Here is a 72,089-nt window from a genome sequence, read left to right as displayed (position 1 = left end):
TGTCCTAACCACAGTGTCCTTTGCCTTACAGAAGCTTTGCAGTTTTATGAGATCCCATTTGTCGATTCTTGATCTTAGAACATAAGCCATTGGTGTTTTGTTCAGGAAATTTTTTCCAGTGCCCATGTGTTCGAGATGTTGCCCTAGTTTTTCTTCTATTAGTTTGAGTGTATCTGGTTTGATGTGGAGGTCCTTGATCCACTTGGACTTCAGCTTTGTACAGGGTGATAAGCATGGATCGATCTGCATTCTTCTACATGTTGACCTCCACTTGAACCAGCACCATTTGCTGAAAATGCTATCTTTTTTCCATTTGATGGTTTTGGCTCCTTTGTCAAAAATCAAGTGCCCATAGGTGTGTGGGTTCATTTCTGGGTCTTCAATTCTGTTCCATTGGTTTATCTGTCTGTCCCTGTACCAATACCATGCAGTTTTTATCACTATTGCTCTGTAATACTGCTTGAGATCAGGGATAGTGATTTCCCCTGAAGTCCTTTTATTGTTGAGGATTGTTTTAGCTATCCTGGGTTTTTTGGTATTCCAGATGAATTTGCAAATTGTTCTAACTCTTTGAAGAATTGGATTGGTATTTTGATGGGGATTACATTGAATCTGTAGCTCTATTTTGGTAAAATGGCCATTTTTACTATATTAATCCTGCCAATCAATGAGCATGGGGGATCTTTCCATCTTCTGAGGTCTTCTTCAATTTCTTTCTTCAGAGTCTTGAAGTTCTTATTGTATAGATCTTTTACTTGCTTGGTTAAAGTCACACCAAGGTACTTTATATTATTTGGGTCTATTATAAAGGGTGTCGTTTCCCTAATTTCTTTCTTGGCTTGTTTCTCTTTTGTGTAGAGGAAGGCTACTGATTTATTTGAGTTAATTTTATACCCAGCCACTTTGCTGAAGTTGTTTATCAGCTTTAGTAGTTCTCTGGTGGAACTTTTGTGATCACTTAAATATACTATCATATCATCTGCAAATAGTGATATTTTGACTTCTTCTTTTCCGATCTGTATCCCCTTGACCTCCTTTTGTTGTCTGATTGCTCTGGCTAGAACTTCAAGAACTGTATTGAATAAGTAGGGAGAGAGTGGGCAACCTTGTCTAGTCCCTGATTTTAGTGGGATTGCTTCAAGTTTCTCTCCATTTAGCTTAATGTTAGCCACTGGTTTGCTGTATATGGCTTTTTCTATGTTTAGGTATGGGCCTTGAATTCCTATTCTTTCCAGGACTTTTATCATGAAAGGGTGTTGAATTTTGTCAAATGCTTTCTCAGCATCTAATGAAATGGTCATGTGGTTTTGTTCTTTCAGTTTGTTTATATAATGGATCACGTTGATGGTTTTCCATATAAGTTAAATGAAGAACAGATAAACCATTTAAACAACCCCATAACTCCTAAAGAAATAGAAGCAGTCATTAAAAGTCTCGCAACAAAAAGAGCCCAAGACCAGATGGGTTCAGTGCAGAATTCTACCAGACCTTCCTAGAAGACCTCATACCAATATTATCCAAACTATTCCCCAAATTGAAACAGACAGAGCACTACCGATTTCCTTCTTTGAAGTCACAATTAATCTTATAACTAAACCACACAAAGAACCAACACAGAAAGAGAATTTTAGTTCAATTTCTCTTATGAATATCATTACAAAAATGCTCAATAAAATTCTTGCAAACCGAATGCAAGAACACATCAAAATGATCATTCATCATGATCATGTAGGCTTCATACCAGGTATGCAGGGATGGTTCAATGTATGTAAAACCTTCAATGTAATCCACTATATAAACAAACTGAAAGACAAAAACCACATGACCGTTACATTAGATGCTGAGAAAGCTTTTGACAAAATTCAACACCCATTCATGATAAAAGTCCTGAAAAGAACAGGAATTCAAGTCCCATACCTAAACATAGTAAAATCCATATACAGCAAACCTGCAACTAACATTAAACTAAATGGAAAGAAACTTGAAGCAATCCCACTAAAATCAGGGACTAGACAAGCTGAACCCTATCTCTCTACTTACTCAATACAGTTCTCAGAGTACTAGACAGAGCAATCAGTCAGCAAAGAGAGGTCAAAGGGATACAGATTGGAAAGGAAGAAGTGAAAATATCACTATTTGCAGAAGATATGATAGTATAATTAAGTGACCAAAAATGTCCCACAAGAGAACTACTAAGCCTGATAAACAACTTCAGCAAAGTTCCTGGGTATAAAATTAACTCAAACATGTCAGTTGCCTTCATCTACACAAAAGATAAACAGGCTGAGAGAGAAATTATGGAAATGACACCCTTCATATAGTCCCAAATAATAAAAAATACTTAGGACTTTAACCAAGCAAGTGAAAGATCTATATTATAAGAAATTCAAGTCTCTAATGAAAGAAATTGAAGAAGATCTCAGAAGATGGAGAGATCTCCCATACACATGGATTGGCAGAATTAATATAGTAGAAAAGGTGATTTTACCAAACGCAATCTACACATTCAATGCAATCCATATCAAAATTCCAATCCAATTCTTCAGAGAGATAGAAAGAACAAATTCATTTGGAATAACAAAAAACTCAGGATATCTAAAATTATCCCCAACAATAAAAGGACTTCTGGGTGAATCACCATCCCTGATCTCAAGCAGTATTACAGAAAAATAATGATAATATCTGCATGGTATTGTTACAGAAACAGGCAACGAGAACAGTGGGATAGAATTAATACACAGAAATGAACCCATGCAGCTATTGTCACTTGATGCTTCACAAAGGTGCCAAAACATTCTAATGAAAAAAGTAGAATTTTCAACAAATGGTGCTGGTTCAAGTGGAGGTCAGCATGGAAAAGAATGCAAATCAATCCATTCTTATCACCCTGTACAAACCTTAAGTTCAAGGGTATCAAGGACCTCCACATCAATCCAGACACACTCAAACTAATAGAAGAAACAGTGGGGAAGGTTCTTGAACACATGGGAACCGGGGAACATTTCCTGAACAGAACACCAGTCGCTTATGCTCAAAGATCAAAGAATCATGAAATGGGACCTCATAAAGCTTCAAAGATTCTGTAAGGCAAAGGACACTGTCATTAGGACAAAATGGCAACCAAAAAATTGGGAAAAGATCTTTACCAATACTACATCTGATAGATGGATAATATCCAAATATACAAAGGGCTCACAAAGTTGTACTCCAGATAGCCAAATAACCCTACTAAATATTGGGTACAGGGTTAAACAAATAATTCACATCTGAGGAATATTGAATGGCTGAGAAGGACCTAGAGAAATGTTCAACATCCTTACTCATCAGGGAAATGCAAATGAAAACAAACCTGAAATTCCACCTCACATCACCCAGAATGGCTAAAATAAAAAACTCAGGTGACAGCAGATGCTGGCAAGGATGTGGAGAAAGAAGAATCCTCCTCCATTGTTGGTGGGATTGCAAACTTGAACAACCTTTCTGGAAATCAGTGTCGAGGTTCCTCAGAAAATTGGACATTGCACTACCCGAGGACCCAGCTATACACCTCCTGGGCATATACCCAAAATAGGCTCCAACATACAACAAAGACACATGCTCCACTATGATCATAGCAGCCTTATTTATAATAGCCAGAAGCTGGAAAGAACCTAGATGCCCTTCCCCAGAGAAATGGATACAGAAAATGTGGTACATCTACATAATGGAGTACCACATAGCTATCAAAACAATGATTTCATGAAATTCATAGGTAAATGAATGGACCTAGAAAATATCATCTTGAGTGAGTTAACCCAATCACAGAAAAACTCCCATGGTTTGCACTCATTGGTAAGTGGATATTAGCCCAAATGCTTGAATTACCAAAGATCCACAGACCACGTGAGACTCAAGAAGGATGTCCCAATTGCTGATGCTTCCCTCCTTCTTTAAAAGGGGAACAAAACTATCCATAGAAGGGTATAGAGAGGCAGAGTTTGGAGCAGAGACTGAAGAAGTGGCCATTCAGAGACTGCCCCACATTTGGCCCATATATATACAAGCCACCAAAACTAGAGAAGATGGATGAACAGGAACCAGATATAGATCTTGCCTGAGAGATGCAGCTGAACATTTTAAATACAGAGGTAGATGCCAGTCGCAAACCACTGGACCAAGAATGGGACCCCCATTGGAGGAATCAGAGAAAGGTCTGAAAGAGCTGGAGGGGCTTATAACCCCATAAGAAAAACAACGCCAACAAACCAGAGTTTTGAACGACAAAACCATTACCCAAAGACTATATATGGACGGACCCTGGGCTCCAACTTCATATGTAGCAGTGAATAGCCTTGTTGGGGCACCAGTGGAAGGGGAAGCCCTTGGTCCTGCCAAGGTTGAACCCTCAGTGTAGGGAATTGTTGGTTGGGGTCAGCATTTGGGGGAGGATGGGGAGGGGAACACCCATATAGAAGGGGAGAGGGAGGGGTTAATGGGCTGATGGACAGGAAACCAGTAAAGGGAATAACATTTGAAATGTAAATAAGAAATACCCAATTTAATAAAAATGGAAGAAAAAGAGAAATGAAAAGACAAAAGGTTATGACTGAAACAGATACAGGGAGTGTACTAAAAGTGTTATTGGGAAATCTGTGCACAAAGGGATGCATAGAGGTATTTTTCAGGAAAGCGTTTTATATATAGTTTATAGTTTGTAGAATTTAGAGTAATAAACAATCATTTAAATCACAGCATTTTTATTTACCTGCTGATATGCTTGTGCCACTTTACAAACAGTCTGAGTGCATATAGACCTTGGTATGGAAGAATAATACCAACATAGTTGTTCTTGTTTCTTGTAGAAATTAAAATGAAAAATTGTTGCAGGGTTTCTTGATAATAGCTTGCCATGAAGTTATATCCCTGGATTTTGGGTGATTAATTGGAAAGGCCAGTGTGCTTATGACCTATGAATCTAAAAAAGATAATGTTGTCACAGTTAGGCTTGCGTACATCAAAATTCTCCAAGAAAGTTTGATGTAGCCCTTGTGGGCTAGAGGAATATGTAGACACCAAGTGGTGACACTATGAAAAAGTTTATGGTTGCACAATCTATTGATGTTGGAGAAAAGACTTGGAGTGTACACACAGAAATTAGGGCTCATATTTGGTAATAATATACAGGGAATTCCACTGAATGTGTTGTGTGACATTATAGATGCCTCAGAGTAGGAGATGGCACTGGAGGGCAAGGTTTAGAATTGCTCAGGCTGTACATCTATATGTAATCTGCATTATGTAGCTAAGCTTCCTACTATGGAAACTTCAAGTGTGGGATCTCTATTGGGTGAAATCCCTGGGAAATTTGGTGGGGAACTAGGTGTCTGCAGTCAGGCATTGATGGGTGATAAGTCCACTATATTGAATATATACATAAAACTTGCCATACATACAAACCTGGTACATAACCTTGCCATCAGTAATAGAACTGGGATTATAGAGATGTCAAGGGCAAGCTGTGGCTTGGGAAACCAACTCAGGAAGTTAGATGCAGAAGCTGTAAAAAAACAGCACAGTCCTGAAATAGTTTACTTCGTCTGGACAGTGGAGAAATTCAGGGAAAAGATAGGATCCAGACTTAGCATTCAGAGGTAGTATCTATAGTGTTGTGCCCACACACTCTTATGTTGTTTTGGTATCTAATATTTCACAGTTCTTGTGAAATTTTGCCAAATATATGTGAACATATCTAGCATGGCCACAGTGAGGAACGCACTTGCAATAGACCAGCTGGTGAGCTCACCAATAAGAGAAAATGATTTAGCTGTATGTCTTCAGCTAATACTCCACATATTTTGAATAACAACTCGGCTGAATTCTAGGTAGCTTTTGAGAGAATGGACTGCTGGAGCTTCACAGTCTACTATGAAAATTACCTAGATTATGACTCTCAGAAAAATCCTGGAGACATGAACTGAAATAGCTATCACTAAGGAATATGGATTAATGAATTGCTCTCTATAGGTGCCTCAGCTTTGCCATTTTGTAAAACCCAGCACCAGCTGCACAAGATTGGCAATGCCTACAGAGAACCTGTCATTCACATATGAATCAGTCCCTAAGAAAGGCCACAGCATTTGCTGTAGTCTATTACCATGAAGGGAAATTTGCCCCTATGTTACTCTTTGCTCAGATATTTCTAGACTGGGTCAAGTTAATGGAACCCATTAGGACTCCATCATACTTGGCAGCATCAGAAGAAACATTGTCATATAAATTTTATGAGGCCATAATTTGCCTAGACTATACACCACACAATGACTCAGAAAAGGAAGAGAATTTCAGAAAACTTTTCTAAGAAAAAAACTCTGATTGATAAAAAACTACTCACTGTAATACTGGCAAAAAAAATCCAAAAATCCATCAAAAAGATCACTCACCAAATTAAAGTAAGGTTTCATTGCAGATACACCAGGATGCCAATGAAGGGATAGTTTTGATGCTATGGGCCTGTTCCTCAATTGGATCTTGATTTGTCATTGGACAATTTTTAGGCAGAAGGGTTAGGCAGGACTACAAGGTCCTTGGGGGCAAAAAAGTTTCCACGGAGAGGAGAGCAATGTTCACCATGCCTCAGAGAGTAAAAAGGCAAGACCCATGTGAGATCTTGTGTGGTGCAGTAGCCTGTGGCCACTACTACTGGTAATTAGAAGTTTTTAGTAGGGGCTAGAAGTAACTGAGCATCTACAGTTTGGGGCAGGTGGGAATTACAGAGCAAAAACTATGCATAAGGGCAAGGTAGCTGTGGGGTTTAATAATGCTAAGCAATTATACCAAAAAGTCAAGTTAAAAATCAATATCGTGTGTATGTTTGTGTGTGTGTGTGTGTGTGTGTTTGTCTTTTATCTGTTGATTCAAGGGAATCTGGGTAGAGGCTGGTATCACAGATCATTCTGGCGCTCAGGTACGGTAGGAAAAGTTACACACACATGGTTCCACATAGGAAAATCTATCAAAATAATCGATCATATAAAGAAGCTGAAAGAAAAAGAACACATGATCATTGACATGCTAAAAAATTCCTATATCAAAATCCAAACCTTTTCATGATAAAGTTCTTGGAGAGATGAGGAATATTAGGCAGCAAGGTAATAACCAATAACAAATTAAATTGAGAATAACTTAAGTCAATTCCATTGCAATCAGAGACAATAAAAGGCTGCCCCATCTCCCTATCTATTCAATCATCTTGAAATTCTAGTGAAAGCAAGAAAACAAATAAAGAAGAAAAATGTGGTAGAATTTGGAAATAAAGAAGTCAAGATCCTCTTTTTGCAGATGATTAGATATTATATATAAGCAATGACAGAAATTTTATTGGGAAAATATTCTGTGTATTAAACACTTTCAGCACAGTGGCTGGATATAAATTTAACTCACAAAAAACAGAATCCCTCTGGCTGCCATATATAAAAAATCTGAATAAGAAATTAAATAAGAAACATGCTGTGTTGTACCAAAAATTAATGTAAAACATCACGGTTTAACTATAACCGAGACAATAAAATACCTCTATGACAAGAATTTCAAATCTATAAAAAATTGAACAAGATATCAGAAGATGAAGTAATCCTTTACTCATTGATCAGAAAGATTAATCTAGTAAAAATTACCATGTTCCCAAAAGTAAACTAGAAACAGAACATAATCCCATAAAACTCCATAGTAATTTTTTACAGAATTTGAAATAACAATACTCACATTAATATAGGAAAACAAAGCAGAAGAAGAGAGGAGAGAAATCCCAGTATACCTACAACAATACTGCACAATAAAAGGACTTCTGGAAGTTTCACTATTCCTGATTTCATACTATTACAGGTAAATATTAATAAACAGCATGAAATTGAAATAATACCAAACACATTGATCAATAAAATTGACCAAAATTCCATGAAATCAATCCACATCCATATGTCTGGTTCTTGTATGCACCTAAAGGATGGATATCCTTTCCATTCTGATAGTAGAATCTATCAGAATATGTGGGAAATAGAAAGATATTAATGGCCAGTGAATGTTAATTCCTGTTTTTTTCTGTTGTTTATTATGGTGATGATTGTACTGCTTTTTATCTGTATGTGTGTTTCTCTCTCTGCCCCTCTTAATCTCATTCCTCTCTCTCTCTCTCTCTCTCTCTCTCTCTCTCTCTCTCTCTCTCTCTCTCTCTCTCTCTCTCTCTCGGGGTATGTGTGTTCTTCCAATTAGTTAGTGTGACTATTTCCTATGTTTTCACGTGTGTAGTTAGCCCCTTTGTATGGATTATCCTTCTGTTACATTCTGCGTGGCTGGATATGTGAATAGATATTATTCAAATTTCATTTTGTCATGGAATATCTAATTTTTTCTATCCAGTTTTTCACGATTTAGGTTTATGTTAATGGTGGGCTTTTGGTATATTCCTCTTATTATGTTGAGGTAAGTCCCTTGCATCCCTTTTTCTTCAGGAGTTTTAGCATATGTTGAACATCTCTGCATCTCTGTAATGAAGGCAACATAATCACACTAGATAATATTTTTTCTATGTCCTTATTGATTTACACTGCAGTTTGGTAAAAATATTTCCATCTAATACATAGAAAACACTGTCTTTAATTTTACTTAGATCTTTTTGGGTTATGAGTTTGAGAATATAGTAGTATTGAAAAATTAAAATAGATTACTTCAGTTGTCATGTTATAAAATAATTTGGAGATAATCACTCCTAACATTTTTTGAAATTCTCATGAAATCTGCAATTAATATGCCTCTTTTTCTTTGCTTGTTTAGGTTTTGAGATTTTCAATTACTGATTTATTAGAGATTATGGGCCAGTTTATCTTATTAAACTAATCTGATTTACAGAGGGTAGGTGGCATATATGAAATATTCATCCTAGTTTATGTTTTCAAGTGTGGAAGAGCACAGACGTTACATTTATATTTGAAATTATATAATGAATCTTTCTGATAGTCCTCAATTTTTTCTGACAACTTCCCAGTGTTACACTAAAAGTTATTGTGTGAATATACATGGATTTAAACCCACCCCACACACATGTGTGTATGTATGTATTTATGTATATTTGCATCTGCATATTAATATGCATTATGTGCATATGCATACACACATATATGTATATACACACACATGCATACATATATACACATTACTGTCTGGTCCTAGTAATGAATGCCACCTATGTAAATATTTTCAAGGCTTATCATTTGGAACTGGTGTTCCTTTTCTTGGATAATACCACCTCTCCCACCTTTCACTTTCCTGAGTTGTCTATAATATATTTAATAGACTTGGGGCCTCCTGATTTTTGTTTCCTCCCATTTTGACATGGTCCTTGGTATCATTCTTTTACATCTTATATTTGAGCAGTAATAATTGTGAGATTATATTGGTATTGCTTCTGATTTAAGTTAGGGATAAAATATGACATGTAACTCCATGATATTATGTTGCTTACAATCTTTCCACTCGATCTTGACAGTATTTTCTGAGCCTTACCTACAAGCATAATTTTTTAGATATGTCCACTGAGACTGGAAGCACAACTCTGTATTTTGATTGGTATGTTTTCCGGAGAACTCTCTGAAATAGATTAATATGTTTAGTTTGACTCATTTGAAACTTTACTTACTAATGATCATGATACTTTAAGATATTGAAATAGTTACTTCAGGAGAAATTTAACCAGAAAAACCATATAGCTTCAAATCTTTAGAAATTCATTCACCTGTGTGGAATGTTCACTTGTGTAAGTTCTACAAGGGCTATGGGAACAGCACACAACATTTATACTGGACTCTGTCAGGGTCCACTTCAAAAGGTAAAAGCCATGGATAATACTGCTTAACTGGACAGGTACCTGATATTAGATAAATCATTGCCATAGGTGAAATGTACTCCTAAAATTCTAACCAAGGAATATTGAAATAAGATCACACTTAATGTAATCCTTATTTAGTCATAGATTGTGGCCTTACTCAATGCATATGACAAAAGTTTTTGATTGCTGTAGATGATAATTAACAAAGGGACCCACAACTGAACAATCCACAGTGTGAGAGACATTGAGGTATGTAGTCCTAAATGACATCTGTTTATCATGTTATTTCCTGTGATCCCATAGACTGTGACAGTATGAACACAAGTTCATACCAGATAATACCAGTACTGTCAGAAAGTAGTGAACACAAAGAATCACCACTATCCAAGAATCTATTTGCATTGTATGCCTGCTAGAAAAAAGAAAATCATTTTTACCAAAAGAACATCACTGGGTATATCTACTGCATTCCAGGACAAACAGGGAACAATGACAGCAATTATTAATATCTAGTGAGACTTTGTTTTCTATAATTATGGGTTTCATGTTTTTCCTACTGTAAATAACTAGGTTTCAAGACATTTATATGGTTTTTTGGTCCTTAGCAAATACATAGGTAGTTGGAAGTGTATGGAAATAAGGAGTGATCTTGAAATATCAAAGGGGAGAACTACAATCAATCTATGATAATTCTATGAGAAATCTTTCTAAACTAAAAATGAATTAAATCTTTTCCCTAAACCTTATCACATATGAGAAGGACATTAGCCTCTCTAGCCCTTTAAAATTATATGCCTTGATTCTGAATCATTGCTCATAATGAGTAATACAACTCTAGTAGTTATGAAAAGAAGAATTTTAAAGTCACTCTCTTACACTGGCCAGTCACTAACACTTGGATTTCAAAGAAGAGATAGAGGCAAGTATCTGATATTTTATGTAGTCATTAGTAGTAACTTTATTTCAAAAGACAAAGAAGGCCAAGTCAACCAGTGAGATAAGGTTTAGCAGTTTGTTGATAGCGTTTCCATGTATGTAAATCTTGGAAAATCAAGTGCTAGGAAACCATAATTGTGTAAGAGGGAACTTCAACTTGTGATGACCAGTTTACATCTATAGTTTTCTGAGGGTTAACATTGATAATTAGCCTTTATCTTTTCTTATATATAAAAAAGTGATAATGACTGCATGGATCTGAGTCGAAGTTTAAGGATATCAGTTTTGATAATTTCTATGAAGTGTATATGGCTTCAGCTAATTTAAGTACAGTGGAGAATTGTAAAGGTTTGTGTGAGCCAGGACTTGCTTGATGAGACACTGTTGTGACCTGAAACATCTGTGTAACAGAACTTCTTTACCTGAAGGTAAATCACCTCTTGTGTGGCTCCTCTTGTACTCATCATTTCCTGTTATTTGGAAGATATTTATGATCACAGCATCTTTCAAATGGAATGCCTCACTGTTGGGAAACAAAGGTAAATCTGCAAATAAGTTAAATGAGGTATTTCAAATTGGGTCTGTATGAAGCACATGCATTTACACTATAAGATTCAGACATGAGAAGGGCCAGATACAACTAGGCTATCATATTTGTGTGGAAGGCAGCATTTTCTACCTGTCTTTGGTTGTTATCAAAATTCACTGCTTCTGCAGACTACTGCTATAGATCTGTCTTTGTAAGTAAGAAGGTGTGAATAGGGTATTTCTGGGGCCACAATCAATTGGAATCTATATTCATGTTGTAACTTTTTAAATGGTATAGTTGCGATTTTCTCCAAATTTGGAAGCACATGTCACAGAAACTATCCAGTATTGGACACCTGGGAGAAAAAATTTCTACACAGCAAGATCCTGTTTTTGTACCTTTAGAAAATTTGCATGGACAGTAGCAATGAAATTTACCACATACTTGGTAGCTGCAAACATTTTCCCCCTTTGAATTCTTCTCATGTACTCTATGTCATCCCTTAGGAATTAATTTTGTATGAACATTAACATTTACTACCTTCAAACTTGTAAATGGAAGAGAGATCTAAATGAATTTTTGCCTACATTACATGTGGAGTCTTTATTTTTTGCTCAGAGATAAACACAATGTAGTCAGGAAAATTGATATGAAATTATAAAAAAACGGTCACATCCTGAAAGTCTATACTTGTCTATATCATGGGAAATTTATGAAAATATCAAAAATCCTCATGGTTTCCATGAAAATTTTAGATATGGGCCCAAAAGAATGAATTCAGGATCTTTTGGGGTTTCAGCAATCACTTTTCAACTGAGAAATTGCCTTGGCCCAGGTATCTACATCTTTTGGAAGTCAGCATCACTGTCAATTTAATTTTAAAATATTTATAAATTTCTAAAAAGTTTTCCATTTCAGAAAAAGTATATAAGTATAACATTCCACACTGTTATTTTGATCTATTTAGTGTTCCTTTTTGGTATGCATGTTTCTTTTCTTTTTAAAATCACTCTCTTACACTGGGCAGTAACTAAAATTTGCAATTAGAAGAAAAGATAAAAACAAGTATTTGATATTTTATTTAGTTATTAGTAATAGCGTTCCATTTCACAAGCCCAAGAAGGCAAAAAAGACCACTGACATAAGAGTTAGAAGTTTGTTGGTACCATTTACACATATGCACCTCTGGGACTATTAAGTGTGAACAAGCCGTGCTTGTCTAAAATAGCTCTTCAGCTTTTTCTTATTGGTACATTCGTATAGTTTCCTAAACATGAGTATTTGAATTTCACTCTCTCTTTCATGTATAACAAGGGCATAATGATTGTGTAGTTCTGACTGGAGATTTAGGCATATAATACATGTTAAACTCCATGAAGTGTGTATAAATGAGACTCCAAATAATCAAAGCACAGGACAGAACTGTAAAGGTTTGTGTGACCCAGCAGTTGGTTGGTGAGACACTGTTCTTAATGGAAATGTCTGTCTAAAAGAATTTCTTTTCTTAAAGTTGATTCACCTCTTGTGTGATTTCATTTCTGCTCAACATTTCTGGTTGGTTTGAAGATATTTATGATCACAGCATCTTACAAATGGATCACCTCACCCTTGATACACAAAGGTAAAATATTTGTGGGCTTTCAAACTGGGTCAGTATGAAACACATGCATCTACTCCATAGGATTGAGACAAGGGGAGAACAAGTCTGCTAGAACAGCTTATTTGTTTGGCATAGCAGCGTTTCTACCTTTGTATTGTTATAAATGAAACCTCACTGCTCCTACAGTCTACTGCCTCAGATCTGCCTTGATAAATAACAAGATTTGAATAGGAAATTACTGGCAAAACCATCAATTGAAATCATAACTTTTGGCTATAACTTTTCAAGTGTTATAGCTACTGTCTTCTCCAAATTGGGAAGCACATTCCTTGGTAAGTGTAGAGTGGGTACCTGGGATGGATATTTTCCTAACAAATAGATCCTGATTTTAGTACAAACTTCTGCATGGACAGTGGCAATGAGATTTACTACATACCTGTTTCCTGTAAACATTTGGCCCCTTGGTGTTCTTCTCAAGTAACATATGGCATCCCTTGCATCATGGTTTTCAATGAACATTAACACTAACCATTTTCAAAATTTTGAATTTATGACAAATCTAAATGAATTTATGCATATATTACATGTGGGATATATATATATATATATATATACATATATATATATATATATATGCATTGCTAAAAGTTAGACACAAAAAAGTCGGGATAGTTTATATGCAAAAATCAAATTAGGTTCAATTTCTGAAAGTGGACATTTAAATACATTATGAGTAAATTATGGAAATGTGAACAAGCCCTCATGATTTATGCACAGATTTTGGCCATTGCTGCTGAAGAATGATTCCAGGTCTCTTCACAAGTATAGCAATCACTCTTCCACAGAGGATTAGCTTTGGTATAGAAATTTATATATTTTGAAAGTCATTGTCCCTATGCCTTTAATTAAAATTTTGTAAAGATTTTTAAAAATTTTGCATTTCAAAAAATATACAAGAAACATATTCACCTTTTGGCATGCAAATTTTGTGTTCCTATTTGAAAGTGTATTGGTTTGTGTTCAAGTGTCTGTCAAAGCATGTATACATATATAAAACTATACATGTTTCTTATATAGAATTTGTGAATGCATCATTATACCATATCGATTACTTGTCATTTTCCTTTTTCTTTTAGCAGACTTCAGTTTGCAATAGTCATATGATAGTCCTAGAAGGTAATTTAGAAATGATATTGGAAAATTCTTGTTTTTGTTGCTTTGATTTATTTATTGCATTTATGCATTGAATGCAAAGATAATAAAACATATCTTACATATGATAATACATTTTTTCTATTAATTTCAAATGTTAAAATTCTTAGTGGATACAATTTAGTATTTGGCAGATACAATGAAATTTCAAATGAAAACCATTTGGAGATGGGAATCCTCTTATTGTCATGTATTTCCAGGCTTCATATACTGTTACTTGTAGCATGGCGAAAACTACTAATTCATAGACTACTTAAATACAACTATGTGAAAACATGGACAGAGTCTGAGATATTTGTCTTCCATAGGTGGTGAATTTTTTTTCTAGATTCTTATGTGTCCCTGCCTTGACTTAACACTTGTTCAAGATTTACCAATGGAAAGGAGTGCATCTAAAAGCTGTGTGGCTTCCTTATCAGATTATCAGCTTTCATGTTTCAAATACTCATTGCAACCAGCTTATGCTGTGAGATTTTGACAACCATGTTTTACTGTTTCTGTCTTTGGACTGTGAGAAGCATATTACTCTCAACAGTTCAACATCTCTGGGACACTAACCAAGATGCTGTGTATACTCTATTGATTCAGTTGAAATATTTCAACTGGATTTTTGGATGCACAAGACCTGATAGTATGGGTCATTTTTATGAAGCCCATGGTTCTGGTTTTCATTGCAATGGCCATCAAAATCAACTGCATGAAATACCCATTTGTGGACATGCAGATATATTTCTATGAGATCTCTGTCTCAATTTTGTCAGTTAACACTATGTTCAAATTTGTTTCTGTGACACGGAACCACATAGTGATGTTTATGGTCAAACCAATCTCTACTTTTCATCTGATTTTGCTGTTAAGAAAGAAGCTTTAAGTCTCTACTCCCAGACCCGGTGAGAGAGAGACCCAACCGCCTGGTCAGGTGGGCACTCCTGAGGCTGCAGAGCGGAAGAGACCACCAACACTGCTCACCCCTGCCCACATCCCTGGCCCAAGAGGAAACTGTATAAGGCCTCTGGGCTCCCGTGGGGGAGGGCCCAGGAGCAGCAGGACACCTGCCAGAGACACCGCCAGACCCTGAAGGAAACAGACCGGATAAACAGTTCTCTGCACCCAAATCCCGTGGGAGGGAGAGCTAAACCTTCAGAGAGGCAGACAAGCCTGGGAAACCAGAAGAGACTGCTCCCTGCACACACATCTCGGACGCCAGAGGAAAAAGCCAAAGACCATCTGGAACCCTGGTGCACTGAAGCTCCCGGAAGGGGCGGCACAGGTCTTCCTGGTTGCTGCCGCTGCAGAGAGCCCCTGGGCAGCACCCCACGAGCGAACCTGAGCCTCGGGACCACAGGTAAGACCAAATTTTCTGCTGCAAGAAAGCTGCCTGGTGAACTCAAGACACAGGCCCACAGGAACAGCTGAAGACCTGTAGAGAGGAAAAACTACACGCCCGAAAGCAGAACACTCTGTCCCCATAACTGACTGAAAGAGAGGAAAACAGGTCTACAGCACTCCTGACACACAGGCTTATAGGACAGTCTAGCCACTGTCAGAAATAGCAGAACAAAGTAACACTAGAGATAATCTGATGGCGAGAGGCAAGCGCAGGAACCCAAGCAACAGAAACCAAGACTACATGCCATCATCGGAGCCCAATTCTCCCACCAAAACAAACATGGAATATCCAAACACACCAGAAAAGCAAGATCTAGTTTCAAAATCATATTTGATCATGATGCTGGAGGACTTCAAGAAAGACATGAACACACTTAGGGAAGCACAGTAAAACATTAATAAACAAGTAAAAGCCTACAGAGAGGAATCGCAAAAATCCCTGAAAGAATTCCAGGAAAACACAATCAAACAGTTGAAGGAATTAAAAATGGAAATAGAAGCAATCAAGAAAGAACACATGGAAACAACCCTGGATATAGAAAACCAAAAGAAGAGACAAGGAGCTGTAGATACAAGCTTCACCAACAGAATACAAGAGATGGAAGAGAGAATCTCAGGAGCAGAAGATTCCATAGAAATCATTGACTCAACTGTAAAGATAATGTAAAGCGGAAAAAGCTACTGGTCCAAAACATACAGGAAATCCAGGACTCAATGAGAAGATCAAACCTAAGGATAATAGGTATAGAAGAGAGTGAAGATTACCAGCTCAAAGGACCAGTAAATATCTTCAACAAAATCATAGAAGAAAACTTCCCTAACCTAAAAAAAGAGATACCCATAGACATACAAGAAGCCTACAGAACTCCAAATAGATTGGACCAGAAAAGAAACACCTCCCGTCACATAATTGTCAAAACACCAAACGCACAAAATAAAGAAAGAATATTAAAAGCAGTAAGGGAAAAAGGTCAAGTAACATATAAAGGGAGACCTATCAGAATCACACCAGACTTCTCGCCAGAAACTATGAAGGCCAGAAGATCCTGGACTGATGTTATACAGACCCTAAGAGAACACAAATGCCAGCCCAGGTTACTGTATCCAGCAAAACTCTCAATTAACATTGATGGAGAAACCAAGATATTCCATGACAAAACCAAATTTACACAATATCTTTCTACAAATCCAGCACTACAAAGGATAATAAATGGTAAAGCCCAACATAAGGAGGCAAGCTATACCCTAGAAGAAGCAAGAAACTAATCGTCTTGGCAACAAAACAAAGAGAATGAAAGCACACAAACATAACCTCACATCCAAATATGAATATAACGGGAAGCAATAATCACTATTCCTTAATATCTCTCAATATCAATGGCCTCAACTCCCCAATAAAAAGACATAGATTAACAAACTGGATACGCAATGAGGACCCTGCATTCTGCTGCCTACAGGAAACACACCTCAGAGACAAAGACAGACACTACCTCAGAGTGAAAGGCTGGAAAACAACTTTCCAAGCAAATGGTCAGAAGAAGCAAGCTGGAGTAGCCATTCTAATATCAAATAAAATCAATTTCCAACTAAAAGTCATCAAAAAAGATAAGGAAGGACACTTCATATTCATCAAAGGAAAAATCAACCACGATGAACTCTCAATCCTAAATATCTATGCCCCAAATACAAGGGCACCTACATACGTAAAGGAAACCTTACTAAAGCTCAAAACACACATTGCACCTCACACAATAATAGTGGGAGATTTCAACACCCCACTCTCATCAATGGACAGATCATGGAAACAGAAGTTAAACAGTGATGTCGACAGACTAAGAGAAGTCATGAGCCAAATGGACTTAACGGATATTTATAGAACATTCTATCCTAAAGCAAAAGGATATACCTTTTTCTCAGCTCCTCATGGTACTTTCTCCAAAATTGACCATATAATTGGTCAAAAAACGGGCCTCAACAGGTACAGAAAGATAGAAATAATCCCATGCGTGCTATCGGACCACCAGGGCCTAAAACTGGTCTTCAATAACAATAAGGGAAGAATGCCCACATATACGTGGAAATTGAACAATGCTCTACTCAATGATAACCTGGTCAAGGAAGAAATAAAGAAAGAAATTAAAAACTTTTTAGAATTTAATGAAAATGAAGATACAACATACTCAAACTTATGGGAAACAATGAAAGCTGTGCTAAGAGGAAAACTCATAGCGCTGAGTGCCTGCAGAAAGAAACAGGAAAGAGCATATGTCAGCAGCTTGACAGCACACCTAAAAGCTCTAGAACAAAAAGAAGCAAATACACCCAGGAGGAGTAGAAGGCAGGAAATAATCAAACTCAGAGCTGAAATCAACCAAGTAAAACAAAAAGGACCATAGAAAGAATCAACAGAACCAAAAGTTGGTTCTTTGAGAAAATCAACAAGATAGATAAACCCTTAGCCAGACTAACGAGAGGACACAGAGAGTGTGTCCAAATTAACAAAATCAGAAATGAAAAGGGAGACATAACTACAGATTCGGAGGAAATTCAAAAAATCATCAGATCTTCCTATAAAAACCTATATTCAACAAAATTTGAAAATCTTCAGGAAATGGACAATTTCCTAGACAGATACCAGGTATCGAGGTTAAATCAGGAACAGATAAACCAGTTAAACAACCCCATAACTCCTAAGGAAATAGAAGCAGTCATTAAAGGTCTCCCAACCAAAAAGAGCCCAGGTCCAGACGGGTTTAGTGCAGAATTCTATCAAACCTTCATAGAAGACCTCATACCAATATTATCCAAACTATTCCACAAAATTGAAACAGATGGAGCCCTACCGAATTCCTTCTACGAAGCCACAATTACTCTTATACCTAAACCACACAAAGACACAACAAAGAAAGAGAACTTCAGACCAATTTCCCTTATGAATATCGACGCAAAAATACTCAATAAAATTCTGGCAAACCGAATCCAAGAGCACATCAAAACAATCATCCACCATGATCAAGTAGGCTTCATCCCAGGCATGCAGGGATGGTTTAATATACGGAAAACCATCAACGTGATCCATCATATAAACAAACTGAAAGAACAGAAGGACATTATCATTTCATTATATGCTGAGAAAGCATTTGACAAAATTCAACACCCCTTCATGATAAAAGTCCTGGAAAGAATAGGAATTCAAGGCCCATACCTAAACATAGTAAAAGCCATATACAGCAAACCAGTTGCTAACATTAAACTAAATGGAGAGAAACTTGAAGTAATCCCACTAAAATCAGGGACTAGACAAGGCTGCCCACTCTCTCCCTACTTATTCAATATAGTTCTTGAAGTTCTAGCCAGAGCAATCAGACAACAAAAGGAGATCAAAGGGATACAGATCGGAAAAGAAGAGGTCAAAATATCACTATTTGCAGATGACATGATAGTATATTTAAGTGATCCCAAAAGTTCCACCAGAGAACTACTAAAGCTGATAAACAACTTCAGCAAAGTGGCTGGGTATAAAATTAACTCAAATAAATCAGTTGCCTTCCTCTATACAAAAGAGAAACAAGCCGAGAAAGAAATTAGGGAAACGACACCCTTCATAATAGACCCAAATAATATAAAGTACCTCGGTGTGACTTTAACCAAGCAAGTAAAAGATCTGTACAATAAGAACTTCAAGACCCTGAGGAAAGAAATTGAAGAAGACCTCAGAAGATGGAAAGATCTCCCATGCTCATGGATTGGCAGGATTAATATAGTAAAAATGGCCATTTTACCAAAAGCAATCTACAGATTCAATGCAATCCCCATCAAAATACCAATCCAATTCTTCAAAGAGTTAGACAGAAAAATTTGCAAATTCATCTGGAATAACAAAAAACCCAGGATAGCTAAAGCTATCCTCAACAATAAAAGAACTTCAGGGGGAATCACTATCCCTGAACTCAAGCAGTATTACAGAGCAATAGTGATAAAAACTGCATGGTATTGGTACAGAGACAGACAGATAGACCAATGGAATAGAATTGAAGACCCAGAAATGAACCCACACACCTATGGTCACTTGATTTTTGACAAAGGAGCCAAAACCATCCAATGGAAAAAAGATAGCATTTTCAGCAAATGGTGCTGGTTCAACTGGAGGGCAACATGTAGAAGAATGCAGATCGATCCATGCTTATCACCCTGTACAAAGCTTAAGTCCAAGTGGATCAAGGACCTCCACATCAAACCAGACACACTCAAACTAATAGAAGAAAAACTAGGGAAGCATCTGGAACACATGGGCACTGGAAAAAATTTCCTGAACAAAACACCAATGGCTCATGCTCTAAGATCAAGAATCGACAAATGGGATCTCATAAAACTGCAAAGCTTCTGTAAGGCAAAGGACACTGTGGTTAGGCAAAACGGCAACCAACAGATTGGGAAAAGATCTTTACCAATCCTACAACAGATAGAGGCCTTATATCCAAAATATACAAAGAACTCAAGAAGTTAGACCGCAGGGAAACAAATAACCCTATTAAAAAATGGGGTTCAGAGCTAAACAAAGAATTCACAGCTGAGGAATGCCGAATGGCTGAGAAACACCTAAAGAAATGTTCAACATCTTTAGTCATAAGGGAAATGCAAATCAAAACAACCCTGAGATATCACCTCACACCAGTGCGATTGGCTAAGATCAAAAACTCAGGTGACAGCAGATGCTGGCGAGGATGTGGAGAAAGAAGAACACTCCTCCATTGTTCGTGGGATTGCAGACTGGTAAAACCATTCTGGAAATCAGTCTGGAGGTTCCTCAGAAAATTGGACATTGAACTGCCTGAGGATCCAGCTATACCTCTCTTGGGCATATACCCAAAAGATGCCTCAACATATAAAAGAGACACGTGCTCCACTATGTTCATCGCAGCCTTATTTATAATAGCCAGAAAATGGAAAGAACCCAGATGCCCTTCAACAGAGGAATGGATACAGAAAATGTGGTACATCTACACAATGGAATATTACTCAGCTTTCAAAAACAACGAGTTTATGAAATTCGTAGGCAAATGGTTGGAACTGGAAAATATCATCCTGAGTGAGCTAACCCAATCACAGAAAGACATACATGGTATGCACTCATTGATAAGTGGCTATTAGCCCAAATGCTTGAATTACCCTTGATCCCTAGAACAAAGGAAACTCAAGACGGATGATCAAAATGTGAATGCTTCACTCCTTCTTTAAATGAGGAAAAAGAATACCCTTGGCAGGGAAGGGAGAGGCAAAGATTAAAACAGAGACTGAAGGAACACCCATTCAGAGCCTGCCCCACATGTGGCCCATACATATACAGCCACCCAATTAGACAAGATGGATGAAGCAAAGAAGTGCAGACCGACAGGAGCCGGATGTAGATCGCTCCTGAGAGACACAGCCAGAATACAGCAAATATAGAGGCGAATGCCAGCAGCAAACCACTGAACTGAGAATAGGTCCCCTATTGAAGGAATCAGAGAAAGAACTGGAAGAGCTTGAAGGGGCTCGAGACCCCAAAAGTACAACAATGCCAAGCAACCAGAGCTTCCAGGGACTAAGCCACTACCTAAAGACTATACATGGACTGACCCTGGACTCTGACCCCATAGGTAGCAATGAATATCCTAGTAAGAGCACCAGTGGAAGGGGAAGCCCTGGGTCCTGCTAAGACTGAACCCCCAGTGAACTAGTCTATGGGGGGAGGGCGGCAATGGGGGGAGGGTTGGGAGGGGAACACCTATAAGGAAGGGGAGGGGGGAGGGGGATGTTTGCCCGGAAACCGGGAAAGGGAATAACACTCGAAATGTATATAAGAAATACTCAAGTTAATAAAAAAAATAATAAATAAAAAAAAAGCAAAAAAAAAAAAAGAAAGAAGCTTTAAGAAGCAAACAGTCATGGATTGGCAGGATTAATATAGTAAAAGTGGCCATTTTACAAAAAGCGATCTACAGATTCAATGCAATCCCCATCAAAATACCAAACCATTTCTTCAGACAGTTAGACAGAAAAATTTGCAAATTCATCTGGAATAACAAAAAAAACCCAGGATAGCTAAAACTATTCTCAAAAATAAAAGGACTTCTGGGAAATCACTATCCCTGAACTCAAGCAGTATTACAGAGCAATAGTGATAAAAACTGCATGGTATCGGTACAGAGACAGACAGATAGACCAGTGGAATAGAATTGAAGACCCAGAAATGAACCCACACACCTATGATCACTTAATTATTGACAAAGGAGCCAAAACCATCCAATGGAAAAAAAAAAGATAGCATTTTTAGCAAATGGTGCTGGTTCAACTGGAGGTCAGTGTGTAGAAGAATGCAGATCGATCCATGCTTATCACCCTGTACAAAGCTTAAGTCCAAGTGGAACTAGGACCTCCATATCAAACCAGATACATTCAAACCAATAGAAGAAAAAGTGGGGAAGCATCTCAAACACATGGGCACTAGAGAAAATTTCCTGAACCAAACACCAATGGCTTATGCTCTAAGATCAAGAATTGGCAAATGGGATCTCATAAAACTGCAAAGATTCTGTAAGGCAAAGGACACTGTTGTTAGGACAAAATTACAACCAACAGGTTGGGAAAAGATCTTTACCAATCCTGCAACAGATAGAGGGCTTATATACAAAATATACAAAGAACTCAAGAAGTTAGACCACAGGGAGACAAATAACCGTATTAAAAAAATGGGGTTCAGAGCTAAACAAAGAATTCACAGCTGAGGAATACTGAATTGCTGAGAAACACCTATAGAAATGTTCAACATCTTTAGTCATAAGGGAAATTCAAATCAAAACAACCCTGAGAATACACCTCACACCAGTGAGAATGGCTAAGATCAAAACCTCAGGTGACAGCAAATGCTGGCGAGGATGTGGAGAAAGAGGAACACTCCTCCATTGATGGTGGGATTGCAGACTGGTACAACCATTCTGAAAATCATTCTGTAGGCTCCTCAGAAAATTAGACATTGAACTACCTGAGGACCCAGCTATACCACTCTTGGGCATATACCCAAAAGATACCCCAGCATATAACAAATACAGGTGCTCCACTATGTTCATAGCAGCCTTATTTATAAATAGCCAGCAGCTGGAAAGAACCCAGATGCCCTTCAACAGAGGAATGGATACAGAAAATGTGGTACATCTACACAATGGAATATTACTCAGCTATCAAAAACAATGACTTTATGAAATCCATAGGCAAATGGATGGAACTAGAAAATATCATCTTGAGTGAGGTAACCCAATCACAGAAAATCACCCATGGTATGCACTCATTGGTAAGTGCCTATTAGCCCAAATGCTTGAATTACCCTAGATGCACAGACCAAAATGTGAATGCTTCACTCCTTCTTTAAAAGGGGAACAATAATACCCTTGGCAGGGAATAGGGAGGCAAAGTTTAGAACAGAGGCAGAAGGAACACCCATTCAGAGCCTGCCCCACATGTGTCCCATACATATACAGCCACCAAACTAGATAAGATGGATGAAGGAAAGAAGTGCGGGCCGACAGGAACTACATGTAGATCTCTCCTGAGAGACACACCCACAATACACCAAATACATAGGCAAATGTTAGCAGCAAACCACTGAACTGAGAACGGGACCCTCGTTGAAGGAATCAGTGAAAGGACTGGAAGAGTTGAAGGGGCTTGAGACCCCATATGAAAAATAATGCCAACCAACCTGAGCTTCCAGGGACTAAGACACTACCCAAAGTCTATACATGGACTGACCCTGGGCTCCAACCTCATAGGTAGCAATGAATAGCCTAGTAAGAGCACCAGTGGAAGGGGAAGCCCTTGTTCTTGCCAAGACTGAACCCCCAGCGAACGTGTTTGTTGTGGGCAGGGTGGTAATGGGGGGAGGATGGAGAGGGGAAGCCCATATAGAAGGGGAGGAGGAGGGGTTAGATGGATGTTGGGCATGAAACCAGGAAGGGGAATAACAATTGAAGTGTAAATAAGAAATACTCAAGTTAATAAAGATAAAAAAAGAAGTAAACATTTACCTGCTGTGTTGCCAGTAGATCTCAGGATATCCACCATGTCACTCTGGTGTGGTCATGTTTCTGTCTGAGATAAGCTATTTAAGACCAGAGAGTCATGTAAAGACCAAGTGTATTTCCATAGAGGCACTTCTAGATGCCTGAAATGGGGCCTTCTGCCTTTATCACATCTGTTAAAATGGTCCCAGAGAAGTTTCTTATTCCTACAGGAAACTCATTTGGCCCTCAACTCACTATAAATAAATTTGTTCTTTATCAAGCTTTACTTGGGTGTGTTTAAGCTTTTTTCATCCTCTATATCTCTTAACTTGTTCATTTTTTAAAATATTTTTCATATCCCAAATCTGAAGCCTACGAAATATTTTCAGATTTTACCCACAGGCAGTAATAGGTAAATATGTATCTCAAATAGAGATTGCTAAAGTAAAGGAAACTTGCCTGGCAAAATCTTTTCTCAAGTTTGTTGATGACTGAGCAATGAAATGTAACCACATTTCTGCGAGGAGAACATCAGGCACAAACAAATACTAAAGGGCTTATATAAAACCTTATGCTTTACAGAATCTTTTCAATTTAATGAAGTTTCATTTGGCCATTGTTGATCTTAGAGCATAAGCCATTGGTGTTCTGTTCACGAAAATTTCCCCAGTGCCCGTAAGTTTGAGGCTGTTCTCCACATTTTCTTCAAATAATTTGAGTGTATCTGGGTTTTATGGAGGCTCTTGATTAGCTTGAACTTGAGGTTTGTACAGGACAATAAGAATGGATCAATTTGCATTCTTCATCATTCTGACTGCCATTTGAATCAGCACCATTTGTTGAAAATTCTGTCTTTTTTCCACTTTAAGTTTTTAGTTCTTTTTCAAAGATAAAGTGACCATAGGTGTGTGAGTTCATTTCTGGATCTTCAATTCTATCACATCGATCTACCTTCCTGTCTCTGTACCAATACCACACAGTTTTTATTATAATTACTCTGTAATACATCTTGAGGTCAGGGATGGTGATTCCCTAGATGTTTTTATAGTGATGACAATAGTTTTTTCTACTCTGGTCCTTTTTGTTATTCCAAATTAATTTTCAAATTGCTTTCAAACTCTATGAAGAATTGTGTTGGAATTTTGATTGGTAATGCATTATATCTGTAGATTGCTTTTGGCAAAATGAACATTTCAAAAACATTAATCATTCCAATCCATGAGCATACGCCATCTTTCCATCTTCTGAGATCTTCCTTAATTTCTTTCTTCAAACACTTGAAGATTTTGTCATAGAGATTTTCACTTGCTTAGTTAGAGTCACACTGAAATATTTTCTATTATTTGTGTCTATCGTGAAGAATGTTGTTTCCCTAATTTTTTTTCTCAGCCTGTTTACCTTTTGAGTAAAGGAAAGATACTAATTTGTTTGAGTTAATTTTATAGCCAACCAGTTTGCTGAAGTTTTTATCTGGTTTAGGAGTTCTCTGGTGAAAATTTTGGGTCACTTAAGTATAGTATCATATCATCTGCAAATAGTGATATTTTGACTTCTTCCTTTCCAATTTATATCCCTTTGACCTCCTTTTGTTGTCTGAATGTTCTGGCTAGGACTTTGAGTACTATTTTGAATAAGTAGGGAGAAAATGGGCAACCATATCTAGTCCCGGATTTTAGTGATATTGCATCAAGATTCTTTCCATTTAATATGATGTCAGCTACTGTCTTGCTGGTGTTATGATGTTTAGGTATGGTTCTTGAATTCATCTTTCTAATACTTTCAATATGAAGGGGTGCTGAATTTTGTCATATGTTTCTCTGCATCTAAAGAGATATTCATGCATTTTTCCTTTGATTTTGTTTATTCAGTTGTATATGTTGATGGATTTCCATATATTGAACCTTTCCTGTAATCCTGGGGTGAAGCCTACTTGATCATGATAGATGACCATTTTGTTATTTTCTTGAATTCAAAGTGCAAGAATCTAATTTAGTAATTTTGCCTCTAAATTCATAAGGGAAATTTGTTTGAAGTTTTCTTTCTTTGTTGGGTCTTTGTGTGGTTTAGTTATAAGCATAAATGTTACTACATGGAAGAAATTGCGTAGTGGTTCTTCAGTTTCTATTTTGTTAAATAGTTTGGACAGTATTGGTATCAGGTCTTCTATGAAGATCTGATAAAATTCTTCAATAACACATCTTGTCCTAGGCTTTTTTTTAGTTAGAAGATTTCAATTACTGCTTATATGGTTTATCTGAACCTGGTTTAACTTTGTTATCTTGTATCTGTCTAGAAAATTGTCCATTTTGTCCAAATTTTCCAGTTTTGTTGAATATAGGCTTTTGTGGTAGGATCTGATGATTTTTTAAATTTCCTCAGATTCTGCTGTTGTGCCTCCCTTTTCATTTCTTACCTTGTTAATTTGCAGACTCTCTCTCTGTGTCCTCTGGTGAGTCTGGCTAAGGGATTATCTATCTTGTTGATTTTCCAAAAGAACCAACTCCTGGTTTTATTGATTCTTTGTGTAGTTATTTTGGTTCTACTTGATTGATTTCATCTCGGAGTCTGATTATTTTCTGCTGTCTACTCCTTTTGATTGTATTTCCTCCTTTTATTCTAGAGCTTTTAGGTGTGCTGTCAAGCTGCTAGTCTATGCTGTCTCAAGTTTCTTTTTGTAGGCAATCAGAGGTATGAATTTTTCTCTTTGTGCTCCTTTCATTTTCTCCTTTAATTTGGGATGTTTTGTGCTTTCATTTTCATTAAATTCTAAAAATTCTTTATTTTTTTCTCTTTATTTCTTCCTTGACTAAGTTATCATTGTTCAGATTCCGTGTGTTTGTGGGCATTCAGTAAATTTTGTTGTTACTGAAGGCCAGTCTTAGTCTGTGATAATCTTATTGGATGCATGGTATTATCTCAATTTTCTTGTATATGATGAGGTCTGCTTTTTCACTGACTATATGTTCATCTACTACATTCCAGGGGAAGCCTCCTGACAGCAATATTGTGTAGTTGGCCTACATAAAAGTAAGAAATATCATCCTGAGTGTGGTAAGTCAGTCAAAAACAAAACAAAACAAAACACATAGTATGCACTTAATGATAAGTGGCTATAAGCCTAAAATCTCACATTACCCAGGATACAAACTACAGACCACATGAAGCTCAAGAAGAAGTATGACCAAAGTGTGGATGCCTCAGTCCTTCTTAGAAGGGGGAACAAAAATATTCATAGAAAGAAATATGGAGACACAGTTTGAAGCAAAGACTGAAGGAAAAGCCATCCAGCGATTGGTCCAACTGGGGATCCAGACCATGTACATTCACTGAACCCAGACAATCTCACTGATGCCAAGAAGTAGAAGCTGACAGGAGCCTGATATAGCTGTCTCCTGAGTGGCACTCTGAGAGCATAGAGAGGTGAATGCTCCCAGCTAACCTTTGAACTGAGAACAGGGTCGCTATTGGAGGAGTTAGAGAAAAGATTGAAGGAGTTGAAGGGATATGCAGCCCCATAATAATAACAATGCCAACCAACCAGCGCTCCCAGGGACAAAATCCCCATCCAGAGAGTACACAGGGATTGACCTATGGCTCTATCCTCATATGTAGCAGAGGATGGCCTTTTGGGCATCAGTGGGAGGAGAAGCCCTTGGCCTGCCAAGGGTCAATGCCCCAGTGTAGGGGAATGTTAGGGCAGGGAGGCAGGAATGGGTGGGTGGGGGAACACCCTCATAGAAGCAGGTGGATGTAGGATGGGATAGGGTGTTTATGGATGGGAAAATGGAAAGGGGGATTATAATCAAAATTTAAATGAAAATAAATCCAATAAAAATACTCAAAAAAACTTATGGAAATCCACCAAAGAAGAATCAAAGTAAATATGAACATATTTGCAAGGAATTTAAATTGGGAGATACCTCCCAGACCAAACATCTTATGCTTTCAATAAACTCCCAGAGGACCAAAATGGGATACATTATTTTGAGCCATAATGAATAGGATTCTATAAACAGTATTCTTCCTGAGATAAAACAAAAAATGTTATTTCAAGGCCATTCATGATTCTCTACAGTGATATATAAGTATGAAAATCTTTGGAGAAAATATTTTTTGTAGTTGAACATGAAGAAATAGAGCTCCTGTTAAATAAAGTTTCACCCACTACTGATTTATATTTATATTAATGAAAATTAGACTGCTTGCTATTGTTAATATCAAACAAATGCCAAACCTGAGAACTACAGCAGTGATTTGCTTGGAGTTGTACTGGTATAATAGTGTCACAAGTGTTATGTAAGTAAACGCCATAATTTAAATGGATTTAAGACCCATTCTATGAGGTGAAACTGATGGAATATTTGCAGAAGTGGAAAAGGGATTGAAATTCAATAGGTATAGAAAACCCATTGCATTATTCTGCTCAAGAAGGATTGAAATAAAATTACTTTTAAAGAAATACTGATATACCCATAGGTTAGTGCCTTCTACATAATGCATCATAGTCGTGTATTAATTAATGTTAAAAATGGGCAGGGGCAGGAATAGAGGAGGCTGATCTGGTATTAGGTGGGGGAATAGGACTGAAGTACTAAGGGCCAGCAGAAATGTACTGAAACAGGCAACCTCAGGAGGTAAGAGATTGGTGTGGGGTAGGGCTCCAGAATATACCAGAGACCTGAGAGGTAAGAGACTTTTGGGACATAAATGCAGGGAACCTTAGGTAAAATAGCCTATAGTGGGGAGATGGAACTTGTAGAGCATAACTCTAGCAGAAAGATAGGGCATCAAGTGAGTGATGGGGTTGCAATCCCACAGTCAAAACTATGACCCATAATTGTTCCTGTCTGAAAGAACTGCAAGGATGGAAATTGAGATGAGCCTGATGAAAAGAAGGTTCAGCAACAGGCCCGAAGTGGGATCCAACTCATTGGGAGGCTCCAAGTTCTGACACTACAGCCAAGCCTATGCAGAGCTCACAAAAAAGGGACCTATCATGACTGCCCTCTGAAAGACCCAACCAAGCACCTGACAAAGTCACATGCAGATACTTGCACTCAACCAATGAACTTTAGCTGCTGACCCCTGTGGTTGAATTAGGGAAAAGCTGGCAGAAGCTTAGGAGGAGTTCGGCTCTATAGGAGGATCAGCAGTCTCAACTAACCTGGACCCTTGAGATTTCTCAGACACTGGATCACCAACCAGGTAGCATACAGCAGCTGAAATGAGACCCTTAACATATATACAATAGAGGACAGCGAGGTCGGGTTGAGTCAAAGAAGACACACATAACCCTCAAGAGACTGGAGGCCCCAGGGAGTTTAGTGTTGTGATGGAGTGGGTGGGGTTGGAACATCCTAGTGGTAAAATAGCATGGGGAGGAAGTATGGGATGTGGAACAGTTGTAGGGTGGACAAGGAGGGGAATAAAATCTGGAGTGTAAAGTAGATAGATAGATAGATAATAAATAAATAAATAAATAAATAAATAAATAAATAAATATGAGACTGAACGGTTGTACTAACAAGCAATCCTAAAAATCAGCACTGTATTAAATAAATAAACAGTAAATAAAAAACAAAATTTTTGCCTAATCCTTTCCCCAAAGATGGAAATTATTTTGCGGAGATGTTACATGCAAGTTTGTTTTCAGGAATGACAAGGAACGGTGGTGCAAGAGCTGTCTTTCAAGGAGGTTAGATTGGGAAGAAGGGATGGCACTGGTGTGTGAAATTATGTTAAGTTAAATAAAGTTTATGATCAGATCTGACTCATGAACTCTTCCTCCATAGTGAGGCCAGGGCATGTATAGGTGACAGAGGAAGTCTTAGTTTCATGTGGTTTTTCACTAAGGGAATCAAGCTAGGGAGTTGCAAGATAAGGTCAAGGTATAGGTCTGTGGAAATTGAAATGAAATTAATGTTTCCCTGGTAATCATGTGGATAATTTCTTTTAAAAAATGAAAAAAAGAGCAGATGTTGTGAAATATGAGGGGTCAAGAACCTAGGTTTAGGAGCTTGGGGATAAGAGTCATTGGAATGGTCAGTGAATTGTGGCAGGTAAAGAAATTTTGAAAGCTACAAATTCAGAAATCAAACTGATAATATTGAGATATGTCAGACAAGATTGATTCTGTGTTGTCCTTTGTCCTGATGCTGTTTTTACTCTCCTGGAGGGGCTGCTGAAAATGTACTCAGGTGCTCTTCTGTGAAGCTTCTCCCCAGTTTAAATGCTCAATAAAGACTAGATCCTGTGATTGGACAGTTGAGAGGAAATGTGGGACAAGAGGACTTTGAGAGATGAGCAGGTAGACTGGAGACAACAAGGGAAGGAGAGAAGGTAGAAGATTATGGAGCCATCATGGAGCAGAAATATGTGGCCAGGACAAAATGCAAGTAGTAAAGGGTTTTGTGCCTGGAAACAAAGTTAGCATAGTGTTAGATCTGCCCAATCTAAGCTTATATCTTATAATCAAAACAAAAAGATTGCATGGTATTTTATATGGGCTTATTGGGCTTGGAAATTCCAATAACAAATTGTTGCATCATCCAGGTCTGGCTTAGAACCCAAGTAACTTGAGATAATCATTCACCTCCTGCAATAGAAACAGCCAAGTCTGTGGTCTACAGCTGAAGCAGTGCATTTTAAATGCTGAGTTGATCAAAGTGGTCTACAGAGAGATACCATGAAGCTCCCTCTCCAAGCCACAAGCAAACCATGGCAATCAGAAGCAGCACCTCAGCCCTGAGCTGGGAATTAGGCTCTGTCAGTGCCTCAAAAAGGTTGTGGTTCCCCGAGTTTAAAGAAGGAACAAGGGCCCTGGGGCCCAGCTGCCTGAGAAGCAGCCCTCAAAACTGAGGATAAACAGCTGAAAATTGCAGTTTATTATTTTCACTTTTTATTGTACATTTTACTAATTTACATTTCAAATGTCATCTCATTTCCCAGTTGACCATCCACAAACTCCCTATCATATCCCCACTCCACACTCCCCTCTGCTTCTTTGAGCGTGCTACCCCACCCACTCCTACCTTACTGCCCTGGTATTTGCTTACACAGGAGCATCAAGCCTTCACAGAATCTAGGGCCTCTCCTTTCACTGGTGCCAGATAAGGCCATCCTCTGCTACTTATGCAACTAGAGCCATGGATGCCTCCATATGTACTTTTTTGTTGGTGGTTTAGACTCTGGGAACACTGGGGCATCTGGTTAGTTAATATTGTTGTTCTTCCTATGGGGTTGCAAAACCCTTCAGCTCCTTCAGCTCCTTTCCCTAATTCCTCCATTGGGGTCTCTATGCTCAGTCCAATGCTTGTCTGTGAGCATCCATATCTGTATTTGTCATTCTCTTGCAGACCCTCTAAGAAGATAACTATATCAGGCTCCTCTCAGCAAGTACTTCTTGGTGTCTGAATATGGGATGGATACTCAGGTGGGGCAGTGTCTGGAGGGCCTTTGCTTCAGTCTCTGTTCCACACTTTCTCCCTGTATTTCCTTTAGACAGGAGCAATTCTGGGTTAAAATGTGTAGATGAGTGGGTGGTCCCATACTTAAATAGGGGGCCTTGCCTAGCCTCTAGATATGGTCTCTACATGTTCTCCCTCCCCTGTGTTGGACATTTCAGCTAACCTCATCCCATTTGGATCCTGGGAGCCTCTTGCTTTCCTGGTATCTGGGACTTTCTGGTGGCTATCTCCTGTTCCCTAGCCCCCATTATGACACATCTCTGTTAAATTTCCTGATCCCTTATATTTCATTGCTTATCCTCCCATATCCAATCCTTCTTCAAAGCCTCTCAGCTGACTGGGAATCACAGCCAGGGGGAGCTTTCTGATGCTCAATTTCCTCTATCCCTCATATCTAAAAAGGAGATGGAAGAGCCAAACCTGATCTACCATCAGCTTGAAATACAATCTCCTTGAGATTGGTGCATACTGCCAGCCACAGCCAAAGCAAGACACAATGTTCAGAAGCATAGAAGCCACAGGTTTTTATACAGTTAGCCTTTCTTTTCAAATAAAAGAATTGTAAAGGACTGCAGTTTCCTGAGTCGAACAGCAGAGGGAAACGAAGGTACAAGATGCTCTAGATCAGGCACTAATAATTATAAATTGATAATATATATTAGATAATAAATAATTTTTGTGTTTTATTGGATAATATTTTGAATGATGCAACAAGAATAGATTTAAAGGTAATTGACACCACACCTCATCAGTTACTATCACAATGATAATTATCGTGGATGCTTTATGTCTCAAAAAATAGGGCCCTAGATAAAAAATTACAATCCTTAGAAAAGTAATGAGAATTTTATAGGTTGGAGACAGAAGATGGAAAAGATGCTAGAACAAAAGATGTATAAATGCATAGATGACAGTGAGCAACAGAGAGATAAATATAAGACATGACAACATGGGCTAGAGGAAATATTGAAACTAAAGGTACAAGAATGTATACATCAAGATAAGCAACAGAAAAATGAAATGAAGATTTTAGACAGGAGATAAAGAGATGCTAGAACAAAAGATATAGGATTTCTTAGATGAAACCAAACAATGGAGAGATACATTTAAGACGTGGTAACAAAAACTAGAGAACATATTGGAACTAAATGTACAGGAATTTATATGTCAAGATAAACAACAAACAGAGTAAATTTTAGGTTGAAGGCAGGAGCTGGAAAGTAGTTCAGAAGCAATAATGCAGGATTTCATTCATCAGACTGAACAGCAAAGAGATAGCAATAAAATTTGGAACCAGCGTCTAGCAGATAGATTACAAAGGTTAATAAATCAATGGAGTACTACTTAGCAATTAAAAACAAAGACATGAAATTCTTAGGCAAATGGATGGAACTAGAAAAATATCATACTGAGTGAGGTAATCCAGTCACTAAAGAACATACATGATATGCACTCACTGATAAGTGGATATCAGTCCAAAAGCTTGGAATACATGAGAAAAATACACAGATCATATGAAGCTCAAGAAGAAGAAAGACAAAAATGTGAATATATCAGTTTTTGTTAAAAGGAGAACAAAATACTCATGGGAGGAAATACAGGGACAAATAGTGGAGCATGGACTGAAGAAAAGGTCAACCAGAGACTGGCCCCCTGGGAATCCATACCATACACAGTCACCAAACCCAGTCACTATTGCTATTACCAAGAACTACTTGCTGACATGAGCAAGATACGGATGTCTCCTGAGCAGGTCTGCCAGGGCCTTACTAATACCAATGAGGATGCTTGCAGCTAATCATTGGATTGAGTATGAGGACCTCAAAGGAGGAGTTTGAGAAAGGACTGAAGGAGCTGAAGGGATTTGCAACCCCGTAGCAAGAACAAAATTATGAACCAACCAGAGCTCCCAGGGACTGAACAACTAACCAATGAGGACATTCCACTTGCATACATAGCTTCACATTTTGTCTCCACAGTTTCTCTTGTGAGTATTTTGTTGCCTCTTCTTAGAAGGGCTGAAGTAGCCACATTTAAGTTTTTCTTCTTGAGCTTTCATATGATCTTTAATTGTATCTTGGGTGTTCTGAGCTTTTGAGTTAATATCCACTTATCAGTGAGTGCATACCACGTCTGCCAATTTGTGGCTGGGTTATCTCACTCAGGATAATATTTTCTAGTTTGATCCATTTGCCTATTAATTTAATGAGGTCATTGTTTTTAATAGTAGGTAAGTAGTGCTCTATTGTGTAAATGTACCACATTTTCTTTATCCATTCCTCTGTTGAAGGGCATCTGGATTCTTTCCAGCTTCTGACTATTATAAATAAGGCTGCTATGAACATAGTGGAACATGTGTCCTCTTTGTATGTTGGAGAATCTTTTGGGTATATGCCCAGGAGAGGTATAGCGATGTCCTCAGGTAGTGTAATATCCAATTTTCTGAAGAACCTTCAGACTGATTTCCAGAGTGGTTGTACCAGTTTGCAATCCCACCAGCAATGAAGGAGTGTTCCTTTCTCCACATCCTGGCCAACTTGTGTTGTCAACTGAGGTTTTGAACTTAGATACTCTGACTGTTTTGAGAATGTTACTTTAGTAACATTTCTTTTCCAAGCATGTGTGCCCATGCATTTGGGGCATAGAGTTCAGAGTTAAACTTGGGAGATGTTTTTATTGGATATTTTATGTCTTTACATTTCAAATGTTATACCCTTCATCCCATATCCCGTCCTCTCCCCTTCACCTGCTTCTATTAATATGCTCCTACTCCCACTCACCCAATCCATCTTAGGAAAATTTAACGTTTATGTGTATGTGTCCTTCCTTACCTTTTGGATAACTTTTGGTTTACAGTCAATTTTATTTGATGAATGGGTATTCTGGCTTATTTCTTGGGACCATTTTCCTTGAAAATATTTCCCAGACTTTTATTCTCAGGTAGTATCTGTTTTTGTCATTGAGATATTTTTCCAGTATGCAGCATAATGCTAGGTCTTGTTTAACTATCAAGGCTCTTAGTCTGTCTTTTTATTGGAGAATTGAGTTTATTCATGCTTAGAGGTATCAAGGACCAATGATTGTTGCTTCCTTTATTTTTGTTGTTAAAGGTAGCATTATGTTTATGTTTCTCTCTTCTGCTGGGTTTATTGTAAGAAGATTAATTTCTTGCTTTTTCTTGGATGCAGTTTCCCTACTTGTGTAGGAGTTTTCCATCTATTATCCTTTGTGTGACTGGATTTGTGGATTTCTTTTAAATGTGGTTTTGTTAAGGAATATCTTGGCTTGGCCATCAATGGTCATTGAGATCTTTGCTGTGCATCTCAGCATGGGTTGTCATTTTTATTCTCTTGGGTTCTGTATGAATCGTGCCCAAGATATTCCTGCTTTCAGACTCTTCCATTGAGAAAATCGGTGTAACTTTGATAAATTTGTCCTTATATGTTACTTAACCTCTTTCCCTGATTGCTTTTAATATTCTTTCTTTGTTCTTTGCATTTCATGTTTTGATTATTTTGTGATGGGAGGTATTTCTTTTTGAGTCCAATCTATTTGGCATTCTGTAGGCTTCTTTTGTGTTTCTGGGCAGCTCTTTAGGTTAGTGACGTTTTCTTCTATAATTTTGTTGATACTTCCGAACACTTTGAGTTGGAAGTCTTTATTCTATACCTATTTTTTCTATGTTTGGTCTTTTCATTGTGTGCTAGATTTCCTGGATGGTTTGAGTTAGGTTCTTTTTGCAATTTTCATTTTCTTTGACTGTTATGTCAATGTTTTCTAGTTATATTCTACACCAGAGATTCTCCCTTCTATCACTTGTATTCTTTTGGTGATACTTATATCACCATACAAAATTTTTCTTTGTTTTGTGCATTTGGTGTTTTGATTATTATGTGATGGAAGGAGTTTCGTTTCTGGCCAGTCTATTTGGAATTCTCTGGGCTTCTTGTATGTGCACAGGCATCTATATCTTTAGGTTTGGGAAGTTTTCTTCTATAATTTTGTAGAAGATATTCACTGGCCCTTTAATTTGGAAATCTTTATTCTCTTGTATACCTATTATCCTTATGTTTGGTCTTCTCATTGTGTTCTGGATTTCCTGGATGTTTTGGGTTAGGAGCTTTTGTCAAACTGCACTTTCTTTGACTATTATGTCAATGTTTTCTATGTTATCTTCTGCTTCTGAGATTCTCTATTCTGCCTCTTATACTCTGTTGGTGATGCATTCATCTATGACTTCTGATCTCTCTCCTAGGTTTTCAGTCTCCAAGGTTGTCTCTCTTTGTGGTTTCTTCATTTCTTCTATTTCCATTTTTAGATTTTGGATGTTTTTGGTCAAGTCCTTTAACTCTTTGGTTGTGTTTTCCTTTATTTCTTTAAGGAAGTTATTTATGTCCTTCTATCATCTTCATGTGGCATAGTTTTACATCTGAATCTTGCTTTTCCGTTGAGTGTTGGCATCCATGGTTTCCTGTTTTGGAAGGCCTGAGTTCTAAAGATGCCAAGTGGCATTGGTTTATTTCAGTACTTTCTTTTGTTTGCCTCTTGCCATCTGGTTATCTCTTGCTAACTGGCCTTGCTATCTCCGATGGGAGTTTGGCCATCCTCTGAGCCTGTAAGCCTATGAGTCTGTGAGCTTGGGTGTGTCAACACTCCTTGGGGACATGTTATTTTTTAGACTCTTTTATTCAGGAACTTAGCTAAACCATGACCTATCTTAGAACATGGAACCAGCACAACAAATAATGCCAGCTAACATTACTTTTATAAATCCAATATTCCTATTTCTCATTAAGCACCCAGAAGGGAATCCATAGCCCCAATTCACATAGAATGAAGCAAAATATGATCACCCAATTCCTGTATGTTGGGGTGGATGGTTGTGGTTATTTTATGAATCATAGATATGTTGTCATTTTAAAGGACAACTTGCAAATATTGTAGCTTTGGACAGAGAGGAAACTGGAGAACTTAGACTCAGTGATTCCTAACTTTTCTTTATTCTTCTTTTCCTGATTTCTTAAGTAAAGGAAGATGACATAGAAAATAAAGGTGAGATATAGTAATATTACAAAAATTTTGTATAGCCATAATCTTGGTAGAAATCTTTACATTTCATGTAAAATTAAAGTTATAATTTCTTACAATGGTACTGAATATATATGTATTGATACACATTTAAGGTTTGATTGCAATAAAAATTTTGTATATTAACACAAAATTTAATATTAATGTTGTTTCTCTTAGATAGGAATTGTGTCTATGCAACTTATTTAAGAATACTGAGGCTTAGATCCACGCTTTATAATAGCTGCCATTACAAATTCTTTAGGATGATTAAGTAATGTGATTTAATATTCAAATAGTGAAACTCCTGGTCATATTACATTTCAATTTCATTGATTCCTACAAGTGTTTTAAAGATTATTTAAGTAGTGCATTGCTAACTACAATCAATGTATAAGTATTGAATACAAACACACACACACACACACACACACACACACGTATGTATAATCTTCAAAAGCATCAGACATAAACAGAATATGGCATTTAATATTACTTCATTATTGAAGATTATTTGACTCTCAAACATACACACTTTACAGTATCTGCATTGTACTTCAAGGAAGCTATTGAGCATCATTATCTCCAAGTTGAGTTGTTTAGATCATGGCAATGTAACCACTGGGCAAGAATTGCCTTAATTCATGTGTAGACAAAAGTACTTTCCAAAAAAGTACAGACAGATGTGGGATAGTTGATTGCTAAGCTCTGTCAAGATAGGATAATCTACTCCTTCATAATTCCTGCTTCAGGTACGATCTGTCAGAAGATTCTGGGGCAGAGGGCTGATTCGATGCTCCAATTTTATAGAAAGTAGTGGGGTGTCCAGGCTGTCAACTTTCTCTATGAATCTTACAGTTTTGGATGCTATGCCATTGTGCTTCCTCCATATTCAGGTCATATTCATTTCTTCTCAGATCTCTGATGGGGTTGAAGACTAATTATAGTCTGATAATTGAACTTAAGTTCTTTAGCATTAAAAGATGTTCCAGATTTTGAAGGATGAATTTCAGATGATAATACAAGTTAAAATCAACATAATCCAGGCAAGGAATTGTAAATTCTTTAAGTTAAAATGATGGTAATGTACCGTATCTAAATCTACAAATATGATGGACTGGATGTTAAGTGTGTATCATACATCATTATTTGCATAATTGTTATGGTTGTGCTGAATTTTTAGCTAAAGGAGCCTTTTTTGCCTTTCTAAAAAATTCAATTATTCTTCGAAGTATTATTAAATTTTAGAAAAAGAAATTCATGATGTTATAGAAATTCAACACAAAGTAGACTGCAAACATGATAGACAAAAGTTCATCATTAACATAATAGTCAATGCATACTGATAAACATATTTCCTCCCCTCCTTCACTACTGATTTTAGGAGTAGGTTACAAGTCACTTAAACCACTTGTATTTGGGAAAAGTTGAGCTAAAATTAATGTATTATTTTGGACCCTATATCCTGGTAACTAATCAAATGAAAATATTCAGCAACACATGAAATTAATTCGCTTAACTATAAAGCTGTAAATAACATAATAAAGATGGCTATAATGAACAAAAAGGACATTGGATAGCTTATTTTTTATAATTATAAATTTTCATCTTATGAATATTGAGCCAAATATTGACAGCTGGTGTTTCAAATTTGGAGTTCTTTAACAAAAAATGTACATTTTCCTACACACATTCTAATGTTTCTAAATTTACAGGCATAGTGACTTACCCTAAAATGGAAATTGCAGGGAGTGGATGCAGTCAGACTCATAGGCATGTCCTCAGGCTACCTAAAGAGGCACTTCATGCTCAGGAAAGATACATGAGCACAGAAGTCCTTCAAGAATGAGCTCCTGAGAAAACAATTCTAAGGTTTTCATCCCATTTTGAGAGTGGGAATTGGGTGAGAAAGGGCTAAGATAAAAAGTTCCTCCTTTGAGTTTATCACTACATTTCCAACAGCATGGAGATTTTGCAGCAGCAGCTCATCTCCTTCTGTACCTGAAAGCTGTGTCCTCTCTTATTTTATTTTATTGAATAGTTTATGGAATTACATTGCAATTGTTATCCCCTATTCCAGTTGCCATCTCTCCCATCCTTGTTTGCCTGCTTCTATGAAGATGCTACCCCTCCTCCCAAACACTCTGAACTCAACACACTGGCATTCCACTACACTTGAGATACTAGCCTTCACAGAATCAAGTGCTTTTTCTCAAATTGATGTCAGGCAATGCCACCCTCTGTTGCATATGCAGCAGGTGCCATGGGTGCAACCATGTGTACTCATTTGTTCGTGAATTAGTCTCTCTGAGCTCTGGGAGGAATACTTAGTTAATATTGTTTTCCTATCTGAGGGGTTGCAAAACTTTTAAGCTCCTACAGTCCTTCCTCTAATTCCTCCATTAGAGTCCCTGTGCTCAGTCTGATGGTTATCTTCAGGCATCCTCATTTGTATCCTTAAAGCTCTAGAAGAGCCTCTCAGGAAACATCCATATCAGGCTCCTGTCAGCAAACACTTCATGGCATCAGTGTGACTGTGTTTGGTGGCTGCATATGGGATGGATCCTCAAGGTGGGGAACTCTCTAGATGACCTTTCCTTAAATCTCTACTCCACTATTTGTTTCTGTATTTCCTCCTGTGAGTATTTTGTTCTCCCTTCTAAGAAGGACTGATGCATTCATATCTTGGTCTTCCTTCTTTTTGAGTTTCATATGATCTGTGAATTGTATCTTGAATATTACATGCTATTAGGCTAATAAGCTCTTATCAGTGAGTGCATACCTGTGTGTTCTTTTGTGACTGGGTTACCTCAGGCAGGATGAAATTTTCTAGTTCCACCCATTTGCCTAAGAATTTCATGAAGTCATTTTTTAATAGCTGTGTACTACACCATTGTGTATTTCCACCACACTTTCTGTATCCATTCCTCTTTGGAAGGACATCTGGTTTATTTCCAGCTTCTGCATATTATACATAATATGGGTGGTACATAGTGGAGCATGTGCCCTTGTTATATGTTGGAGCATTTTTTGGGTATATGCCCAGGAGAGGTATAGCTGGGTCCTCAGGTAGTACTATGGCCAATTTTCTAAGGAACCACAAAACTGATTTCCAGAGTGTTTGTATCAGTTTGCAATGCTACCAAAAATGGAGAAGTGTTCCTCTATCTCCACATCCTTGCCAACATCTGCTGTCACCTGAGATTTTGATCTTAGCATTCTGACTGGTGTGAGGTGGAATCTCAGGGTTGTTTTGATTTGCGTTTCCCTGATGACTACAGATGTTGAAAATTTCTTTAGGTTCTTCTTGTCCATTGAATATTCCTTAGTTGAGAATTCATGTTGGCTTTGGCTCTTATATTTCCTGTGCCTTGCTTACTAGAGCAATCCACTAATTTCAAAGCCCTTCTCTAGGGATTCAAATGGAACAGTGAATTTGTCCAGTGATATTCTTATAATATTATCCTACATCCTCATAAATATACTCAGAGTCTTTCTTCCAGTAATGCAAATACTACAACATATGGGACTGCTGAGGTCTTTCTTCATTTTTTTCTTTTTCTTTTCTTATTTTTGTATGGTTACTTTCTATTCATTTATTTTTAATTAATGTATTTCTTTTATTGAATATTTTTATTTACATTTTAAATGTTGCTCCCTTTCCTGGTCGCTGCCCCAGAAACCCACTATCCCATCCCTCCTCCCCTGCTTCCATGAGGGTGTTGACTCACTCATCCACCCACTACCTACTACCTTCCTACCCTGACATTCGCCCACATTGTGGCATTGATTGTCTGCAGGACCAAGGGCTTCTCTTCCCATTGATGCTCAGCAAGGCAACCTATGCTACATATGTCGAAGGAGCCATGGGTCCACCCCAGTGTACTATTGGGATGGTGGTTTTGTCCCTAGGAATTCTGGGATGTCTGGTTTGTTGATATTGTTCTTATGGGGTTGCAAAACCCTTCAGATACTCCAGTCCTTTTTATAACTCCTACATTGGGGACCCCACTCTCAATTCAATGGTTTCCTGCAAGCATCAACCTCTGTATTTATCATGCTCTGGCAGAACCTCTCAGGAGACACCTATATCAAGCTACTGTTGGCATGTATTTCTTGGCATGCACAATATTCTCTGGGTTAGGTGTCTGTATATGTGACGGGTTCCCAAGGTGGGACAGTCTCTGAATGGCCTTTCTTTCAGGCTCTGCTCCAAATATTGTCTCCACATTTCCTCCTGTGAGTAATTTTGTTCTCCATTCTAAGATGGTCTGAAGCATGGCCACTTTGGTCTTTCTTCTTCTTGAGCTTCATGTGGTTTGTGAATTGTATCTTGGATATTCTGAGCATTTGGGCTAATATCCATTTGTCAGTATGTGACCTTTTTTACTGTGTTAATGCTACCAATCCATGAACATGGGAGATCTTTCCATCTTCTGAGATATTTTACTCTTGATCTCCAGGCATCAGAAAAAGATTTTGAGCCATGAAGAAAATCAAAGTCCTCTGCACAAAAATCTCAAGTATTCCATCAAAAGAGCCCCTACTCTAAGAATGTCAGTTTTCCAAATAGTTCCACCCTGCTGGCCTAGAATTGTAGTCTGTGATCCTTTGTGTCGTTCTTCAAACTACCATAAATTTCTTTGCCTCTTTAATTCCCCAGATTTAATGCTCCCTGTACCATGTTCACCCTCCAATTCTGGCGGTGAATGTCTAGATCATACTTCACATATAATATATGTACTGTACATAACCTAAATTAACAGTGACATCCCTCTATCCAAGGGTTGGATCTCATAGTAACACACGTCTTTCCATAGAACTCTCTGAAAATTTTTGTCTCCATGTCTGCCTGTGCCATTGCTAAACTCCTGTGTCATAACTCTGTGGCACAGAACATGCAATGATTTCTTTGATAATGGTCCCTAAAACATCTCCTGCCAGTGCCACATCTTTGCTCCCTGTTCTTGAATTGGTCACACATCTTTGTCACTGCATTCCTGTGTTGAGGATACTAAGAACTAGCCTGTCCCAACATGTCGACACTGTTAGACCTACTTCTGGAGTCACATATTATTCAACATTTTGGGATAGCCCATTGTTTACATAATTTTCTGAGAATAAACACCCCATTCCCAAGCCTAGCTCTGATCATATGATAGCTTTGTTTGTCCATGGTCCCAGCATCACATGAAGGCTTACCTTAATATGAATAATCATGGTTTTGCCTCTGAAGATCAATAGAACATCTTGTGACACTCCTATTTCTGCTGTGAGTAGTCTGGGCCTGATATCCCTGAACCTGGACTTAAACCAAGAAATGTGAAATCTGTACAATACCCACAGTGTAATGAGTAATTCTGCTTAAAGACTGCATGCCAGCTTTGCCTTGAGAGTTTCACCAAGTCTCATGCATGCACTCCCAAACCTGTAATCCATTATATCCAGCATGTACCAACATTTTTCTATTTAGTTGTCACAGTAAACATCCTTTTTTATGATGTCTCCAGGTCCCCATGCATATCCCTTTGGATGATGAGTTCTATGGACTGTAGACTACAAGTATTCTTCCCATAATATCAGTCTCAGCTGAGAACACAGTTCTTATGTGAATTTCCTGGCAAGTCCTCAAGTAGAAAGTTTACCTGTGCTCTCCATATTAAGAGGCTTTGTTAAATATATAAACATCACACAAGGTATTTACTTTGCCTGAAAGTCTGACCTTGCTTCAAAGCACCGTGCTCAACTACAAGATTCTGATACGCTTACACAGGACCTGCACTGGACTTTCTGTTCTATGGATTCCTAGATCCAATGCCACACCTGCTCTCTGCAGTTTTCTTTGATTTTCACTGGATGTTCAGAAAATGGAAATTCTTTGTCTGGTCAGCAACTTTTCCTACAAATATCATTCTTCATGCCAAGGCTTAGACATAGTCTAACATCATCTGCACTGAATTTTTTGGTAAGTTCTCTTATGAGGTAGGCCATCTGTCTCAACTTAATACTCCAAGATCTAGACTGGACTCACTGTGTTTTCCTTGTAAGCTTGTCTGAGCAATACCTGCCAGCATCAAGAGCATCCTCCATATATGTCTAGCTCTGGACATGCACCACATTTTCCTAGTGAATTTCACAAGAGTCAAACCACCATTCCTTACATCCATACACACAGGCCATGTTCTCTATTCACATAGGTTTTCCTTTCCTCAGCAGAAGTACATCCTCCAAAATAGTCCAGACCTTACCATGTCTACATCCTATCATGGTGATTTAGTAACAGCTTTTCTGGGAGTCATGCCAAATAAAAAATCACCTGTATGACCTCCATCTTGTAAGGCCTATATGTGGATTCATGGACATCAACGTGTCATTTTTATACTACCTTTTCTAGATACTGAGTTCAGAATACACAGATCTCATAATAATTTTACCTGGTGGGTCACAAAGCACCTCAGTCATTGGCATCTGCCTCATATTCCTATGCTATTTTTTAACACTGCTACTTCAGTGGCATTTCCTGTATAGTCCCTGGAGTAACAAGTTACCCTGTGCTATCAACCACACAAATGCATTCATTTAATTCTGTTGACAGTAAGCAAAACCTCATTTACTAATAACAACCTTAGATTCCCATTGCTGTGGTAGTTAAGATAGCCTTGTTCATTTTTTAGATCAATGCTTTCTTATACCATTTCCACTTTTTCTAAAACCTTCATGGGAGGCAGATATCATGGCTTGATTTACATGATCATTCTGTCGCAGCTCCCTAGAAGTGTCTTCTTCACACACCCTGGTATGTACTTCCAGATGTACAGGTATCTTAACAGGTTTATCTTGTATTCTCCAAGAATCTTGCCTAACAGTATGAGACCTACAATCCCACACAGAGCTCCTATGTTGTAAATTTTACATTTATTTCCCCTGAACCTTCCCCTCAGAACAAAGCACCTCTAACACTCCTGGTATTTCAGGTTGCAAGCAATAGATATTAAGAAGCACCACAGACTTAAGAATTTCAAAGATTTGAAAATTTCAATCTTTTTACAACAGTGTATCTTCAAATGCCACAATCTCTCATTTGTGGACTCCTGCATAATAACATTAAACGCCAGCTTATATTAAGAATTTAGAATGAAGGCACAGTTATGATCAATCGAAGCAAGACCAAATAATAGCATGATAAACAACTTGGTGACCATTACCTGGGACTTGCAATCTTCATGTCTTCCAAGAGATTGGATAGCTCTGGCTCTGTCATTATTATTAGTATAAGAGGACTGTCTCATTTGTTCAGGCAAGATTCACAATAGACCTGCTACTGCTCTTCATAATTATAATCTGTCCTTTAATCTCCAGGATATTAGAGTATGTGTATTGATAAAGACTATCCTTTTTCCTATTTTCTCGTTTCAGATCTCTTCGGGGATTCTAGATCTAATGTTGATTAGTCTCAGCTATTTGTATTGTGCCTTTAATTCATTCACTTCCACTACATATGAAGTTTCACTTTCAAAATGGTATCTGTTAGTCTCTCACATGTTCAGTACTTTGATCTTAAATGTTTTCAGCCACCAGAGCTCTGCACATCTATTAATTTTTGCACAGATCATATTACTCTATAACAAGATTTCCCTCAGGAGCTTTCATTGATTAATATGTGGGTCTTTATAAACCTCAAAATATTCCTCTTGTGATACAATCTCCCTTAAAAACTATATATCAGTTCTGCAAACTAAGGATTAAGCTTTCAAATACATAGGTTAATGGGGCCATTCATGCTCAAATTGTCATTCCATTACTTTTCATTGCCACACTCCTAGACTACTACCAGATGCAATGAATGAGTAATTCATACTGTCTTTGTCTAGTGAACTGAACACTGTCTTGCCTACTAGAGATATTCCCACACTCCAATGCATATGTTCTGTCATATACCACCTATCCTGCCATTTCCTGCTCAGTTTCATAAGAAGTATTTTGCATTATCCATCTGGGCAATTCCAACTAGACATAAGCATGGCATCATGATTTGGTCTGGAAAAGACAAGGTCATTTCCTGTCAGAATTATCTCCACACTTCCACCTGTATCATAAAACCTTTGTACATATTTTCAATGGAGCATACTTCCAAAACCTATCGACTTCACCACCTCTACACTCCTAGCTTTAGCTTTAGAAACTCAGATATTACACTTGTTTTCTGGTGATGATCTGCACAATACTCCCATTATGCTTATACCATCTTTTTACCCTGTATTCTAACCCTGCTGACAGAGTTAAGGAATTGATTTTCTAAAGTGGATTTTTTCGTCACCATCTCTGCATATGCTTTCTACACAACGCCAAACTTAGTTGCAGTTGTGAGTATTATGCATGAAGTTTATCTGGTGAGATTTCAGAGTTTTATTTAAGTATTCCATCCCTACAATCCCATTTCTATATCCAGGAATGCAGTTTCTGAGATGGTTCTTCACATGTTCTCATAAAACAAAATCTGGTTAACCTCACTTAACAGCTCTACCATTACCCTGCAAGTCATAGTTCATGACACATGGTGCTTGAAGCTTCTTTCATTTTGAGTTGCTAAAATAAGCTAACCCATTCATGCTCCAGACTCCAATGCATAATCTTAAATCTAGAGATCATGCATACTTATAGCTTCATGAGCTTGGGAAAACATTGCCTACCAGGACAAATTATACCCTTCGAGGTATTACTATGGTCATCCAGTGCCTGAACCAGCTTTTTAAATAAGTTATAGAGGTTCTAAGAATGTCTACCCCTTGAATACATTCCCAAACCTAGCTATGTTGCACAGATATTAAACTGATTATCCTGATGATATTCAGCAGATCATTTGTAGTTGACCACATACCCTCCCAGCTTCTTTTCATTTCCATGCTATTAGGCTTAGATCTCAACACATAAAACTTGCTGGTTCTTTCATGATGGTATAATAGTGTTATTATCATCATACTTTACATATTATCTGTGCCATTTTCAATATTAGACTTATCCATAACCACACAGGTGGGTCAGGCACTATCTCTTCATAGTGTTTCCCTCCCCTTGCCTATCAGACACCCCCTTCTGCCCCCACCATACACAACCTAACAGAAAAACACATGATGGGCTAAGAATAAGCAAATTCTTCTTATGTTTATTTTGTGGGAGCCACAGAAATTCCTCCTACATGGACAGTCCCATCCCCACTGGTCAACCAACTTTCGCATTGATTTTCCTGGTGAATATGTCCAGAAAGCTTCACACCTGAGCTATCATAATAACACTCTCAAGATTTGCGCTGTAAATTCCTCACCAGTTTCACCTGCTGGAATATCCTCTAATTCTCCTATGGTTTCATCACAGCATGCCCAAAACCTAGGAGGAGCCATTCAGTTTCTATGTCTGATTTCTTTTATTTTTCCCTGAAGTACTTGCTAGAACATTGTAGTGGTTTATATATGCTTAGCCCAGTGAGTGGCACTATTAAAAGGTGTGGCCTTGTTGTAGTAGGTGTGTCACTGTAGGCACAATCTTAAGGTCCTCACTCAAGCTGCCTGCAAGTCAGTCTTACTCTAGCAGTCTTCAGGTGAAGATATAGAACTCTCAGATCTCCCTGCACTATGCCTGCTTAGATGCACCTGTGTTCCCACCATGATAAGAATGGATTGAACCTCTGACTCTCTAAGCCAGCTCAAATTGAACAGTATCCTTATAGTGTTGCCTTGGTCAAGGTGTCTGTTCACAGCAGCAAAACCATAAGACAGACACATTTACTCTTAAAAGAATAGTTCCTGTTCTTTGCTTAAAACAAATTTAAAAATAATTTCAATAAAACATTGTATAGCATTTTCATCCTCTGAGGTACAGAGATAACTTGCCTTGTAGCTCACTGGCTTAATTTCCATTCCACCTTCCCTGTACCACATCTTTCTGGACCATCTATATACTCCAACTATTGTTAAACAGATCCTATATCAGAACTCCCTAGTAATCTTGACCTACATTTCCTGGCCTGGTCCACCATCTTAAACTTAATCCCTGTGACCAATCAGATTCTGTATCATCTTTCCCTTCTTCATTCATCAGAATAATGCCTGCCTCTACCAATAGCATACTCCTAAATATTAGTACAGTAAGCTCATCTCATACACCAAATTATATGATCATGGTCTGTAGCACCCAATGCCATTGCTGTCCACAACTACATGGTTTATATGTCTAGCCCTAAATTCACATATCTCATAACAAATTTGGTTAGCGTTCTCTGAATAATCTCTACTACACCATCCCCATACTCCTCTAGAGAATTCCTGTCTAGCAGATTCTGTACTAACTGCCCCATACAGCTTCATCTAAGAACTAAAGTTTTCTCGCCCAACTAACATACACCAAGTTTGCCTGCCTCCAGGTTTATGGAGGATGATCTCCGTATTACCTCACCTGCTTTTGACATTCTTACACTCTCAGAAATGGTTCTGTTCAACTGTTCCCTGAATCTACACATACTAGTGAGTTCTATCTTAATATAGACCTATTGGGGTTGCTCTGAACTCACAGGCCTCCAGGCATATGCTTTCATTATTCAGCATATTTGCCTGTAACACACTTTATCCACCTCAGCTTGGTTGACATTACCATCCCTATACATCCAGGTCATGCCTAGTCTTGAGGCTGCAGTATTGGTATTTCATGTTTTATTATCACAGAGCTAATACCACCTGGACTTAACTTTATATTGCATGTTCTAACATTCATACTCAAATTGTTACTGGAAAGAATTTCCTGATAAAGGCCATTGGAAAGTTTTTCCCAAACACATGACTCTTTTAACAATATAATGAGATAAAATGACCAAAAGAGAGTTTGGAGGAAAGGGTTTATTTCACTTAAACATTTGAACTCCAGGCAGGAAACTTGAAGCAGGAACTGACACAGAGGCCATAGAAGGAAGATAATTATTATCATTCTACAGTGACATATTTGTGACTGTTTTGGTTTGTATATGCTCCACCCAGACTGTGGCACTATGAGAATGTGTGGCCCTGTTGGAATAGGTGTAGGACTGTGTGTTTGGGCTATTACACCCTCATCCTAGCTGCCTGGAAATCACTATTATGCTAGCAGCTTTCAGATGAAGATGTAGAACCCTCAGCGCCTCGTGTACCATGCCTGCCTGGATGCTGACATGTTCCTCACTTGATGATTCTGGACTGAAATTCTAAACCTGTAAGCCAGCCAAAATTAAATGTTGTCCTTTATAAGACTTGCTTTAGTCATGGTATTTATTCACAGTAATAAAACCCTAAGGCCCTCACTAAGCTAGTTACTTTTTTTCATATAGCTCATTAACTGTGTATCAACTGACAAAGTATGACACCACTTCTAGTGGGCTGTGCTCTCTCTCAAAAAAATCAAGAAAACTTTACAAATCTTGCCAACAAGCCAATCAGTAGAAGCACTTAATTAAGTCTTAATTAAGACTTACCTCTCATCTCTTGGCCCCTGTAAAATAAAAACAAAACAAAATCAAGGTAAATATTCTCTTACTGTATGCCAGGAGTTAAAGACAGAACTATAATCAAACCAACTATGAGGAAAACCAAGCTATAGCAAGTTAAAAAACTCTGTCCAGTGTCAGGATCTTACCAACAACATTCTGTTTTTCAAAAGCTTAGACAACACTGGTTCTATTATCATCAGCAAAGGACGCATGTCTCGTTGCTCAGTCTATGTTCACTATAAACCTGGTGCTGCATTTTGTTCTCACAGCCTGTCTTATATTTCTTTGACCTTGTTTTGTTGTCTAATTGCTCTAGTTAGGAATTCAAGTAATATATTGAATAGGTAGGGAGTGAGTGGGCAGCTTGTCTAGCCCCTGATTGTAGTGGGATTGCTTCAAATTTCTCTCCATTTAGCTTTATTTAGGCTACTGGTTTGCTGAATATGGTTTTTACCATGTTTAGGTATGGGCCTTGAATTCTTGTTCTTTCCAGAGCTTTCATCATGAAGGGGTGTTGAATTTTGTCAAATGCTTTCTCAGCATCTAATGAAATGATCATGTGGTTTTTATCTTTCAGTTTGTTTATATAGTGGATTACGTTGATGATTTTCCTTATATTAAACCATCCCTGCATGCCTGGGATGAAGCCTACTTGATCATGATGGATGATTGTTTTGATGTGTTCTTAGATTCAGTTTGTGAGAATCTTTTGAGTACTTTGTCATTGATATTCATAAGGTAAATTGGTCTGAAGTTCTCTTATTAGTTGGATCTTTAAGTGATTTCAGTATCTGTGTAATTGGGGCTCCATAGAAGGAATTGGGTAGTGGTCCTTCTGCCTCTATTTTGTGGAAAAATTTGGCGCTTATTGGTATTAGGTCTTCTATGAATATCTCATATAATTCAGCACTAAACCTTTCTGGTCCTGGGCCATTTTTTGGTGGGGAGTGGGGCTTCTAATGACCCCTTTTATTTCTTTAGGGGTATGGACCTATTTAGGTGGTTTATCTGATCCTCATTTAAATTTGGTACTTAGTAGGTGCCTAAAAAATGTCCATTTATTCAGATTTTCAAGTTTTCTTGAGGATAGGTTTTTGCAGTAATATCTGATTTTTTGATTTCCTCAGTTTCTGCTGTTATGTATCTCTTTTCATTTCTGAATTTGTTAATTTTGGACAATGTCTCTTAAACTACTGGTTCGTTTAACTAAGGGTTTGTCTATCCTGTTGAATTGTTCAAAAAAAATCTCCTGGTTTTGTTGACCCTTTCTACAGTTCTTTTTGTTTCTACTTAGTTGATTTCAGGCTTGAGTCTGATTATTTACTGCCTTCTACTCCTCTTGGGTGTATTTGCTTCTTTATGTTCTAGAGGTTTCAGGTATGATGTCAAGTATATTCTCCCTCCAGTTACTTTTTGGAGGAACTGTGAGCTATGACGTTTCTTCTTATCACTATTTTCATTGTGTCCCATAAGTTTGTGTATGTTGTGCCTTCATTATCATTAAATTCTAAATAGCCTTTAATTTCTTTATTTCATCCTATGTTATCATAGAGTAAAGCATTTTTCAGCTTCTGTGTGTATGTGTATGTGTAGTTTTTGTTGTTATCGAAGACCAGCTTTAGTCCATGGTGATCTGATCGAATACATCAGATCATTTCTATTATCTTTTATCTGTTGATACCTGTTATATGACCAATTATGTGATCAATTTTGAGTAAGATACCATGAAGTACTGAAAAGAATTTATATTCTTTTTTTTAGGATTAAATGTTCTATAGATATCTGTTAAATCCATTTGGTTGATAACTACTGTGAGTTTCACTGTGCCTCTGTTTAATTTCTGTTTCCATGATCTGTCCATTGATGATAGTGTTGTGTTGAAGGCACCCACTATTGTGTGATGTGCAATGTGTGTTTTGAATTTTATTTAAGTTTCTTTTATGAATGTCTGTGCCTTGGCCTTGGACATAGATATACTGAATTGAGAGATCACTTCATAGATTTTTCCTTGGATGGCTATGAAGTTTCCTGCCTTATCTTTTTTTGATTACTTTTGTTTGAAAGTCAATTTTATTCCATATTAGAATTGCTACTCAAGTTTGTTTCTTGGGAACATTTGCTTGGAAAAATTTTCCAGCCTTTCACTCTCAGGAAGTCTCTGTCTTTGTCACTGAAGTGTTTCCTGTATGCATCAAAATGCTAAGTCCTGTTTACATATCCATCCTGTTAGATTTTGTCTTTTTATTGGGGAATTGAGTCAACTGATGTTGAGAAATATTAGGATCTATTGACTTGTGTTTCCTATTTTTTTGGGGTTAGAGGTGAAATTATGTTTCTATGGCTAACTTCTTTTAGTTTAGTTGAAAGAAGATTACTTTCTGGATTTTCCAAAGTGTAGTTTCCCTATGTGTGTTGGAGTTTTCAAACTATTATCCCATTAAAGCATGGATTTGTAAAAATATATTATGTAAATTTGATTTTGTTATGGAATAGCATGTTTTCTTCATCTATGGTGATGCAGAGTTTTCCTGGATATAGTAGTGTGGGCTGGCATTTGTGTTCTTAAGGTCTATATGACATCTGCCCAAAACCTTCTAGCTTTCATAGGCTCTGCAGAGAAGTCTGGCACAGTATTGTTAGGTCTGCATTATATATTACTTGACATTTTCCTTTTACCTCTCTTAATATTATTCCTCTTTTTTAGTGCATTTGGTGTTTTGACTATTATGTGATAGGAGGAATTTCTTTTCTGGTCCAATCTATTTAGAGTTCTGTAGGCTTTTTTTACGCTTATAGGCATCTCTTTAAGTTAGGGAAGTTTCTTCTATAATTTTGTTGAAGATATTTATTGGCCCTTTAAGTTGAGAATCTTTGCTCTCTTCTATACCTTTTATTCTTAGCTTTGGTCTTCTCATTGTGTCCTGGATTTCCCGAATGGTTTGTATTAGGACTTTTTTTGCATTTTGCATTTTCTTTGACTATTGTGTCAATGTTTTGCATGGTATTTTGTGCACCTGAAATTCTCTCTTCTAGTTAATGTATTCTCTTTGTGATGATTGCATCTATGACTCCTGATCACTCTCCTAGGTTTTCTATCTCCAGAGTTGACTCCCATTGTGATTTATGATTTCTATTTCCATTTTTAGATACTGATTGACATTGTTAAATCCCTTCAACCTTTTTTGTGTTTTCCTGAAAATCTTTAAAGGATTTTTGTGTTTTCTCTTAGAGGCTTCTTCTTGTTTACCTGTGTTGCCCTATATTTATTTAAGGGAGATTTTTATGTCCTACTTGAAGTCCTCTATCATCAAAATGAGATCGGATTTTAAATCCAAATCTTGCTTTTCCAGTGTGTTGTGATTTCCAATATTTGCTTTTGTGGGAGAACTAGGTTCTGCTTAGTTTCCTGCATTTGCCTTTCACCATCTAGTTGTCTCTTGACCCTCCTGAAAGCTTGTGTGCCAACACTCCTGGGATACCAGTTGTCTGCTAAAGGGATCTGGGTTCAGAGAGCACAAGAGCAGTTCAGGGTACACACAGAAAACTAGAAGGCTTCTGTTCCAGACTGCTCCTCAGGTCCTGCATCCCAAGGGCTCTGGGAGGGTCACTAGAGCAGAAATGTTTGTCCTACCTGTGCTCTCAGGTATGTCAACTGTCCTGGGGCTTTGGGTTTCTCTCAGCAGGATCTGGACATAGAGATCTGTGGCACAGGCCCAGCTTTAGTTGCAAATGGAACCTGAAAGATTCCTGTCCCACACTGCTCCTCAGCTCCTGTTTTCTGAGGGCTCCAAGAAGGTCCCTCAGAGCAGAAATCCTGAGTCCTAATGTTAAAGGGACAGAATGTGTTTATCATTCATGAATCTCAAATTTATTTATTTATTCAACTTTACACTCCAGATTTTATTTCCCTCCCAGTCCACCCTGCAACTTTTCTATATCTCATATCTCCTCCTCTCACACCCCCAATATTCTCAAGGATGTCTTCACTCCCCCAAATCCACAGAACTCTAAACTCCATGGGACCTCCTGTTTCTTGAGTGTTGGGTACACCATCTCTGACTGAACCAAGACTGGTAGTCTTCTGCTGTATATGTGTTGCAGGCTTCATATTAGGTGGTTTATGCTGCCTGGTTCATGATCAAGGGTCTCAGAGATCATGTGGTCCATGTTAATTGAGACTGCTGGTCTCATCCTGTAAGAAAAGGGTTGCCTTCCTTCTCAGCTTCCTCCAGCTTTTTCCTAATTCAACCACAGGTATCAGCAGCTTCTGTTCATTGGTTGTATGCAAATATCTGTATCTGACTTTTGAAGCTGCTTGTGGTATCTTTCAGAGGACAGTCATGATTGACCCCTTTTTGTGAGTGCACCATAGCTTCAGCAATGGTTTCAGGTCTTGGGGCCTCCCCTTGAGCTGGATCCCACTTTGGGTCAGTCACTGAATTTTCTTTTACCCAGGCTCTTCTCCATTCCAATGGTTGCTCTTTTTTCAGACAGGAACAAATATGGGTCAGAGTTTTGACTGTGGGATAGCAACCCCAAACCTCTCTTAATACCCTGTCTTTCTGCTGGAGTTGGGCTTTATAAATTCTTCTCACCACTGTAGGGCACTTCATCTAGGGTCCTCCCCTTTAACCCCTGAGGGCCTCTCACCTCCTAGGTCTGTGGAACATTCTGGAGTGTCCTCCCAAACTCCTACCTTCTGAGATAGCCTGTTTCCATTATTTGGTAGCCCTTAGGCCTTCAGTCATTTTCCCCCACTCAATTGCAGATCATGTTCCCCTCTCACCCCATCTCCTTTTGTTCCCAGGTCCCTCACTCTCTCCCTCTGTGGTTGCTTTCTTCTTACTTCCAATAGGGACTGAGGACTCATCACTTGGGCCCTTCATCTTGTTGACCTTTCGGGATTCTGTGAACTGTGTCTTGGATATTCTGTACTTTTTTGGCTAATATACACTTACTACTAAGTGCATCTCCTTTTTTGGTCTGAGTTACCTCAATCAGGGTGAGATTTTCTAGTTCTATCAAATTGTCTGCAAAACTCGGGATATCCCTATTCTTCATAATGAGGAGTATGTCATTGTGTAAATGAACCATATTTTCTGTATCCTTTCTTCTTTCATGGGACATTGGGGTTGATTCCATCTTCTGGCTTTCTATTACAAATAAGGCTACTATGAACATAGTGGATTATGTGTCCCTGTGGCCTTGTGGGGCATCTTCTTGGTATATTCCAAAGAGTGCTATTGCTAGTTCTTTAGGTAGATCTATTTCTAATTTTGGGAGGAACCTCCAAATTAATTTGCAGAGCCTTTTTACCAGTCTGCAATCTCAAAAGCAATAGAGGAGTGTTGCTCTTCCTCCACATCCTTACCAATATGTGTTGTCACCTGAGGTGACATTGTGATTGGTGTAATTTGGAATCTCAGGGTCATATTGATTTGCATTTCTCTGATCACTAAGGACTTTGAATCTTTTTTTTTCTTTTAATATAGAATAGAGTTTATTCCAGGCACCAGGAGACAGACAGACAGACAGAGACAGACAGAGACAGAAAGGGAAGAATAAGAGAGGAGGAGAGGAGGAGAGGTTGGTCAGGAGCACATGGAGAGAGGGGGGAGGGGAATGGGGAGAGAAGGGACAAAAGGGGAAGAGAGGAATAGAGCAAGCACTGAAACTTTCTTTTGGTATTACTCAGCCATTTGAGATTCCTCTGTTCTAAACTCTTGGTTTAGTTCTATACCCATTTTTTGATTGGGTTGTTGGGTTTTTTGGTGATTAGCTTCTTGAGTTCTTTATGTATTTTGGATATCAGCCCTCTATCAGTTGTGGGTTAGTGAATATTATTTCCCAATCTGTAGGTTGCTTATTTATCTTATTGACTATGTCCTGTGCTTACAGAAGCTTCTCAATTTTGTGAGATCCCATTTAAAGTAGCTGATCTGAGGGCCTGAGCCATTGAAGTTCTCTTCTGTTTAGGAAATATGTCCCTGTGACAATGAGCTCAAGGTTCTTTCTCACTTTCTTTCTGTTAAATTGAGTGTATATTCTTTTATATTGAGGTCCTCAATCAACTAGGACTTAAGCTTTGTGCAAGGTGACAAATATGGGTCTATTTTCAATTTCCTACATACAAACAGCCAGTTGGACTAGCACCATCTATTGAAAATGCTTTCTATTTTTGATTGTATATTTCTGGCTTTTTGTCAAAGATCACGTGTGTGTTAAGTGCGTAGTTTTATATTTGGGTCTTTATTTCTATTCAATTGTTCAACTTGTTTTTTTCCTGTAATAATATCATGCAAGTTTTAATCACTATTGCTCTTTAGCAGAGCTTGAGCTTAGGGATCATGATTCCCCCAGCCTTTCATTTATTGTTAAGAACAGTTTTTTTTTATTTTGCATTTATTTTGCTTATCTAGATGATTTTGAAACTTGCTTTTTCACCGTATTTGAAGAATTATGTTGGAATTTTAATGGGGATTGCATTGAATTTGTAGATTGCCTTTGGTAGGATGGCCTTTTTTACTATATTAATTCTGCCAAACAATGAACATGGAAGGTCTCTCCATTTTCTGAGATCCTTTTTTGATTTATTTATTTCTTTTATTTTCTCCATCTTTATCAATTTAGGTATTTCTTATTTACATTTCAATTGTTTTCCCTTTCTTGATTTCTTGCCCAACATCTCCCTAACGCCTCTCCCTCCCCTTCTATATGGGTGTTCCCCTCCCCATCCTCCCCATATTACTGCCCTCCCCCCAACAATTACGTTCGCTGGGGGTTCAGTCTTGGAGTCTAGGATCAGTCCATGTATAGTCTTTGGGGAGTGGCTTAGTCCCTGGAAGCTCTGGTTGGTTGTCATTGTTGTTCACAGTGGGTCTCAAACCCCTTCAAGCTCTTTCAGTCCTTTCTCTGATTCCTTTAACAGGGGTCCCGTTTTCAGTTTAGTGGACTGCTGCTGACATTTGCTTATGTATTTGCAGTATCATGGTGGTGTCTCTCAGGAGAGATCTACATCCGGTTCCTGTCAGACTGCACTTCTTTGCTTCATCCATCTTATCTAGTGTGATGGCTGTATATGTATGGTCCACAGATGGGGCAGGCTCTGAATGCGTGTTTCCTCTGCCTCTGTTCTAAACACTGCCTCCCTATACCCTCCCAAGTGTATTCTTGTTCCCCTTTTAAAGAAGGAGTGAAGCATTTGCATTTTGGTCATCCTTCTTGAGTTTCATGTGTTCGGTGCATCTAGGGTAATTCGAGCATTTGGGATATATCCACTTATCAATGAGTACATACCATGTGTGTTTTCCTGTGACTGGGTTACCTCACTCAGGATGATATTTTCAAGTTCCATTCATTTGCCTATGAATTTCATAAGGTCATTGTTTTTGAGAGCTGAGTAGTATTCCACTGTGAAGATGTAGCACATATTCTGTATCCATTCCTCTATTGAAGGGCATCTGGGTTCTTTCCAGCTTCTGGCTATTATAAATAAGGCTGCTATAAACATAGTGAAGCATGTGTCTTTGTTAGATGTTGGGGCATCTTTTGGGCATATGCCCAAGAGGGGTATAGCTGGGTCCTCAGATAGTTCAATGTCCAATTTTCTGAGGAACTTCCAGACTGATTTCCAGAATGGTTATACGAGTCTGCAATCACACCAACAATGCAGGAGTGTTCCTCTTTCACACCAACAATGCAGGAGTGTTCCTCTTTCTCCACATCCTCGCCAGCATCTGCTGTCACCTGAGTTTTTGATTTTAGACATTCTGACTTGTGTGAGATGGAATCTCAGGGTGGTTTTGATTTGCATTTCCCTTATGACTAAAGATGTTGACCATTTCTTTAGATGTTTCTCAGCCATTCAGCATTCCTCAGCTGTGAATTCTTTGTTTAGCTCTGAACACAATTTTTTTTCAGCTCCTATCACTCAATGTTTTTGGTCCAGAAAAAAGCCTGGTGTGTGTGTGTGTGTGTGTGTGTGTGTGTGTGTGTGTGTGTGTGTGTGTGTGTGTCAGGAATCAGGATAGCTAAGGGTGTTGGGCTTATAAGGTGGCAAAAGCTAGTAACCATGGTTTGTCTATGTCCATGTTGCTCACAGCCAGGGATAGTCAGTCGGTCATGTGTGCCTCTTTAACATTGAATAGAGGAAGGGTACTGATTTGTTTGAGTTAATTTTATTTTTTTTGAATTTTTTTTATTAACGAGTATTTCTTATATACATTTCGAGTGTTATTCCCTTTCCCGGTTTCCGGGCAAACATCCCCCTAATCCCTCCCCCTCCCCTTCTTTATGGGTGTTCCCCTCCCCATCCTCCCCCCATTGCCGCCCTCCCCCCAACAATCTAGTTCACTGGAGTCTGAACACAATTTTTAATACGGTTATTTGTCTACCTGCAGTCTAACTTCTTGAGTTATTTGCATATTTTGGATATAAGCCTTCTATCTGTTGCAGAATTGGTAAAAAACTTTTCCAAATCTGTTCGTTGCTGTTTTGTCCTAACCACAGTGTCCTTTGCCTTACAGAATTTTGCCGTTTTATGAGATCCTATTTATCAATTCTTGATCTTAGAGAACAAGTCATTGGTTTTTTTTTTTTCAGGAAATTCTCTCCAGTGCCCATGTGTTTGAGATTCTTCCCCACATTTTCTTCTATTAGTTTGAGTGTATTTGGTTTGATGTGGAGGTCTTTGATCCACTTGGACTTAAGCTTTGTACAGGGTGATAAAAATGGATCGATCTGCATTCTTCTACATGCTGCCTTCGAGTTGAACCAGCACCGTTTCCTGAAAAAGCTATCTTTTTTCCATTGGATGTTTTTGACACCTTTGTCAAAAATCAAGTGACCATAAGTGTGTGGGTTCATTTCTGCGTTGTCAATTCTATTCCACTGGTTTATCTGTCTCTCTCTGTACCAATACCATACAGTTTTTATCACATTAATACTTCTTGAGTTCAGTGATAGTGATTCCCCTGGAAGTCTTTTTGTACTTGAGGATAGTTTTCGCTAGCCTGGCTTTTTTGTTATTCCAGATGAATTTGCAAATTGTTCTGTCTAACTCTATGAAGAATTGGGTTGAAATTTTGAAGGGGGTTGCAGTGAATCTGTAGATCTCTTTTGATAAAATGGCCATTTTTATTATATTAATCCTGCCATTCCATGAGCATGGGAGATCTTTCCATCTTCTGAGATCTTCAATTTCTTTCTTCAGAGGCTTGAAGTTCTTATCATACAGATCTTTCACTTGCTTGGTTAAATTCACACCGAGGTATTTTATATTATTTGAGACTATTGTGAATGGTGTCATTTCCCTAATTTCTGTCTCAACTCATTTCTCTTTTGTGTAGAGGAAGGCTACTGATTTATTTGAGTTAATTTCATACGCAGCCACTTTCCTGAAGTTTAGCAGGTTTAGTAGTTCTCTGTTGGAACTTTTGGAATCAGTTAAGTATAAAATCATATCATCTTGAAATAGTGATATATTGACTTCTTCCTTTCCAATCTGTATCCCTTTGATATCCTTTTGTTGTCTGATTGCTCTGACTAGAACATCAAGAACTATATTGAATATGTAGGGAGAGAGTGGGCAGCCTTGTATAGTCCCTGATTTTAGTGGGTTTGTTTCGAGTTTCTCTCCACTCAGTTTAATATTAGCTACTGGTATGTTGTATATGGCTTTTACTATGTTTAGGTATGGGCCTTGTATTCATGTTCTTTCCAGGACTTTTACCATGAAGTGGTGTTGAATATTGTCAAATGCTTTCTCTGCATCTAATGAAATGATCATGTCATTTTTATGTTCCAGTTTGTCTATATAGTGGATTAGGTTGGTGGTTTTCCATATAATAAACCATCCCTGTATCCCCGGAATGAAGCCTACTTGATCATGATGGATGATTGCTTTGATATGCTCTTGGATTCGGTTTGCAAGAATTTTATTGAGTATTTTTGCGTCAATATTCATAAGGAAAAGTGGTCTGAAATTCTCTTTCTCTGTTGGGTGTTTGTGTGGTTAAGGTATAAGAGTAATTGTGACTTCATAGAAGGAATTCAGTAGCACCGCATATGTTTCAGTTTCATGGAATATTTTGGGTGGTATTGGTATGAGGTCTTCTACGAAGGTAAGATAGAATTCTGCACTGAACCCATCTGTACCTGGGCTCTTTTTGGTTGGGAGACTTTTAATGACTGCTTCTATTTTAGGTTTTATGGATTTATTTAAATGGTTTATTTGTTCCTGATTTAACTTTGCTACCTGATATCTGTCTAGGAAAGTGTCCATTTCCTCCCGATTTTCAAATTGTGTTGACTATAGACTTTTGCAGTAGGATCTGAAGATTTTTTGAATTTCCTCTGGCTCTGTTGTTATGTCTCCCTTTTTATTTCTGCTTTTGTTAATTTAGACACACTCTCTGTGTCCTCTGGTTAGTCTGGCTAAGGGTTTAATCTATCTTGTTGATTTTCTCAAAGAACCAGCTTTTGGTTCTGTTGATTCTTTGCATAGTCCTTTTTGTTTCTACTTGGTTGATTTCAGCTCTGAGTTTGATTATTTCCTGCCTTCTACTCTTCCTGGGTGTTTTTGTCTAATTTTGTTCTAGAGCTTTTATGTGTGCTGTCAAGCTGCTGATATATGTTCTCTCCTGTTGCTTTCTGTAGGTACTCAGATCTATGAGTTTTCCTCTTAGCACAGCTTTCATTGTATCTCATAATTTTGGGTATGTTGTACCTTCATTTTCATTAAATTCTAAGAAGTCTTTAATTTCTTCCTTTATTTCTTCTTTGACCAGGTCATCATTGAGTAGAGCATTATTCAACTTCCATGTATATGTGGGCATTCTTTCCTTATTGTTTTTGAAGACCAGCTTTAGCATGTAGTGGTCTGACAGGATGCATGGGATTATTTCTATCTCTCTGTGTCTGTTGACGCCTGTTTTATGACCAATTATATGGTCACTTTTGGAGAAAGTACCAGGAGTTGGTGGGAAGAAGTTATATCGTTTTGCTTTGGGGTAGAATGTTTTATAAATATCTTCTAAATCATTTGTTTCATGACTTCTCTTAGTCTGTTTATGTCTCTGTTTAATTTCTATTTCCATGATCTGTCCATTGATGAGAGTGGGGTATCGAAATTTCCTACTATTTTTGTGTGAGGTTCAATGTGTGCTTTGAGCTTTAGTAAGGTTTCTTTTATGTATGCAGGTGCACTTGTATTTGGAGCATAGATATTTAAGATTGAGATTTCATCTTGGTGGATTTTTCCTTTGATGAATATGGAGTGTCCTTCCATATCTTTTTTGATGACTTTTTGTTTAAAATCAATTTTATTCAATATTAGAATGGCTACTCCACCTTGCTTCTTCAAACAATTTTCTTAGAAACTCGTTTTCCAGCCTTTTCCTCTGAGGTAGGGTCTGTCTTTGTCTGTGAGGTGTGTTTCCTGTAGACGGCAACATTTTGGGTCCTCATTGTGTATCCAGTTTGTTAATCTATGTCTTTTTATTGGGGAATTCAGTCCATTGATGTTGAGAGATATTAAGGAATAGTGATTATTTCTTCCTTTTATATTCATGTTTGGATATGCGATTATGTTTGTGCTTGTCTTCTTTTGTTTTGTTGCAAAACGATTAGTTACTTGCTTTGTGTAGGGATTAGCTTGCCTCCTTGTATTGGGCTTTACCATTTATTATCCTTTGCAGGTCTGGGTTTGTAGAAAGATATTCTGTACATTTGGTTTTGTGATGTAATATCTTGTTTTCTCCATCTATATTAATTGAGAGTTTTTCTGGATACAGTAACCTGGACTGGCATTTGTGCTCTCTTAGGGTATGTATGACATCTGTCCAGGATCTTCTGGATTTCATAGTCTCTGGGGAGAAGTCTGGTATAATTCTGATAGGTCTATCTTTATATGTTACTTGACCTTTTCCCCTTACTGCTTTTAATATTCTTTCTTTGTTTTGTGCATTTGGTATTGTGACTATTATGTGACAGAAGGAGTTTCTTTTCTGGCCTAATCTATTTGGAGTTCTGTAGTCTTCTTGTTTGTTTATGCGCATCTCTTTCTTTAGGTTAGGGAAGTTTTCTTCTATAATTTTGTTGAAGATATTTACTGGTCCTTTGAGTTGGGGGTCTTCACTTTCTTCTATACCTATTATTCTTAGGTTTGATCTTCTCATTGTGTCCTGGATTTCCTGTATGTTTTGGGCCGGTATCTTTTTCCATTTTCCATTATCTTTGACAGTTGTGTGCATGATTTCTATAAAATCTTCTGCTCCTTAGATTCTCTCTTCTATCTTTTGCATTCTGTTGGTGATGCTTGTATCTACGGCTCCTTGTCTCTTCCTTTGGTTTTCTATATCCAGGGTTGTCTCTCTTTGTTCTTTCTTTATTGCTTCTATTCCATTTTTAATTCCTCCACCTGTTTGATTATATTTTCCTGGAATTCTTTCAGGTATTTTTCCTTTCCACTCTATAGGCTTCGACTTTTATATTTGTGTATTCCTGCATTTCTCTAAGGGAGTTCCTCATGACTTTCTTGGAATCCTCCAGCATCATGATCAAATGTGATTTTAAATCTTGATTTTGCTTTTCTGTTGTGTTTGGATATTCAGTTTTTGCTTTGGTGGGAGAATTGGGCTCCAATGATGCCATGTAATATTAGTTTCTGTTGCTTTGGTTCCTGTGCTTGCCTCTTGCTATCACATTGTCTCTGCCTATGCTTGGGACCCTGTTCACACGGGGTTCAGGTGGCGTTAGGCATTTTCCTCTAGAGTCAGAAATGTGGACAGAGAGTAGTCTTCTCTGGCTTCCCAGGTGTGTCCACCCCTCTGAGAGTCTAGCCTCTCCCTCCCACAGGATTTGGGTGCAGGGAGCTGTTTGACCAGGTCCCTTCATATCCGGGCGGTGTCTGGACTGGAGCATTGAGTGCCCCTATCTTCCTGTTCCCAGAGGCCCTATACAGTTTCTTCTTGGACCAGGGATGTGGGCAAGTGTGGGCAGTACTGGGGTTCTCTTGCCCTGTAGTCTCAGGAGTGCCCTCCTCTCTGGGCAGTAAGCTCTCTCTCCCTCGGGGTTTGGGAGCAGGGAGCTGTGGGCTGATTTATTTCTTGAATGACTTGAAGTTTCTGTCGTACAGATCTTTCACATGTTTGGTTAGTGTAACCCCAAGATATTTTATATTATGTTGGTTATTGTGAAGAGAGATGTTTCCCTAATTTCTTTCTCAGCCTGTTTTTTATTTGTATAAAGGAAAGGAAGGCTAGTGATTTATTTGAGATAATTTTATATCTGGCCACTTTGTTGAAGTTGTTTATTAGCTGGATAATTTCTCTGGTTGAGGGGTTTCTTATATATATTATCATGTCATCAACAAGTAGTCATACCTTTATTTCTTCTTTCCCAATTTGTAACCCCTTGATCTCTTTTTGTTGTCTGATTGTTCTAGTCAGCACTTTGAACCCTATATTGAAAAATATGGAGAAAGTGGGTATGCTAATCTTGTGCCTGATTTTAGTGGGATTGCTTCAAGTATCTCTTCATTTAATTTGATAATGGCTGTTGGTTTGGAGTAAATTACTTTTATTATGTTTAGGTGTGGGCCTTGAATACTTAATCTCTCCAATAATTTTAACATGAAGGGGTGTTGAATTTTTCAAAATTTTTTTGGCATCTAATGAGATCATCATGTGATTTTTTTCTTTGAGTTTGATTCTATAGTGGATTACCTTAATGAATTTTCATATGTTGAAACAACCTTGCATTTCTGGGATGAAGCCTACTTGATCACAGTGAATGGTGGTTTTGATGTGTTATTTTATTCAGTTTGCAAGAATTTTAATCAGTATTTTTGAACTGATATTCATAAGTGAGTTTAGTCTGAAGTTCTCTTTTTTGGTTGGGTCCTTGTGTGATTTAGGTATCAGTCTAATTGTGGCTTCATAGAGTGAATTCGGTAATGTTCCTCTATTTCTGTTTTATAGAATATTTTGAGGAATATTAATATTATTTCTTCTTTGAAGGTCTACTAGAATTTAGAATTAAAGACATCTGGCCCTGAATGGATGACTGTCTGTGCTAACTCCACACTCTACATTTCCCCTCCTGAGAGTGCCATGCACATTGGTCCTGGCTTTCTTCTATTGACATATATCTTTCCTTAGCATTCTTTATTTAATACACTTTTGTTTTCAAAACACAACCTGCTCCAAGGCTACAACAGTATAAAACATAACTCCAGTTGTGAAAATCGATTAATAGATGCATATGATGAGCAGGAAAGATAACTGTCAGAACTAAGTCCAAATTCCAAGGTCTGGATGTGTTTCATCTTTACTTGATAGTATCCCAAGAAGTGCATATACCTTCTATCTCCACAATTTAGGGTCTGAACTTGGATGAATAGGTAAAATAGCAGCTTCTATGATACTGTTCTTAAGCATTATGCCAGCATTATTTTCTCTCTTCCAGACAAAGCGTTCTGGGATGCAAACTGCAACAAAATTATGAGGTGAGTTTCCAAAGCATCAAACCAAAGTGTATCATCTCCACAACAGGAGGCATATCTGAAGGCTTGTGCATCCTGAACCACATTTTCCTGATGATTTCCTCCAAAACTAATCGTACCTGCACAATTTACTCTGTGTCTAAACTTCCTTCTTCTATGTTCACATGTAGTATATTAGCTTTATCTGCCGAACTCCCTGTATCTTACTCACTAGAGACTTTGCCTTATCCAAGCCTACCTCTATATAGGTAAATGATACAATAATTTGGTTTTCTGATGTTTCCATAAAATCATTGTACAGCCTCATAACTATGTTCTCAATGCTAGCTATGGTCATGCAATTAGTATGCTAGATATTACTGGAAGTTCTTACAAAAGAAAACCTAGCTGTGTGGTCAATACACTTTAAGTACTCACTGTGGTTACATATATTGAACAACAGCCTTTTCTTTTGTCTTCTCCCAATTCTTATATACCAACACCTTTCTCATCTTCCCATATTTAGCAGTGGTGATTCAGGTCCTGCAATAGGTTTCCCTGGTGATTTTCTGAAGAAAAAAAGCACACTTGTTCCATCTTCATTGTCACTGGAAGCATAGAAAACACATAATTTATGCCTAATGAAGCTACCCAGACCTCCTACCTGGTCTAGTGTTGTAGTATGGGTTGAAGATCTCCTAACATTTTCTCAAAGGCTCTAAAGCAACCCCACCCCTAGTCCTTTCCATCACCTCTGCAACTACTACTAGCCACCTACTTCTGTAATGGAACTTCTTGGCAAGTATTCTCACAGTCGAACATGCTTCTGATACAAACACAGTTTTTGTTGTACTTCTAGATACTACAATAAAAACCCAAGCCATCTGGTAAGTGCCTCATAACCTTGTTAGTATTCTCTATTTCCACACTCTTACTTTCTTTTGAGATTGTCTGTCTTTGCTCAAGTCATTCAAGGCAGATAGCTGCTTTTTCTATGATTTCTGCCCTTAGTATGCATCCTACATTCACTTTATATATATATATATATATATATATATATATATATATATATATATATATATATATATATATACAGTTCTAGTTGTCAATGTGATTATATGCCTTTGTGTTTGATGAGATCTACACAACCAGTTACACTCTGTTATAGCTCTGACTGGCAAATTCCTGCACTGGGTAACTTGTTAAGTGCCCTCAGAAACAGTCTGACTAGATCCATTTCATTATTTTGAAACTTAGTTCTACATGTGTAGATCTAATGCTGGCCTGGGACCTGCTTCTATCCTATGAGGTGTCAAGCAATATTGTTCATCAGCCTAAGCAAGAAGGAATAAAAGTTAACCAGGAACATATGTTCTGCAAGATGTTGGTAGGCTTCCAGTTCCAGGAGAAACAGCCATTTTTCTAGACAGTTTTCAATGAAAGATATCTCTTTTACTGGAGGCTACTTAAACCTTGGAGAGTAGAGAGAGGTTTTGGAGGAGAGGGTATATTATGGCTGGTGCTAAGTTGATCAAATGTTATATTGTAATGAAGCAGAATTGCAGGTACTTCTGGACATACCTTTATAGGGAGGGAGAAAATTTTATCTGAAATTTGGACACAGAATTCCTCAAGGGTATTGGATATGGGCGTCATACAGGCCATGTATGCCAAGATATCCTGGCCCAGAATTGGGAAGAAGACAGTCCTAATCCTGCTTATCTCAGGAACAGTTTTTTGGGGATGTGGATATGTCTCAACCACTCCAGCAGTTCATACTTACCCCTGTCCCCAAATTCTCAAGCCTTTCCAGTCACAAAATCTCACTCCTGCTTTTTCCTTTGAGATCAACTGTAAGTCTTCCATGATTTCTATCCCAGCACTCCCAAGGCAAGGCCTGCTCATTCAGCTCTACAGCATCATTTCCCTGATTTTTTCCTAAACCAGACTGCCTCAGACATACCCAATATTGTATGTCAAATTCAGTTCCATTTTGGGCATCAAACGTGAATGATAACATGAGGAAAAATTTAAATAACCCATTCTCATAGTCCCATGTACAGATCCTGTCTTGACAGACAGTAGCTGGTGTTCTAGTCAATCTTTATTGCTGGGAAAATTGTGCTCACCTTAGGAGGAAAGGATGGGGGCCTGTGTAGGGTTAAAACATACAAAATCTCAGGAAAAAGGAGATTTGTTACCACAGAGAGAAAAGGGGAGTTGAATGCTTTTAGAGCTGACATGCCAAAGAGTATGTGGCAGGTGTATTTTTCTGCAGGGATGAGTTTAAGTCCAAAAGGAGACATTTTTTCCCTAGGTTGAGTTGGTAAATCCTGATTGGACTGTTAGTTAGTGTATCCAAAGAATGAATTTTGATTGCTGGATCAGTTTCCGGAGCAAGCCAGTGGCAAAATTAAGGACTATAACTTTTTGACTAGCTTTAGGAATACAATTTAATGCTTTAACAAGAGAGGTTATGGGAAATGGCAAAACCATTCAGTACTGTTTGGGTCTGCTAGAGATCCCTTCAACTGTAATGAATCTTATAAAGCAATCATTTAATTTGGACTGGTTTACAGTACAGACATTTACTCCATGATTATCATGGCAGAAAGCAGGATGGGATGAAAGCAGATGTGTTACTGGTGAAGAAGCTGAGAATTTCGCATCTTGATCCCCAGGCAGCAGAATAATGTCACAATTTCCATGGTTGTGCATGTGAGGCCTCGAAGCTCACCTAAAAGTTACACACTCACTCTATCAAGACCACTCACACCAAGAAATCTACACTTCTTAATAATGCCACAACCTGGTGACAGAATTTGTGTTTCTGAGCCTACCATAATCATTCTTCTCACCAGCATATCTGGCTCTCCATGTTGAATAACACTGTACACAATACCCTCTGAACTGTGTCCACCCTCCAATGTCTTGGACATTGGAAGAGGCATCAGATATGGCACATTCACTAAAGCTAACCTAACTGGACAGGGCCATACCCACTGTCCAAGGATTAGATTTCAAGGTAACTCATTTGCTGTTTTTCTATTCATTTATAAAACAATGACTCACTTTGCCATTGCTACACTTCTATGTCATAACTCTGTGGGCACAGAATATGAACTAATTGGTATGATGATACTTCCCCAGAACCTCTCACATAAGTGACATGCTCATACTCCCTGGCCTTGCTCTGTTGACAAAGCTTATTAACTGGACTTATCTGTTGATAACAAACATAATTAGACTACCTCATAATTTCTGTAATCTGAAACCTACTTCTGCAGTCAATCATTGTTCAGTAGATTGGGCTGATGAGGTGGGAATATTATTTTCTCTCAGAAAAATCTCTGCAGCTCCAGACCTAGCTTTGGGCACATAGTAGCATTGACTTCCCAGTGCCCCGGGCCCACAGATACCTGTTTATTTTTGCTATGCAGGTCCTAGTACTAGAAGCAGAGATCAGACTAATCTTTTCCTGGGACACCTTCAGGAACATTGGCTACTACCACCATCCTTACACTCTGACACTTAGTATCCTGTCAATAATATTATGTAGGTGAATTCTTTGTTGATTTCTTGAGAACAAGGCTAATCAGTACAGTATCTACAATAGAAAGATGAGTTCCAGTCCTGTAATTCCTAGATCTGTTTCTTTTTGTTACACACTCAACCAGGCCCACTTGAACCCTCGTCACAATGTCCAGACATATGTTGGATAGATCAATCCATTTCTAGCAGTTTTCTGAGTTCCCTCCTCTTTCCTTCTATGGCCTTCAATAAATATCAAGGCATATGTATAGATAGGCAGATTGTCCACCAGCTTTTCTTTCTTTCTTTCTTTCTTTTTTTTTTTCTGAGCTGGGTACCGAACCCAGGGCCTTGCACTTGCTAGGCAAGCGCTCTACCACTGAGCTAAATCCCCAACCCCTAACACCAGCTTTTCTTAGAGATCTCTCTAGAGTGCAATTCTACAGCCTCATTTCCTCATTCTAAGCCCCTTACTTGTTGCTGCACACCTGGATTGGATTTCCATGGGTAGTGCCTCAAACTCCAACTATCTTAAAATCATGCTTAGTTCTTGATGTCTAGAACTTGCAGAGGATTTTCCTGGTGACATTCTCTTTTAGACTCCCACAAATATGAAACCAATGAATGATTTTGTCAGAGGCTTTTTCATAATCTAATGAGATGATCATGTTGTATTTTTTGTTGTTTGTTTCATTTTAATTATGCCATGGATTACAACATGATGAAGTATATTGAACCACACTTGCATACTTCATCATGTTGGATGGTGTCTTTGATATATTGTTGGATTCAGTTTTGTACTATTCTTGTGTATATCTACAATAATCTTCATAGGGGAAATTGGTCTTAAATATACTCTCTTTGTTGTATCTTTGTGAGGTTTATGTATAAGTGTGACTGTGGCCTCATAATGAGTTTTACAGTGTTACTTCTGTTAGTATTTTGTGGAAAAAATTGAGGAGTATTAATATTTGCTCTTTTTTGAAAGTCTGTAGAATTCTAAACTAAAATGATCCGGCCTGGACATTTTTTTTTCTTGAGAGAATATCAGTGTGTGTTTCTGTGCTTCCATTTACTTATAAGAAATAGAACTATGTAGTTAGTTTACCTGATGTTGATTTAGTTTTGGCATTTGGTATTTGTCTAGAAAATCATATATTTCACTTGGCTTTTCCAATTTTGTACAGTGCAGGGTGTTAAAGTAAGTCCTGCTAGTTATTTAAATTTGCTCTGTGTATATTGTTATGACTCCATTTTTCTCTTCTAATTTTCTTTCTTAATTTAGGTACTACTTCTCTGCCTTTACATTTGTTTGGCTAAGGGCTTGTCAGTATTCTTGGCCTGGACATTTTCTCAAAGAACCAGCTCTTAGTTTTGCTGATTCTTCTTATTGTTCTTTTTTCTAGTTGATTTCAGCTCTGTCTTTTGAGTTTTTTCTGCTGTCTACTCCTTCTGGGTGTATTTGCTTCTTTTTCTAGATCCTTCAAGCCTACTATTAATTCATTAGTGTGTTAAATCTCCCATTTCTTTATGATGGCACTTAGTGCTAGCAACTTTCCTCTTAGCAGTGCTTTCATAGTGTCTTAATAGTTTATGGTATGTTCTCCCTTGGCTTTAATTGAATTCTAGAAAGTCTTTAATTTCTTTCTCAATTTTTTCCCTGACATAATTGAGTACGGACTTGTTGAGTTTTCATAAGAATGTGGACTTTCTGTTGTTTCTTTTCTTGTTGAAGTCCAGATTTAATCAATGGTGACATAATAAGGTCAATGGGATTATACCAATCTACATATATCAATTGAGGCTTGCTTTATGACTCATTATAGGGTCAGTTTTGGAGAATGTTCCATGAGGTGGTATCTGCCTGCACCAAAAGTCACCTAGAGCTATGACATACCTTACAATAGAGATAAGACCAGATCTTTTGCTCCAAGCAACCTGCCTGAAGGGTTCTTTCTGGTCACCCAAACCCAGGAATAGTACTCCTTTCCCAGATCTGGCTCAAAGAAAACAGGTCTACATGCGTGCTGACACAAAAACTACAAGAAGAGTCAAGCCAATGTCAGAGACAGCAAAACAAGCTAACACCAGTGATAATCTGATAGGGAGAGGAAAGCAAAGAAACCTAAGCAAGATAAACCAAGACTACTTGGCACCATCAGAGACCAGTTCTGCCACCAGAAAAGAAAGATTTCAATTTAAAATAACACCTCATGATGATGATAGAGAAGTTTAAGAAGGACATAAATAACTCATTTTAAGAAATATGGACCAACACAGGTAAAAAGTAGAAGCCCTTAAAGATTTGCTAGAAAACACAAACAACAGGCATCTCGCCAGAGATTGTGAAAGCCAGAAGATCCTTGGCAAATTTCATACAGACAGTAAGAAGCCACAAAGGCCAGTCCATGCTACTATATCCAGCAAAACACTCAATTAACGTAGATAAAGAAACAAAGACATTCCATGACAAAACTAAATTTACACAATACATTTCTAATAAATTGAGCCCTACAAAGGATGATAGATGGAAACTCCAATACAAGTTGGGAACCAACACCCTAGAAAAAGCAAGAAAATAATCTCCTTGCAAAGAAACCAAAAGAAGAGAGAAAAACAAATATAATTCTGCCTCTACCAAGAAAAATAAAAGCAAACAACCATTACTATTCTTTAATATCTCTTAACATCAATGGACTCAATTCCCGAATAACAAGACATAGACTAACAGACTGGACAGGTAAACAGGACCCAGCATTTTGCTGCATACAGGAAACACACCTCAGTGACAAAGAGAGATACTACCTCAGAGTGAAAGGTTGGAAAACAATTTTCCAATCAAGTGGTCCAAAGAAACAACATGAAGAAGCAATGGTAATGTCAAATAAAATCGACATTCAACCAAATTTTATCAAAAGAGAAAAGGAAATACTCTTCATATGCATCGAAGGAAAAATCCACCAAGCTGAGCTCTAAATCCTCAATATCTATGCACCAAATGCAAGGGCACCAGAATTCATAAAAGTACCCTTACTGAAACTCTAAGCATATATTGAACCTCACACAATAGTAGTGGGAGATTTCAAAACCCTACTGTCATCAATGGACAGATCATGGAAAGAGAAACTAAACAGAGACATAGAGGAACTAGCAGAAATTATGAACCCAATTGATTTAACAGATATTTATAGAACATTTCATCCTAAAACAAAAGATACACCTTATTATCAGCACCACATGGTACCTTCTCCAGAGTTGACCAAATAATATCTCACAAAACAGGCCTCAACAGATACAAGAATATTGAAATAATACCATGCATCCTGTAAGATCACCACGAAGTAAGGCTGGTCTTCAATAACAACATATACATGGAAGCTGAACAACATTCTACTCAATGATAATTTGGTCAAGAAAGAAATAAAGTTATTAAAGACTGTTTAGAATTTAATGAAAATGAAGGCACAATATACCCAAAATTGTGGGACACAATGAAAGCTATGCTAAGAGGAAAACTCATAGCTCTGAGTGCCTCTAAAAAGAAGTTGGAGAGAGCATACATTAACCTTTTATAGCACACCTAAAAGATCTAGAACAAAATCAAGCAAATGCCTACAAACAGAGTAGAAGGAAATCAACCAAGTAGAAACAAAAAGAACTATACAAAGAAGCAACAAAACCAGGATCTAGTTCTTTGAGAACATCAATAATGTACGTAAACATTTAGCCAGACTAACCAGAGGGCCCAAAGACAGTATCCAAATTAACAAAATAAGGAAAGTTAAAAGGAAACATAACAACAGAAATTGAGGAAACTCAAAAAAATTATCAGATCCTACCATAATAGCATATACTCAACAAAACTGGAAAATCTGGATGAAATGACTGATTTTCTAGAGAGACACCAGGTATCAAAGTTAAATCTGGATCAGATGAAACATCTAAGCTGTTCCAAAACTCCTAAAGAAATAGAAGCTGTTATTAAAAGTCTCCCAAACAAAAAAGCCCAGGATAAAATGGGTTTCTTGCAGAATTCTATCAGACATTCATAGAAGCCTTCATACCAATACTGTCCAAACTATTCCATAAAATAGAAACAGAAGAATTACCCATTTCCTTCGCTGAAATCACAATTACTCTTTTGCCTAAACCACACAAAGACTCATCATAGAAAGAGATCATCAGACAAATGTCCCTTATGAATATCAATGCAATAATACTCAATAAAATTCTTGCAAACTGAATCCAAGAGCACATCAAAATGATCATCCATCATGATCAAGTAAGCTTCATCTCACAGATATCAGGATAGTTCATCATCACAATCCACTATGTAAACAAACTCAAAGGAAAAAAACCCTCATGATCATCTTGGTAGACATTTGACAAAATTCAGGACACCTTCATGTTAAATGTCTTGGAAAGATAAGGAATCCAAGGACCATAACTAAACACAGTAAAAGCAATATAGAGCAAACCAGTAGCCTATCTCAAAACAAATGGAGAGAAACTTCAGGAAATCCCACTAAAATCAGGGACCGGACAATGCTGCCCACTCTCTCCCTACTTATTCAATATAGTCCTTGAAGTCCTAGCCACAGCAATAAGAAAACAAAAGGAGGTCAAAGGGACCCAAACGGGGAAAGAAGAAGTCAAAATTTCACTATTTGCAGATGATAGCATAGTATACTTAAGTTAACACAAAAGATTCATATCATGTCAGTCAGAATGACTAAGATCAAAAGCTCAGGTGAAAAGAGATGCTGGTGAGGATGTGGAGAAAGAGGATCACTCCTCCACTGTTGATGGAATTGCAAACTGGTACAATCTCTATGGGAATTAGTCTGGAGTTTACTCAGAAAATTGGACATTGCACTCTGTGAAGACCCACCGATACCTCTCCTGGGCATAGACCCAAATGATGTTCCAACATACAAGAAAGATACATGCTCCACTACATTCATAGCAGCCTTATTTATGATAGTCAGAAGTTGTAAAGAACCCAGATGCCCTTCAACAGAGAAATGGATACAGAAAATTTGGTATATCTACACAATGGAGTACTACTCAGCTATCAAAAACAATGACATCATGGAATTCATAGGCAAGTGGATGGAACTAGAAAATATTATCCTGAGTGAGGTAACCCAATCACAAAAAATACATGGTATGCACTCACTAATAAGTGGATATTAGCCCAAAGCTTGAATTAACCAAGATACAATCAATAGACCACATGAAACTCAAGAAGGATGATCAAAGAGCAGATGTCTCAGTCCTCCTTAAAAGGGGAACAAAAAATACTCATAGGATGGGACATGGAGATAAGTTTGTAGCAGAGACTGAAGGAAAGGCCATTCCGAACCTGTCCTCCCTGGGGTTCCAGCTCACATAAATGCAACTACCAAAACTAAACGACATTGATTAAACCAAGAAGTGCATGCTGAGAGGATCTCAATATAGTTGTCTCCTGAGAGACTCAACCAGAGTGTGACAAATACAGAGGCAAATGTTCACAGCTAATCTCTGTACTGAAAATAAGTTCCCCATTGGAGGAGTTAGAGAATGTATTGAGGAAGATGAAGGGGCTTGCAACCCCATAAGAACCACAATACCAACCGAACAGAGCTCCCAGGGACTAAACCACTATACAAAGACTTCACATGGTCAGACCCATGGCTCCAGTTGCATATGTAGCAAAGGATGTCCTTGTTGAGCATTAATGGGAGGAGAAGACCTTGGTACCACCAAAGCTGGACCCCCTCAGTGTAGCAGAGTGTCAGGGAGGGGAGACTGGAAGGGGGGTAATTGGAGAGGGGGGAAACCCTTATAGAATTAAGGCAGGGGGTGGAATGGGGACTTATTGATGCAAAATCATGAAAGGAAATATCATTTGAAATGTAAAGAAAATAGCCAATAAAAAAGACATTTATCAGCAAATTTAAATATATATATATCCTTGAGAAGCAAACACTGCAATGCATTATTCCCCATAGGGATCATGATCATGACCCTATAACTCTTTGGTGTGATCATGTTTATCTTTGAGATAAGCTATTTGAAACTATGGAGTCAGGTGAAGGCAAAGTGTGTTTCCAAAATGGCCTTTCAAGATGCCTGAAGTGAAGGATCCTCTTTTTGCTAAACATGTTAGAAGGAATTTTCTATTCACACATGAAACTTATGTATTCATCAACTCATTCAAAGTAAAGCATTAACTTGGTTCTCTGGGTATGTCTAAGTTTACTTCACATTCTCTATTTCTAACTTCTTCCATTCTTAAATATTTTTATATCCTAAACTCTGACGGCCAAGATCAAATTTTGGTAACAAACACTACTAGGAAAATCTACTGGTGAAATGACTGTTGCAAAAATAAAAAAGGAAACCTGAAAACAATTCATAATCAAGTTGATACCTAATTGAAGTAACCACATTCCTCTGTGGAGACCCTTATTTTCTCAAGAATA

At 37.9% G+C, this 72,089-nt stretch overlaps 1 pseudogene; it reads left to right on the top strand.

Annotated features, from left to right (window-relative positions):
• Positions 1–12,916: 12,916 nt before the first annotated feature.
• Positions 12,917–71,740, top strand: LOC100912112 (uncharacterized; annotated as a pseudogene).
• Positions 71,741–72,089: the final 349 nt, after the last annotated feature.

The sequence above is a fragment of the Rattus norvegicus genome, chromosome X (assembly GCF_036323735.1).
Source record: "Rattus norvegicus strain BN/NHsdMcwi chromosome X, GRCr8, whole genome shotgun sequence".
In the NCBI taxonomy this organism is placed as follows: domain Eukaryota; kingdom Metazoa; phylum Chordata; class Mammalia; order Rodentia; family Muridae; genus Rattus; species Rattus norvegicus.
The sequence above is the reverse complement of the archived record's forward strand: the minus strand, read 5'-3'. Positions and strand labels throughout refer to the sequence as shown.